This window comes from Euphorbia lathyris, chromosome 3, assembly GCF_963576675.1.
Source record: "Euphorbia lathyris chromosome 3, ddEupLath1.1, whole genome shotgun sequence".
Taxonomy (NCBI): domain Eukaryota; kingdom Viridiplantae; phylum Streptophyta; class Magnoliopsida; order Malpighiales; family Euphorbiaceae; genus Euphorbia; species Euphorbia lathyris.
The window spans coordinates 82,434,781-82,506,869 of NC_088912.1; the positions used below are offsets into that span (position 1 = coordinate 82,434,781).

General features: G+C 35.5%; 4 protein-coding genes across 4 annotated transcripts; 2 read left to right on the top strand and 2 right to left on the bottom strand.

Moving 5' to 3' along the window:
* The first annotated feature begins 1,113 nt into the window (after positions 1–1,113).
* Positions 1,114–6,682, top strand: LOC136222927 (beta-galactosidase 1). The gene is made up of 19 exons (XM_066010615.1): positions 1,114–1,551; positions 1,720–1,815; positions 1,903–2,015; positions 2,114–2,180; positions 2,263–2,355; positions 2,438–2,581; positions 3,265–3,353; positions 3,458–3,563; positions 3,652–3,739; positions 3,818–3,936; positions 4,022–4,186; positions 4,273–4,451; positions 4,570–4,679; positions 4,777–4,886; positions 4,984–5,094; positions 5,179–5,289; positions 5,373–5,578; positions 5,649–5,985; positions 6,067–6,682. Exons 1-19 carry the CDS (start codon positions 1,363–1,365, stop codon positions 6,175–6,177), a joined length of 2,544 nt encoding a protein of 847 aa, XP_065866687.1. The 5' UTR covers positions 1,114–1,362; the 3' UTR covers positions 6,178–6,682.
* Positions 6,683–30,281: 23,599 nt separating this feature from the next.
* Positions 30,282–35,218, top strand: LOC136223437 (uncharacterized). Its single transcript, XM_066011430.1, has 6 exons — positions 30,282–31,122; positions 33,382–33,434; positions 33,803–33,890; positions 33,976–34,074; positions 34,641–34,768; positions 34,952–35,218. Exons 1-6 carry the CDS (start codon positions 30,481–30,483, stop codon positions 34,983–34,985), a joined length of 1,044 nt encoding a protein of 347 aa, XP_065867502.1. The 5' UTR covers positions 30,282–30,480; the 3' UTR covers positions 34,986–35,218.
* A 3,824-nt stretch (positions 35,219–39,042) lies between these two features.
* On the bottom strand, positions 39,043–43,287 carry LOC136222929 (transmembrane 9 superfamily member 7). Its single transcript, XM_066010617.1, has 7 exons — positions 43,022–43,287; positions 41,980–42,144; positions 41,750–41,859; positions 41,519–41,627; positions 41,290–41,402; positions 40,595–40,745; positions 39,043–40,464 (listed from the first exon to the last, which is right to left on the bottom strand). The coding sequence occupies exons 1-7, from the start codon at positions 43,124–43,126 to the stop codon at positions 39,307–39,309; spliced, it is 1,911 nt and encodes a 636-aa protein (XP_065866689.1). The 5' UTR covers positions 43,127–43,287; the 3' UTR covers positions 39,043–39,306.
* Positions 43,288–45,372: 2,085 nt separating this feature from the next.
* LOC136222930 (WD-40 repeat-containing protein MSI4-like) lies at positions 45,373–58,033 on the bottom strand. Its single transcript, XM_066010618.1, has 15 exons — positions 57,765–58,033; positions 55,755–55,818; positions 51,414–51,500; positions 51,262–51,324; positions 50,565–50,630; positions 50,354–50,428; positions 49,791–49,866; positions 48,865–49,078; positions 48,338–48,419; positions 47,689–47,762; positions 47,354–47,465; positions 47,172–47,246; positions 46,820–46,899; positions 46,562–46,667; positions 45,373–45,843 (listed from the first exon to the last, which is right to left on the bottom strand). The coding sequence occupies exons 1-15, from the start codon at positions 57,881–57,883 to the stop codon at positions 45,745–45,747; spliced, it is 1,392 nt and encodes a 463-aa protein (XP_065866690.1). The 5' UTR covers positions 57,884–58,033; the 3' UTR covers positions 45,373–45,744.
* Between the last annotated feature and the right edge of the window lie 14,056 nt (positions 58,034–72,089).

The following is a 72,089-nucleotide window of genomic DNA, read 5'->3' on the forward strand; positions in this document are numbered from 1 at the left end:
AAAAATTAAAGTTTCTTAGAATATCATTAATTTTTTGAATTTATTATTTTGAAGCTGTCAATGGTCCTTTAGTAGACGTTGAGTGACCACTAATATTAAAAAATGTAAAGTTTAATGACCATACCATTAAGATTTGAAGTGCAGTAATCATAATGTTAAAATGAATAAAATTCAGCAGCCAATAAATATAATTTACTCATTTTTTCTTCACTAACATAAATTCACTTTCTTCCAAAAAAAACATAAATTCACTTATAAAAATGAATTGATCTCAAAATAAAAAATTTAAAAAATAAAATTATTTAAAATCATATTTTTTATAGAATTATATTTATATTTTTCAAATTATTATTTGTAGAGCTTTATCTTTCTTAATAATAAAATTTTCTTTACTAATCAAATATCTAAAGTTCAATAATTGCAAAATTAAAAGTTCAATAATTAAAATTAATTCGTAAAAATATAGAGTTAATGCCAATGTATTTTTATATTAATAGAAGTCATATTGAATGATTTTTATGCACAGTTTGTTAAAATAGTGATTAGTAAAGATAAAATTAAAGGGTAAATAATTTACTAGTACTCATCTTTTTATCTAAAACATTGTTTAATCTATCTATTAAAAAATGTATTATTAGATCTTTATCTTTTATCAATATTAATTATTTGACTATTCTATCTATTTTTTTTAGATTTTTAACCATTATATTTGGTATTAACAGACAAACAGAAAAAAATAAAATAATATGACCATTTTATACCATACATAGAAGATAGAGATCTTATATTATAATGTATTTTTAAAAATAAAAGCACTGTATCACATAGAAAAGATGAAAATTCATAAATTATTTATCCAAAATTAAATCACCTTCAATTTACCAAAAAAAAACTAACCAATTACTAACATTTATCCCTTATTACAACAAAAAATACCTAAAATATCGTAAATAATTAAATTTAAATGGAGGAAATTCAGAATTGGATACTACAGCTCTGAGTCAGACTCAGTAAGAGTGAGTCCAAAATGTAGGGCCTAAAGTGGGACCCAATCCCTCCGTCAAAACCGTCCAGAGTTGAGTGTTTATAAAAGCAGCTGCAAAGCAGCTTCATTTTTATGGCATCAGCCATTAACAAAGTCCATTAACAATCACACTGCTCTGCCACTTACACGTCTATCTATTTTCTTCCTTCATTTTCTATCCCCAAACAGAAAAAAAAGTTTGTATCTTTACATGAATTAGGACACAAAACCAGCTGTTTTCCTGTTTCCCCCTCCCTCTTTCTCTCTCTAGACAAAGAAGCATAGAATAAAGTGCAAACATAGAGAAGGAATATTAAAAAGACCATTGCTTTGAAGAAATGCTAATGGCCATGAAAAAGCTTGCAATGTGCTGCAGTAGTAATCTATTAGTGGTTGTTGTGCTGTTAGGTATTTGGGTTTGTTCTGTTACTGCTTCTGTTTCTTATGATTCTAAAGCTATCACCATTAATGGCCAGAGAAGGATTCTTATTTCTGGATCCATTCACTACCCAAGAAGCTCCCCTGAGGTATTTTTCCTAAATGTGCTTCATGGGTCATCTTTTTTACTTTCCCCCTTTCTGTTTTTTGAGCTCCTAGTACTTTTGAAGCTTATCTTGATAAATGGGTAGCTCTTGTTTCTGCTCATGGATGACTTTTTGGGGGCTTATTTGGGTTTTTTTTACTTGTGGGTGCAGATGTGGCCAGATCTTATTCAGAAGGCAAAGGAAGGAGGATTAGATGTGATTCAGACTTATGTTTTTTGGAATGGACATGAGCCTTCACCTAGAAAAGTAAGAATGTGAAGCTTTACTTTCATATCTTTTTTCCAAAATCACTATTTGGGGAACTAAAGTTTTTTGTTTGATTGGCTGTTGCAGTACTATTTTGAGGGGAACTATGATCTGGTGAAGTTTATTAAGCTGATTCAGCAAGCAGGCCTTTTTGTTCATCTCAGGATTGGACCTTATGTCTGTGCTGAGTGGAACTTTGGGTAATATGAATACATTAGCATTATAAACAGAAAGAAAATCTCAATTAGATATGGAGTTTTATCATTTTAACTAAAATGTTCATTTCTAAAAATTTCAGGGGTTTCCCAGTTTGGTTGAAGTACATTCCAGGCATAAGTTTCAGAACAGATAATGGTCCTTTCAAGGTGTGGCCCATTTCATGATTCATCTTGCATATACACTTTTATCTAATTGGTTTCAGATTTTAAACTTTCTAAAATTATGAAGGCTGAAATGCAAAGATTCACAACAAAGATTGTCAACATGATGAAAGCAGAGAGATTATTTGAGACTCAAGGGGGTCCTATAATTATGTCCCAGGTAAACTCATCAACATTATAATAATATAGACCAATGTATTATTAAAAGGGTATTTATTTTCTTCTCCATTAATGTCTGGTAGATTGAAAATGAGTATGGACCATTGGAATATGAACTTGGTAAATCTGGTCAAGCATATAGCAACTGGGCAGCAAAAATGGCAGTTGGGCTTGACACTGGAGTCCCATGGGTGATGTGCAAGCAAGATGATGCCCCAGATCCTATGGTAAAGTTATCATTTTTATGCTTTTTGTTGTCTTGTTCCATATCTAATTTTTAATTGGTCCTCATGTGATGTTTCCTTCACTTTCTTTAAGTGGGGTTACTAGGGGTTGCTAGTGAATAGTTCATGGATAAAATGATTTTTTTATTTCTCAATGCACATGGTTTAGCTTTGAACCTTCTCAGTCCTATCTGTTGCCCCCTTTGTGTTTTTTAGTTCTCAATTTGATTTTTGACAGCTTTTATATCATATACCTAATGACCCATAATTGTCTCCTTAATTATGACCGCCATCCACTTGTATTCAGTGTACAAGATAAGCAATAATCTTTAGTCTAATCATTGGGATACATAGTAGGTGATTTGTTCATTTTTGTTTGAGTTATATATCACTAATATTGATCAGGTTATCCTACATTTAGAGGTCTCGAGTTCGAATCCTGACAACTCTATGTTTATACATGTTTTAAGTGCTAGGGACATTCGCCCCCGGGGTTGTATTAGAGGTCAGGTAGAATAGTTCTGTGTTTGCACATGTTTTGAGTGGGCGTGGGGTTGTATTAGAGGTTGTAAAAACTGTTCTTTGAAGTTTATGTATCAGCCTTAGTTGTTCAGTGAAAATCTTGACACTTATGATGTGTATTTGAGTGACTCTTTATTCTTTTGTTTTGTATTTTGTCTCAACAGATTAACACCTGCAATGGTTTCTATTGTGATTATTTCACTCCGAACAAACCATACAAACCGAAGATGTGGACTGAAGCCTGGACTGGCTGGTAAGTCCAAGCTTTCACTTTTGCATATCCAACACCCAAATTGATGGCAGAGCAGAGTGCTTATGAGTTGATTTTTCTTTTTTGCATCTTCCTTTTTACTACAGGTTTACGGAATTTGGTGGTGCAGTTCCTTATAGACCAGCTGAAGACTTGGCATTTTCTGTTGCAAGGTTTATACAGAAAGGAGGATCATTTGTAAATTACTATATGGTAATTTAATAATGTCCTGAAACTTGCCAAGTAAATTGCTTCATGGCTTAGTTGTCCTGAGCATTATATTCATGTTTTTGTAATTCAGTACCATGGAGGAACGAATTTTGGGCGAACTGCTGGCGGTCCTTTCATTGCTACAAGTTATGATTATGATGCACCTCTCGATGAATACGGTAAGCACAAAGTTACCCTTTGCTTGATACGGCTTGTTAATTACTTTGCTTGATATGGCTTGTTAATTCTGTATGTAGGGCTACTAAGACAGCCGAAATGGGGCCATTTAAAGGATTTGCATAGAGCGATTAAGTTGTGCGAACCAGCCTTAGTATCTGCTGATCCAGCTGTGGTGCCACTCGGAAATTATCAAGAGGTCTAATATCTTTTTTCATGAAAATGTTGTTTCAAGTAGAGTATATAACTTAAAAGTAACTCATTTGTTTCATCATTGATAACAGGCTCATGTGTTTAAGTCGAAGTCCGGAGCTTGTGCTGCATTTCTTGCAAATTACAATCAGAGATCGTTTTCGAAAGTGGCTTTTGGAAATATGCATTATAACTTGCCTCCTTGGTCTATCAGCATTCTTCCAGACTGCAAGAACACTGTTTACAACACTGCCAGGGTAAGTATCTCTTTTTCGAAAAGTCCTAAAAGTTCTTTGCTCCGATCCTTCAGCTTCGGTTTTACTGAACGAAAATCCCAATACAGCTCGGCGCACAAAGTGCAAGAATGAAAATGAGTCCTGTTCCTAAGCATGGTGGATTCTCTTGGGAAGCATACAGCGAAGAGGCATCTTCGGAAAGTGACAATACGTTCACAGTGGTTGGTTTGCTGGAGCAGATTAACACCACAAGGGACTCCACGGACTACTTGTGGTACTCTACCGAGTGAGTATTTCTCAAGCCAATTGTCCTCGTTTATTTGCATTTCGGATTATGGTAATGGGCTCTTTATTCTACTTGTTGGTTCTTATTGATTTTTTCCTATGCTCTTCTGCTTTCTCAGTGTTAATATTGATTCCAATGAAGACTTTCTGAAGACTGGAAAGTATCCGGTACTAACTGTTCTATCAGCTGGGCACGCTTTGCACGTTTTTGTCAATGGGGAACTATCAGGTAAGATGCATGCTCTTAATGACTCGTGTTTTTGCTTTTAGTATCATGACCTTGTATTCATTTCACCGGTTGCTTATATTTCGTTAAACATGAGCAGGAACTGCTTATGGAAGTTTAGAATCGCCGAAGTTAACATTCAGTCAAGGTGTCAAGATGAGAGCTGGTATCAACAAAATATATCTTCTTAGCATTGCTGTTGGTCTCCCGGTTAGTTCCCTCGCTTATCTACTTATACATTCCCATGCAATTTTGAAGTTATCTGAGCAGTGTCAATGATACTCCGGAATTCGTGATTTTGGTGCAGAACGTCGGTCCACGCTTTGAGACATGGAATGCTGGTGTCCTTGGACCAGTCACATTGAATGGTCTGAATGGAGGACGGTGGGATCTGTCTTGGCAGAAATGGTCATACAAGGTCTGTCTTTAGACTGTATATCATGTTTTCTTGTGTTGTTGCTCTTGTACACGGATGACTTATCGGTTTGATTGCTTTCATCAGATTGGCCTGAAGGGAGAAGCATTGAGTCTTCATTCGCTTACCGGGAGTTCATCAGTCGAGTGGGCGCAGGGGGCTTTTGTGTCTGAAAAGCAGCCTCTTATGTGGTATAAAGTGAGTTTTCGGAACCTAAACTTTTATTAACATGTACAAGAGCTTCTAAGTCCAGAACTAACATCTTTTTGTTGCAATGCTAGACCACTTTCAATGCTCCAGCCGGCAATTCTCCGTTGGCTTTAGACATGGGTAGCATGGGAAAAGGTCAAGTATGGATAAATGGACAGAGCGTCGGACGTTTCTGGCCATCATATAAAGCATCTGGTTCTTGCGGTTTTTGCAATTATGCCGGAACATATAATGAGAAGAAATGCTTGACCAACTGCGGGGAGGCTTCTCAGAGATGGTAAACAACAATCTTTAGCTGCAGATGTTTCTATAAACTTTTCGAACAAGGACTCATTATTCTCTTTCAGGTATCATGTTCCCCATTCATGGCTCAACCCAACCGGAAACTTGTTGGTTGTGTTCGAGGAATGGGGTGGAGATCCGAACGGGATTTCTCTAGTTAGAAGAGAAGTGGACAGCGTATGCGCTGATATCTACGAGTGGCAGCCAACTTTAATGAATTACATGATGCAAAGCTCAGGCAAAGTCACAAAACCTCTGAGGCCTAAAGTCCATTTGCAATGTGGAGCTGACCAGAAAATCTCGTCGATAAAGTTTGCTAGCTTCGGAACACCAGAAGGTGCTTGTGGAGGCTACCGCGAAGGAAGCTGCCACGCCCATCACTCATATGATGCTTTTAACAGGGTATGCTAAACTTAAACTTGCTTTTCTTCGCCTGTTTGTCTCATCCTTTGTAGATACTAATAGTGTACATGTATATTGCAGCTTTGTGTTGGGCAGAATTGGTGCTCGGTAACAGTGGCACCCGAAATGTTTGGAGGAGATCCATGTCCGAATGTGATGAAGAAACTAGCCGTAGAGGCTGTTTGCAGCTGATTAGTTTTCTTGAACTCCAAGAAAGCAGCAGCAGCAGCTTCATTCTATTATTATTATTCTTTGAGTAAATTAAGCGTCAACTATCACCGCGATTTTGTTCGGGTTTTTACGGGATGAAGTTGTACAAATATACAGCACACATCCAGGTGGAAGCCCAGCTAAAGTGTGAGAACAACTGGGGATGGTATGGTTTATGTACATAAGCTAGCCAGTGTTCAATGTCTTAAGTTTTTGAAGCTTGCATGGTGCACATAAGTCGAACAGGGGCTCTGAAAATCGCACATTGAGACGAAGATAATCTAGTCCATGTGCTAAGTTTTATAGTTTCAGAATGTGGAAAGCCTCTGGTTTCCTATAATCTTTCTACTAGCTTATTATTCCACTTTAACTTCCTGGGAAGCAATTGCTGCTTCATTGTTTTCTTGTAAGAAAGTTTATTTAAGGATATATATACCAAGTATATGAATTGTGTCACTAAGTTATGATCAATTTTGAGTTTCTATTCTGAATTTTCTTTACAAATTGGTGAAATGTCATTCAACATGGAAACAAAAATTACTTCCGCTAATATAGCCCAGTCCAGGGGTATTAGCCCAGTCTAGGGTGTCTGAGCCTTGTAGTTCGCAAACTATTCGAGCTCGGCTCGAGCAATGCTTGGTCAAACTTGGCTCGATAGGGATTGACCCGAGTTTGTATCGGCTCGAGCACTAACGAGTTTGAGCCCGAGCTTTCTCAAGTTCGGCTCGAAAGCTCGTAAACAGGTTCGATTATTTTTAATTACAATATATATATAGTATTTCATTGTTTTAAATATTTTTCTTTCATTAATGATTATTAGTTTTCATCATAATTCCTAACTCACGTAAGATTTAAGCCATAAGAGAAATGACGTAAAAAAAGCTTAGGACTTTTGTGTCTTTAGCTAGAGAATTAGGTTTTGATAACAAAATACATTACAAACTTTAATATATATTTTATTGTTTAATTTTTTTTTGTGAGTTTGTGATCTCCAACCACAAGTACCATCTACTATTTTTGAATCTCGACCATAACATGTGATTGTTTTTCTTTGTAATTTTTTTAAAGTCATCTCGGTCAAAACTCGGTTTATAAAGGCTCGACTCGAAATATTAACGAGCAAATACCGAACCAGTCTAGGCGGCTCGTTTACACCCCTAGTCCATTCACTCCCTTTCTAATTTCGGTATAAGATTCAATTTATTTTACCTCCATCGGCATCCTTTAAGGTTGTCCTTTGTTCAGGTCTTCTATCTCGACGTCACATTCACATCCTTGGCGTCACATTCTCGGGAATCGGGTTACATCCTCGTGTGGGTCTTCACCTTGGCGTCACATCATCGGGAATCGGTTCATTACAACCATCTTCAATTTTGTGAAAATCTAACCTTTAAATCCAAGTCCAAAGTTTGATGAAAGATTCATAACTTGGCCCAAGAAAGATGAAGCCTTTTTTTGTGTGGGTTGGGGCAGAAATGTCCAAAAATAAGAATCTCAATCTTATCAAATTTATATTGACCAGAAATTATTAGCTTCAGAATTCCTTAAATTTGTTTTTTATGATAATTAAAGTAAGGATTACGTCAAGTGCTAATTGATAGATTAACATTCTCTTGTCTAGAAGAATTCTTTGGAAGCTCTTAATTTAATACTATAAAATTAAGTATCTTATATAATTTGAACTTCTAATTGACCTATTAATCATATAAAAGTCATTATATCTATATCTAAATTGACCATTCTTAATAATAGTAATGGTAATAATATATTTTTAAACTTGTTTTAGGTGATTATAAGAACTTCGAAACTTATAATATAAGAAATCTATGTTACTATAGAGGCAAATTCTTGACTTTGCAAGGAAGATATTAGTTAAATGCACAACTTTGTACATATTATCCAAAAATGAAATAGTAGCTAATTTAAAACAATTTGTAAGATTATGTGATGTAGGCAGGGGTGTGCAAGGAGTGATCTAAGGAGTCACTAGGAGGCTCGAGGAACTACCAATCATGAGAAAACTTAATTGAATTTGTATATGTTATCTTAATTTTTTTTGGGTAAGCTACGGAAAAAAAGTTAAGCACTTATAGGTATTGGAACACCTAGGAATGACAACGGGTATAGTAATTACAGATAATGGCAATCACTTACCTTTGTTTATTTTTGGATTACTTGTCCCATCCAATTACTCTAACGGTTACAAAACTTTAAATCTTATACTCGTCCCATTTAATTCACTGGTATCCGCGTGTACATTTACCCGTTAAGAATCAATAAATAAATAATTACAAATTTAACAAAACATAACTCTAGTAAACCATCCAAAATTTTTAAAAACATTTTAAATGATTCAAATTATCAAGTAATTAAAAAAACACTAAAATAACTAGTTCATTTTCATACAATGATAATCTTCATTTTGTTATATGATGGGTAATGGATAGCGGGTTGTTACAGATCAATTTCGGGACGTGTTAGTTTTAATCGTAAACTAACAAAAATGTTATTCTCTAGCTAAACTCGAAAGAGTGAATCCCAGGTTTTACAACCTAAATCTGTAGGAAATCAAAGATCCCCATTGTTGAATGTTAGAAACCTTAACAAGCTTCAATAAACAAGATAATAATTTGATTTGATGAAAAAGTTGAATATCCTTACAATAATAGGACCTTATATAGCTCAACAAAATAAAAGGCAAAAGACTAAGCCTAATTAAAGTTACTAGTAAACACGAGTGCTAAAGGGTAGAATGGGAAGGGAATTCCAAAATGGCATTTAGGTAAATAAAAGGAGAGTACAAATAATAGGGCTAAAATGGAATAATGGTAATTAAAGGATGTAAGTAATTGTGGCAGCCTTGGTCTCCTTGTCCCCTAGCCTTGGGTGTCTTTTCTTCTTGGTCTGAAAAGGTGATTTGTCGTCGCTAAAGATCAATATTCTATCGCCGAAGAGAATCACGTCGTCGCCAAAGATAGAGCTGCTGCCGCAGAGAGCTCAGAACTCAACCATTTTTGGCAAGGGCATGCCCACACCCTGTGTCACTTAAGTGGCACACCGTGGGGGTCGGTTTCTGACGCTACAAGTGTATGGCATGGGGAATGATTGGCACGCCGTGTGGGGTTGTTTTGGCCCCTTTTCTCGCTTGATCGTCCGTGTTTCGTTCTTCCTTCGACTTCGCTCGCCCGGAATCGATTCTTAAGGGAGATGCTCCGCATCATTCACTCTCTCTTGAAAAGAACTTGACCCCAAGTTTCCCGCTATATATGGATGATACATGTTAGCTTTGAGTGGACCCCAAGCTTTCAAATCGAACCAAGGTGTTGTTTGAAATGAATTCAAGAAGTCCATTCCCCCTATTGTCGGATTCTCCTTCTCCTCATGAACTTTTCCCCACATCTCAACTAGGGCCTTACCTCCGGTTCTCATCCTTCGTGGTACTCATCTCCCACTCTCCACCGGCATCGAATGGTATATCTTGGCGAAGTTTGTCAAACCACTTCCCAACACTTGCTTGGATGGTCTTCCAAATCCCCACATTTTTTTGAACGGACCACCCCCGGATCCTCTTGATCTCCTCATCACTAACTTGAGGAATCACCACAACCTTCTTCCGCTTATAGCTTACCTCAAATGGAATGTCACGGCGACACATATCAACCCAATTAGGATCAATCCCATAAGCACTCTTGAAAACCCTAACGTGACCTTGAGTCGAATATGCCCAGATTTTTATATCACTTACTTCACTAACTCGATGATTCCTCGCTCATGGCTTATCTTGGATGGAATGTCCCAAAGAATCATGTCAACCCAATTTAGAGTGATCCCTTGAGCACTCTTCAAAACCCTATCATGACTTTGAGTTGAATATTCCTGGACTTCTATATACCTCACGCCATCAACCTGGATGAGACGTGTTGGCTTTCAAATTGCCCGCTACATATGGATATGACGTGTTAGCTCTGAGTGGACCCCAAATCGAACCAAGGTGTCGTTTGAAATGAATTCAAGAAGTCCATTCCACCTATTGTTAGATTCTCCTTCTCCTCATGAACTTTTCCCCACATTTAACTAGGGCCTTACCCCCAGTTCTTATCCTTCGTGGTACTCATCTCCCACTCTCCACCGGCATCGAATGGTATATCTTGACGAAGCATGTCAAACCACTTCCCAACACTTGCTTGTATGGTCTTCCAAATCCCCACATTTTTTTGAAATGACCACCCCCAGATCCTCTTGATCTCCTCATCACTAACTTGAGGAATCGCCACAACCTTCTTCTGCTTATAGCTTACCTCAAATGGAATGTCCCGACGACATGTATCAACCCAATTAGGATCAATCCCATAAGCACTCTTTAAAACCCTAACATGACCTTCAGTCGAATATGCCTGAACTTTTATATCACTTACTTCACTAACTCAACGATTCCCTATAACCTTCTCTCACTCATGGCTTATCTCAGATGGAATGTCCCGAAGAATCATGTCAACCCAATTTAGACCGATCCCTTGAGCACTCTTCAAAACCCCATCGTGACTTTGAGTTGAATATTCCTGGACTTCTATATACCTCACACCATCAACCTGGATGTTAGGCTCAACCTCCACTTGCTCATAGGAGACGTCAAATGGGATGTCCCAATGACACTTGTTAACCCACTTCATAGTGAGCCCAAGAACACTTGTATTGGCTCCCTCCTTGCCTTGGGTTAACAATCTCGGGACTTCTAGATTTGCCTCTTCACTAACTTGGCCACTATCCTCCATTCGTGAGTTTCTCCCACCTTCTCTATATCACCCGAGAGGCCATTCCCTTTCACCAAAGACTCCATGAAGCTCACTCTCTTCACCAAAAGATCATTTCTCATTGACTCCTTATAGGGTTGATGTTCCCTCAACAAGCACAACATATACCCCAACACATACATTTCAATAAAGCACAAGATAACGAGTTCTGAATTTACCAAATGGGAGACTTGGTTCATCCCTAATGTGCATGTACTAGGAATCTCAGTTCTTCCTATAGGCGTCACAAAGTATCCTTCATCCATCTCCTTAAAGCTCAAGCTACTATGAGGAAGACTTAACATACGATCTCCGGATCCCATGCAATGTCACGCGGTATCTTCCCCAAAGGTAGAATGCCCCGTGGTTGTCCATTAAAGGACACATACTTCCCATCTTTGGATGTTGGCCCCACGTCACCACTTTCCTTAATTCCCTTTCGGAACTCACTCTCATAATAGTCAAGTTCATCAGCGTGTTTTAGCTCTTAATGTCGGAGTGGTTCCTCTCTCCATCAATCTTCTCTTCTAGTTCATCTTCTTTATGACCATACGCAATTTTGCTTCCCTCTTCGTACATAATCCGTTCTCTCCCATGACTTATCGTTCCCATTCGCTTCTCCCCATAATTCAAGCTGACTAATCCATTTGACAAGTTACCCGACTCGAAAGACATACTACATCCCAACATGGTAGAACCACCAACATCTCTCTCATCACCATAACAATCATTCTCCACCCAAAAAATGATTTTCTCATTCTCCTCAAAGAGTTTATCAAACCCAAACTCCTTCTCCCCATCCTCAAGAAAAATACCATCAATTTCCTTAAAGGGCATTTCATCAAACACTTAGGGAGTACTCTTCTCAACATGGGTTTCCCCAAAGTTTTCACATATTAATCCCCATTCCTCCTCATTCACACATGTATTTAAATCCTCACTAACAATTTCATTATCAATAACTCCATAATGAAAACTTAAAATCACTAACAACATCACACACAACCAAATCCTCACTAGCAATAGATTTACCCATAACTTCTACATTAAGAGTTGCAAGTTTTGGGTTTACCTCTTCCTTGTATAATGGAGGAAAGATTTGGGATGAATCTTTAGGAGGTAAAATAAAGGGTTCTTCATTCTTTTTTTATTGGACTCGACGTTGTCGTCTCCGGCTATATCGAGTTCCTCTTTGGAGTCTTTCCATCTCTTCTCACTCCCACTTCTCTCTTCTCTTCCTCACCATTTCGACATACTCCAACTCTTACTCCCTTGCCTTGGCTAGACAATCTTGAAAGGTTCTCATGGTGGTTTCAATTTCCTTAACCCAATCCAAAAACTTTCGTGTCAACACCATGTTAACCTAATCAGATTAGTGTCGATTTTGGGTCGTATTTTTAGGTCACATGTTGTAAATATTTTATGTTATCATCGGATTAAATTGTTAACAATAATCACCCAAAAGTCAGATAATATCATGTTGGGGTCATGTCTGCAAGTAATATCTACAATTTTATTATTTTTATCAATAATGGTGACTTGTAAAAACATGAGAGAATATAACAATAATTTTAAATATTTGTGTCATTTTTGGGTTAGCATGTCAACCTAACTCAACCTAAAAATTTATGTGTCAACCAAAAAATGACACATTACCTACTAAGCTAAACCCAAACACTAAAATTACGCGTTGATTTCCGTGTGTACTTTTGCCACCTCTACTCATGATTCCTCAGCATGATTCAAAACATACATGGCTAACCCATACTTGGCACCAATTTACTGGCCCGTCAGCTGATACCAAAGCATGATATGTCTCATCCAGGTTCCATAGTGATTTCTGTTGGTCCCGTGTAATGTTATAAGATTAGTTCCAAGGGGGGGGGGTTAGGAACTAATGTAACTTTTTCGCTTAATTACGCTGACTAAATTTAATCCTTTAAATAACTTCACTCAGTTTCAGGTCAGCAAGGCTGAGCACGATGTAAGACAGCTTTAGTCAGAAGCTGACTAGAACTGTTTCACTTATGAGTTGGGAAATAACACTAGGGTCAGTTTCCAACTCAGCACTCCGATTACTCAGCATCGGCTTTTACAGATTATATATTGAGTAGTTTAAGCAAGCAACACATACATACATATATATATATATATCAAGAGAAGGGTTAGAGATTACTCAGCAGACTTATCCTGGTTCGGCCTCACCGCCTACGTCCAGTCCCCAGAATCCCTCCGGGCTTTTTCAATCCACTACCGAGCTCTTTAAAGGTAGAGCACAAACCGTTTACAAAGCAATTGAGTATGCAAGAGTACCATCCTCTATTCGTCTACTCAACCCTACTGAGCACTATAACCAAACACTCAGATCTTCTCTACCACTGAGTACTAAAACCGAGTACTCAGCTTCAGTCTCTCAATCTTTACAATTGATACAAGATTGTTCTCTCTAAACGAAGAACACTTTAGATGAATACAAATTCACTCTAGAATTTTACACAGAGATTGGATTTGGGTGTAAGAACTTGCTTTTTCTAATCAGACAGCTTCTCTTTTGGATCTTTTAACTTAGTGAAGATCTTGCTTGTCTTTTCTCTTTTGTAATTCGACCAAGGATCAAAGTGATGAACTTGTCCTTTTATAGCAAAATCTGAAGCTCCAATGATTTGAATTCGGACATATCTGTTGAATTTAAACGGTATTCTTTCGTCATTGATAGGTCAGCATTCAGAATTTGCAGGCCAATCCTGTCGTCTGAATTTAGCAGGCGTCAGGCTTGTCGGTTTCATCTTCTAGCGTCAGGTTTCATCTTCTAGCGCCAGGTTTATCTTTTTGCCAAACGTCAGTTGATCTATGCGTCTCGAGAAGGTCTCTTGGTGTAATTCCGAGGCTTTTGAATTGTTGCAGACCTGTGTCGGGCGTTTGTCTTTTAGTCAACGGATCATTGGTGCTGTCTTGACGAACACTCAGCTTGATTGTTCGGCTTTGCCTTCAATCCTTTTCTTTATCTATGCTGAGTTACATTCTACTCCGCGTCTTCGGTCGGCTTCGCCTTTAAGTGCTATTTTGAAGAAGACTTTTCTGTTATAGTGCTGATGTAGACATCGAGTCGGAGGACCTGTGACGAAAACCTGAAAACAAGATGGTTGAAGCGATTGATTCCGGAAGTTTTGAAAAACAAAAAATATATAAAGAATGATAAGTACATAATAAGGAAGAAAGAGTTATGGCGGGTCGCTGTTGCCAATGGGGTGGCTCGCGAATGCTTAGCGGCATACGACGCGCGATCGACGATAGTCGGACGCCCGCTCGACGGCGCGGGGCGCGCGCTCGACGTCCGTCGGATGCACGCATCCAACCACAAGTGGCAAGCGCTCGACGTCCGAGCGATGCACGGGCCCGGTGGCGCGGAGCGCGCTCTCGTTGGCCACGGGGCGTGTGCGCCCGGCAGCGCGGAACGCGCGTTCGACGGCCGCGACGCGTGGGCGCCCGACGGCACGGAACGCACGCTCGACGGCCGCAGGGCGTGCGCGCCCGACGGCGCGAGACGCGTCCCGGCGGCCGTTGGGCGAGCACCCACCGACGTCGGGCGAACGCCCAACGGCGGTTGGGCGCGCGCGCCCAACCTTGCGTTGGGCGATCGCCCAACAAATGTTGGGCGGCCGCCCAACCCCCTTGGGCGACGCCCGATTCTTTTCGGGCGTCGCCCATTCCGCCGGGGATCCGTTTGCCTATAAAAGGCACGGATCCCCATGCATTTAAAAAGAGGGATTCTTTGGAGTTTTCTCACTCTAAACATTTTTAGAGAGAGAAAGTCAATTTTTTGGAGAAAATATTTTTTTTCCCAAAAAAATCCAAATTTTTCCAAAGTTAAATTTTTACTAAAAAAACACAAAAAACCGGAAAATCACGGCTCGTGGAATCAATCGGCTTCGACTGTCAGATACCGAATTTAAGGTATTATCCGAGGACTAGACTCTTTTATTTTATTTAATTTATTTCATTCTTCTATTTATTTTTATGTTATAGTTTTTATTTATTTATTTATTCATTTATTTTATCACGTTTTATTTAATTTAGCGTATTTATTTAATTTTTGTCTCGTGTTGAATAAAATTTGGTTTTGTTTTAAAATAAAAAACCTCGTTTTGATATCCCAATACGAACCGTGATCCGATAAAAAGGTAGTTCGGGTATTAAAGACGTTGTAATTATAAGTTGTAATTTAAAGAATTTCCAAATAACGTTTTAAAATAAAAACGTCGTTTTAGGAACGTCCGTTATTGACTATGATCCATTTTTGGTAGTTCGGAAATCCAAAACGATTGAATTAGATTTAATTTAAAGCTTTTGAATAAATCTGGAAATAATTGGAGTGCTGCTGTAATTTGCCATTTCTATCACTAATTGCTGTTTACCGACGGATTTTCCGTCGGTAAATCTGCTGGAATGTAAAAAATGCTGTTTTAGTCCCTCTTTCTCAACTTTTAAGTTTTTGATCCTTGGTATACATATATATAGTTATGTAATATATACTTTTAAACTATTTTTTAGATATTTGGTACCTATAGTTATTTAGAACGTCTATATATTATTTTTCATTAATTTGATCTATTATAAGTATATGTATATATATATTTCCTTTTTCATTCATTTCAGTTATATTGGATTTTATTTTAAATGTTATTTACTTGAGCATTTTGGAGATAATTAGTAAATATTAGTGGATAAATATATATTATTTTTGACATTTAAAATTACATTAATTATGTATATATATAGTTTTGGGATATTTGGGCTATATTAGTTATTATTAAATAAAACTATTTTGGGTGACAAATGTTATTTTTTTATCTAGGAGTTTTATTTACCATTTTCACATGTTTAAAGTATAAATGTATTATATTTAGTATTTTCATATATGTATTATATAGTCTCTTTTCATTAACTTTTATTTCATATTTCCTTTTTGGATTAAAATGTATATATATATGCTTATATTATTTTCTTTATTCTTTTGGGCCATTTAGGGGTCCATGTTTCAAATGGGCTTTATTTGGGAGTGAATTTTGGTTTAAATATGTTTATTATTGTAATTATAACAAGTACAGAATCCACTAAGGAAAAAGGAGAAAATAAATCACAAAAAGAGTTTTCAATTTAATTATTTAAACTAATGAGTTTTTAGAAGTTCCTAATGTAAATAAATAGTGTTTTCTTGACATTTCAAAATCGTTTCCCAAAACATCACGCTTTAAAACCTTAGTCCGTTCCAACGACGGATTAAGCGAACCTTGTAATTAAAATCGTTTTCATTGTAAATAATGAAGTTTTGAATCGTTTTCTTAAATGATTTGACAAAATAAAATTGACTTGTATGTTTAACCACGTTTTCTTATCAAAGGTTTTTATCTCAAACGCTTTCAAACACTCGAGTCGTTCCAACGGCAATTCGGGTGAACTTCATCAAACGGGGTTTTAAAATGCACCTAAATCGTTCCAACGGCGATTAAGGTACGAACCATGAAAATAAATTCGTTTTGGGGAAATAAGTTAGCATAGAATTAACATGCAACATGACATATAAATCACGTTGTAACTAAATCACTTCTTTCTTCCCCCCTCTCTTTGTATGAATATTAAACTGGTGTAAATGGATGATTCTTTTCAATAATATATGCTCAAAACGGTTTCTAAAAAGAGAAGGAAAAGGTTTCAAATGAATTTTAAACTTAAAGAAGTATACGATTAGTCCGTTATCGCCTAACATGCTGAGTAGGAGGCCGGTGGTTCATAACCGGGCGATGTCGGGGTGCCTAGTAGCCTTTCTCCGAAAAGGAGCTAGCCTTCTCGGCTCGTACCTAAGTTTCCCGAACCCACACCGGTCTCCCTCAAGGGATCGGTGTTCATTTTCCCATTCGTGGGTGGCGACTCTTCCATATCTCCGAGCTTCGGTCCTGCCGAGCAGCTTGATTCCACGATTGGTTGCTTTCGGCGCCAATCACCGCTTACGTCGCCATGAGGTGTCCACCCCTCGGTCCGCCCGGGAGATTAGGCCGCGGCACCTCGTCTAACAGCTGAGTTTGTTTTTCACTCAGCTTCCGTGGCTTATGCTGACTTCGTTCTGTCTTACTTTTAGTTCCTATTCTCGTTAGTCAATACACTCAACATTGAACAAACACATAGTACAATTAAACCAAAGCATTTAAATTTAATTGTTTTAATCATGAGATTAACTTAAATAATTTTGTCAAATCATAATCTTGTGGAAAGGTGTTTCAACAATTTCAGGTCTAAGGAATCCACTATAGATATCAGAGTTTATGCTGAGTATGATTTACTTGTATATTCCTTATGTTCACAAGTTTTAATTTGTTGTTCAATGAATAGTTAAGTATGACAGATCAGCATATAAGCACAAGTAAGCATCGCATAAAAATAGTCAGTTTTGGATAAAGGATGCATATATATAGATAGTCAGCACAACAAAACAGAACACGCCCGATATAAAGTTACAAGTCAAAAGCTAAGACTATTGCTAATCTATTTCTTCATGTTGACTTGAACTTGGTTAAATTTGCCTTTGCCATTGGCAGTTCTTTATTGCTGACTTGGATTGCTCGGGACAGCAGAAGTTGAACCAGGCTTCTGCTGAGTTCCGGCAGCTAGATGGTTAGATGTCTCCCCCATTTTCTGCTGAGTTCCAGCAGCTTGCTTCGTTTGTTCTTTCTCCCCCGTTTTGCCAGCATCACGAGATGGAGGAGAAGGAGCATAGAAAATCCCCTGTTGAACAGCACGAGTCAGTTTCGAGGAATACAGTTGCAGTTGACTCGTACTCTCCCTTAGACTGGTAAAGACCTGCATGCCATCGGCCATACTTGAAGCGGGTATTTTGATGTTGGCACTGAGCATACTGAGTAAATACTCTTGAGGTTTCCCGATCCAAGTAATTGATTCTGTCATCCGGGCATAGGATTGATGATACATCCTGAGCAGCGCAGTGTCATATGACTGACGTTGAAGATTTGTGTGTCGGACATGAGTAAGTGTGGATTGAGTGCATTGCAAAATCTCATTGGTCTTGACCTGGTCAGTGTCCATCTCTTCTTTGCTTAAGTTGAGTAAGCAAATGGCTTCACCAATTTGTTCAATTGAGCATTGAGAGGAGGAGGAGATAAGGTCACGAGCTCCGGTCAGCTCAGAGGTCAATTGGGAAAAGAGATGATTGACCTCGGCAGAGGTTGCAGATGTTGAGTTCGCAACTGATAAGGCATTAAGCTGACCCTGGATGGAGTTCATGTCATTTACCATCATCGGTTGGAGTTCAGCCAGCTTCACTATTGACTCTTGCTTGGGCTATTGAGATACGAAAGATGTCATGACACTCATTAATTCTTTGAGACCCTTAAGTTCAATCAGAAGTTGAGTGACAGAGGATATTTTTGTTGGCTCAACAGGAACAGACCTATCAGCTTCGGTATGAGACTGATGAATATCTTGAAGTAGAGCTTGAGCTGAGTCAATGATTTTCCTTCCAGACTCAGAGGCATTTAGATAGATGTAGGAGTCATCAGTGTTAAGCTCAGGGGCCGAAATCTTATCAGCACCGGATGGAAGAGGTGATTGGTGCTGCTCAGAAGTGGAGGTGCCAGCTTGGTCAGCAACTGCACTTTTATTCAGGTCAGCAGCTGGTGCTGACTGGTTTTCATTCTGCTTAGTAGGAGTGGAAAGAGGTTGATCAGCAGATATATTAACCTACTCAGTGTCAGTCTGAGGCGGAGTAGAAGTTGGAGGTTGAGGCAACTCAGAACTGGCTTGAGCAAGAGTTTCCTTTGCTAACTCGTGGGGTTGAGCAGCATGGACTTCGAGCACTTGCTCAGTGGAAGGTTGAGTAGAAGTGTCGGTAGAAATTGGACCTTTAGGGACTGTTGGGTCGGCTTGTTCCTCAGCTCAAGAAACAGAGGCTTGTTTTTCCTTGATTTGGTCCGGAGTTGGCTCAGTGACGTTGGTGAAGAACTGGAACTGAAGCCCAGTCAAGTCTGTGATTGGGTCCCTTAGCGGGGATTCATCCAATAAGTCGATGAATTTTGGTTTCAGAGCCTTACGTTTGAGCTGCTTTCCTATGTTGTCCTTGTTGGTTTGAAGTGAAGGATCAACTTGGTTCTCAGTTTGCTCAGCAACAACTTTCTCACTTGGCTCAGTAGATCCTATCTTGTCAGCTTGAGGCTGACCCTCAGTATCACCCAGTTCTTCTTCCTGATCACATGGAGTTTTCTCCAGATCAATTTCTTGACTCCGCACGAAGTGTGATTCCTTTGTAATCACGAAGTCAAGTGGGTTAGCTTCGATCGGCTTCAACCCAGAGGTTTTCTTCCTCTTTAAACGCTGGTCAGGGGTTTCCTCACTTTCTTCCTCAGGCTCAACTTGCCTTTTCTGTTTCTCCGCTGACTTAGGTTCCCCTTGAGTTTGCTCAGCAAGAGCAGCCTTCTTCGCATTAGATATTATCCTAAGCTTCTTCGGAGCTGAGTTAATGTCTTTGGTTGAGGATTGGTCAGCTTTCCTCTTTTTATCCTGCCCAGTGCGCTCAGCAGGTTCCTTTTCAACCACAAATCTCTTCCCTTTCTTGGCCAGCTCTGCCTGTGCTCCTTCAACCATATTATCCCCTTCCATATCGTCCTCAGCGGGTTCTTCTTCACCCATAGCCCCCTTTCCTTTCTTAGGTTTTATAGGTTGGTTGTAGGTTAAGCCGAACAGCACTGCTACGGTGATTTCTGTACCCGAAATCTCAATTTCTTCTACCAAGCTCACTGGTGATCCTGAAGTATCTTTGTGAGAGAACCCATCCTGAGGGTCCCGGTATTGCGTTGGAAAGCACCGATGAGAAATACAGGCATGTTGAGCGGCTTGTAGTTCAGCATGTGCCAGATAAAGCACTGCTCAAAGTTAGAAGCTGATGAGGAGGAGTTGACCTTGGGGAATAAGAAGTTGGTTAGGATATAGTGGGCCATCTTTTGAGGCTGACCCATGCAGGTGCTGGCGATTTCTCCCTTGTGATTTTTTGGTTTACAGAACTCAACAGGGTAATCAACGCACAAGTAATCATTTGTGGATCTGAGTTCTGATCCTTTTGCCTGCAGCTTTAACAGTTTAGCGAGATAGGATGGAGTGATGGTGATGTCCTTGTTTTTGACCTTAGTGACTAAATGGTCAACATCATCTTCGGCAACTCTGAGGTTCGTGTAGAATTCCCTCACTAACTGTGGATAAGTGGTTCCAGGGAGAGAGAATAGTTCGGTCCAGCCATTTTTGGAAATCCACTTGCAAAAGGGTTTCTTCGCGTCTATGAAGCCTTTGGAGAACCAACGGGAATGAAAGACTTTAAGATTTTTGACATTTTTGTAGACTGGGAAGAAGGTCCTTTCCTTAGGTTTCTTTTTCTCCTTCTTTTTCTTCGATGGAGTTGTTTGGTCAGCTTTAGGGTTTTTATGAGGCATGTTGACCTTAGGAGTAGATTGGTCATGCTGACCATGTGCTTGAGACTCAGTGGAAGTCTCTTGATATTCCTGCTCAGCAGGAGACGGAGGGCTCAGATCGGAGCGATTATCGTCGTATTCTCGGCCGGAATTGTTCTGGGAATCGCTAGACATGGTGTTCTTTAGAATTTGAGAAATGCAGAGGATTTTGGGAGATTAGAGAGAGAGAAATCGAATGCCAAAGATTTCAAGTGTAAAGAGAAGTTAGTTGGAAATTGTCCACTATTTATAGTCGTTTCGAGTTAATCTGATAGGTCGGAATGGCGGTTTCACCTCGAGTTGAACAATCGACCATTATCTCTAGCATTAATGACACATTCGGCGCATGGTTTTCTAATTATTGCACTTACGTCATCCTAGGTGGCTACTTAAATGCGTGTGCTAGCATTAATTATGCAAGTGGCTATACTCAGTATCTAGAATACTAACGTTTTGAAGTTCTGAGTGCTCAATTTTACGTAGAAGGGATTTTAGCATGCTTAGTAACTCAGCACATAGTAATCACTCAACATGTATATCTACTCAGCATAAGGTGATTTTATGTCATTCATATTAGCTTAGCATGCGATAGCTACTCATTAAGCAATAATCACTCGGCATATTATAATCACTCAACATTCATTTAGCACATACAATTTATTGAAGAGGATTAGACATACCGATAGCTTCCCTTAGTATGTTAAACTGCTCACGAGCCAAGGGCTTCGTGAAGATATCCGCAAGCTGTTCATCTATTGGAACATAAGTCAGCTTGATCTCACCTTTGAGTACATGGTCTCTGATGAAGCGATGCCTTATACTGACATGCTTTATCCTACTATGTTGGATTGGATTTTTAGATAAGTCAATGGCACTCTTGTTGTCGCATTTGACTTCGATTGTTTTTGTTTGTACTCCAAAATCCTCCAGCTGTTGCTTAATCCATAGGACTTGTGCCAAACAGCTTCCAGCAGCAATGTACTCAGCTTCAGTTGTTGACAGGGCCACTAACGATTGCTTCTTACTGAACCAAGACACCAGACAGCTTCCAAGGAAGTGACATCCTCCTGAAGTGCTTTTACGCTCCAACTTGTCTCGTCCATAGTCAGCGTCAGTGTATCCAATGAGTGTGAAGTCATTTGTGTTTGGATACCATAAACCTGCATTAACTGAGCTCTGCAAATATCTAAAAATTCTCTTCACAGCTATATAGTGAGATTCCCTGGGGTCAGCTTGATATCTCGCACAGTAACATACTGAGTACTGAATGTCTGACCTATTAGCAGTTAGATAAAGTAGAGAGCCGATCATACCTCGATATAACTTGCTGTCTACTGACTTACCTTTCTCATCAGCACAAAGCACAGTGTCAGTACCCATCGGGGTAGATATGGGCTTACATCCTTCCATATCAAATTTCTTCAATATTTCTTTGGCATATTTAGACTGACTGATGAAGATGTCGTTCTTTCCTTGTTTAATTTGAAGTCCGAGGAAGAAGTTGAGTTCTCCCATCATTGACATCTCAAACTCAGTTTGCATATGTTTGCTAAATTCCTTGCACATAGATTCATTAGTAGCACCAAAGATAATATCATCTACATATATTTGTGCCAACGGGATATCTTTACCCTTTTTCTTAATGAATAAAGTTGTGTCGGCTTTACCTCTGACATAGTTCCTGGTCAGCAGAAAACTGGTCAACCTTTCATACCAAGCACGCGGTGCTTGTTTCAGGCCGTACAGGACCTTCTTGAGTTTATAAACATGGTTTGGAAATTTTGGATCTTCAAACCATGGAGGCTGACTAACATAGACGTCTTCGTTTATAACTCCATTAAGAAATGCACTTTTAACATCCATTTGGAACAGTTTAAAGTTCATAAAGCTAGCATATGCACACAATATTCTTATAGCTTCTAACCTAGCTACAGGTGCAAAGGTCTCACCATAGTCAATGCCTTCTTGCTGACTGTAGCCTTGAGCTACGAGTCTGGCTTTGTTCCTGACTACATTACCCTGCTCATCTAGCTTATTACGGAAAACCCACTTTGTTCATACGGTCTTTTGATTCCTAGGTTTTGGCACTAAATCCCATACCTCATTTCTTTTGAATTGATCAAGCTCTTCCTGAATAGCATTGATCCAGAATTTGTCGTGCTCAGCTTCGGTGAAGTTCTTCGGTTCATGGACTGAGACGAACGCAACATTTCTGAGATATCACCTGAGTTGATTCCTGGTCATCAGGTTGTTCTCAGCAGCATCAAGAATGGACTTTTTTGAGTGTCCTCTTGGAATTTTGATCTCTTTGGGCAGTGTTGAGTTTTCGAGAACAGGTGTTTCAACAATCTCTACAGTTTTAGATTGGTCAGCAAAGGTAATCTCAGGTTCGTTTATTGAACTCAATATGTACAGACTCTTCTACGATCTGAGTTCATTTATTGAACACCCTATATGCTTTACTGTTAGTTGAGTACCCTAGAAAGATCGCTTCGTCAGCTTTAGAGTCAAACTTAGCAAGGTTGTCTTTCGTATTGAGTATAAAACATTTACAACCAAAGGCATGAAAATATCCAATGTTGGGCTTTCGTCCTTTCCAAAGTTCATAGGGAGTTTTCTTAAGTATAGGTCTAACTAAAGCCCTATTGAGTATATAGCAAGCTGTGTTGGCAGCTTCACCCCAGAAATACTTTGGAAGCCTATTCTCATTCAGCATTGTCCTAGCTATTTCGACTAAGGTTCTGTTCTTCCTCTCAACAACCCCATTCTGTTGAGGCGTTCTAGGAGCAGAAAAATTATGGTCAATGCCGCTGACTTCACAGAATTCATCAAACTGTTGGTTTTTGAATTCTCCGCCATTATCACTTCGGATGTGAGCTAATTTTAGGTCTTTGTCATTTTCAAGTTTTCTAATCAGTGTTGAGAACATCTCAAAGGCTTCATCCTTGCTACTCAGCAAGATGACCCAAGTGTACCGAGAGAAATCATCTACAATGACCAAGGAAAATATCTTACCACCCAAGCTCAGCGGCTGGACTGGTTCGAAAAGATCCAAGTGTAGTAATTCCAATGGACGCTTGGTTGAGACAACATTTTTACTTTGAAAATACTTTTTGGTTTGTTTACCTTGCTGACAAGCATTGCATAATTGATCCTTCTCAAATCTAAGTTTGGGCAAACCCTCAACTAATTGCTTTCTTGCTAATTTGGCAAGGAGGTCCATGCTTACATGACCAAGTCTCCTATGCCATAGCCAGGAATTATCTTCCTTTAATACTAAGCATATGTTTTTCGAAAACTTCTTTTCTAAACTCAGCATGAAGACATTATCAACACGAGGGGCAGTTAAAATCAAATCATGTGTTTTTCCCTCAAGTATCCGACACTCAATGGCATCAAATACAACCTTTCTACCGCTGTCACACAGCTGAGCAACGCTCAATAGGTTATATTTGAGACCCCTGACTAGGGAGACTGACTCAATAGTAGGGTTTCCTCCGATAGTACCTGATCTCACTATCTTACCCTTTTTGTTGTCTCCGAAACTTACATTTCCTCCTCGTTTATGCACAAGTGTGATGAACCGAGTTTCATCACCAGTCATATGCCTCGAGCATGCGCTGTCAATATACCATAGCTTTGACTTCTCAGCACATCTCAGGCTCACCTGCAATTTAAACTAGTCATCTTTAGGTACCCAATTCTTTTTAGGTCCTCGTTGGTTAGCATGAACAGGTGAAGCATCATACTTTATTTTGTGACGGCATACATTTATGGTGTGGCCATCTTTACCACAATAGTCACAAAAAACTACCCTTTGAGGGTATTTCCACTTTTGGTCAGCACGATGGTGCTGAGCATACCAACACACATTTATGGTGTGTCCTCTTTTTCCACAACAGTCCCACTGACTGTTCTGCTGAGTGTACCGTTTATGCTGACCAGTACCTTGATGCTCAGCATTTGGATAGAACCTTTTCTTAGCCGATGTACTCAGCTGGTTCTGTATAGATGTGATGTCCTTTCTCAGCTTCTTAGAGTCTGATTGGACTTCAGAGACAAACCCGTGCATGATTTTCAAGTTTTCATCTTGCCTGGTATTGTCCTGGAGCAGATGTCGGAGCTCACTGAGTTTGACCTCTTCAATCTCATCACATCGCCTGCTGAATGCTCTTATTTTCTTATTACACTTTTTGGTCAGTGTATAGAGATCACTCAGGGCATTAACCATTTCATTTCTGAGAAAAAGAAGAGATGTTACCTCATTGGAGTGTTCCTCTTGGTCAGATCCATCTGAGAGGTCAGCTTGCTCAGATCGGCAGTGGTCAGCAGATTCGTCAGCCAAGAAATATATGTTTGCTGACTCAGTGGCATCAACTTCTGATGAGGTTGACTCATCACTATCACTCCATGTTGCCACCATTGCTTTTCTGCTACCTTTTTTTTCTTTCTTCAGAGTGGGATAGCTTGATTTAATGTGCCCAGTTTGATGGAATTCAAAGCAAGTGACAGGCTTCGAGCTGTTCTTTTTGTATCTGCCGTCGCTGGACTCAGCTTTGTATTTATCGTTTCTTTTGAATGGCCTTTTGCTGTTTTTGTCATTCTTTCTAAACAGCTTCTTCACCTTTCTGGTGAACATGGCCATCTCCTCATCATCTGATGAGTCAGCTTCCGTTGAGTCAGCTTTCATGATAAGAGATTTTTGCTTATTGTCCTCGGACTTTTCTTTAGCCTCAAAATTCTTCATGGAGATCTCGTGGGTCAGCAGAGATCCAATCAGCTCATCATATTTGTACGTGGTCAGGTCCTGAGCTTCTTCCACAGCTGTCTTCTTAGCTTGCCAGCTCTTGGGGAGACTTCTCAAGATTTTCTTCACCTGTTTTTCTTTTGTGGAGTTCTTGTCGAGTCTCTTAAGCTCATTTATGATGTTGGTGAACCTTGAGTTCATCTCAAAGATGTCTTCATTTTCGTTCATCTCAAACAGCTCGTATAGTCTCATGTGTTGATTCACCTTGGACTCTTTGACCTTGATGGTTCCTTCATAGGTCACTTTCAGCTTCTTCCAGATTTCCTGTGCTGACTCACAACCTGAAATTTTGTTGTACTCTGCAGCATCTAACGCACAGTGAAGCATATTGATAGCCGAAGCATTATTTTGCAATTTTTTAAGGTCATCTTCTGACCACTTAGACTCACTCTTGACAGACTTTACTCCGTCAATCATTTCATAAGGAACAAACGGGCCTTGGACTATAGCCAGCCATGCACTCATGTTTGTTGCCTGAATGAAATTTTTCATCATGTTCTTCCAAAATGTATAATTTGACCCGAAGAACAAAAGAGGCCGAATAATAGATAATCCCTCAGGGAGTATCTGTGTTGTTTGATTTTCTAGAAGGAAACGAGTGCTGTTCTCAGCCATTTTCAGGGATCAGCTCAAGATAGTTTTATCTTGAATAGTGAGCTACTACGCTCTGATACCACTTGTTGGTCCCGTGTAATGTTATAAGATTAGTTCCAAGGGGGGGTTAGGAACTAATGTAACTTTTTCGTTTAATTACGCTGACTAAATTTAATCCTTTAAATAACTTCACTCAGTTTCAGGTCAGCAAGGCTGAGCATGATATAAGACAGCTTTAGTCAGAAGCTGACTAGAACTGTTTCACTTATGAGTTGGGAAATAACACTCGGGTCAGTTTCCAACTCAGCACTCTGATTACTCAGCGTCGGCTTTTACAGATTATATACTGAGTAGTTTAAGCAAGCAACACATACATATATATATATATATATATATATATATATATATATATATATATATATATATATATATATCAAGAGAAGGGTTAGAGATTACTCAGCAGACTTATCCTGGTTCAGCCTCACCGCCTACGTCCAGTCCCTAGAATCCCTCCGGGCTTTTTCAATCCACTACTGAGCTCTTTAAAGGTAGAGCACAAACCGTTTACAAAGCAATTGAGTATGCAAGAGTACCGTCCTCTATTCGTCTACTCAATCCTATTGAGCGCTATAACCAAACACTCAGATTTTCTCTACCATTGAGTACTAAAACCGAGTACTCAGCTTCACTCTTTCAACCTTTACAATTGATACAAGATTGTTCTCTCTAAACGAAGAACACTTTAGATGAATATAAATTCACTCTAGACTTTTACACAGAGATTGGATTTGGGTGTAAGAACTTGCTTTTTCTAATCAGACAACTTCTTTTTTGGATCTTTTAACTTAGTGAAGATCTTGCTTGTCTTTTCTCTTTTGTAATTCGGCCAAGGATCCAAATGATGAACTTGTCCTTTTATAGCAAAATCTGAAGCTCCTATGATTTGAATTCGGACATATCCATTGAATTCAAACGGTCTTCTTTCGTCATTGATAGGTCAGCTTTCAGAATTTGCAGGCCAATCATGTCGTCTGAATTTAGCAGGCGTCAGGCTTGTCGGTTTCGTCTTCTAGCGTCAGGTTTCATCTTCTAGCGCCAGGTTTGTCTTCTTGCCAAACGCCAGTTGATCCATGCGTCTCGAGAAGGTCTCTTGGTGTAATTCCGAGGCTTTTGAATTGTTGCAGACCTGTGTCGGGCGTTTGTCTTTTAGTCAACGGATCATTGGCGCTGTCCTGACGAACACTCAGCTTGATTGTTCGGCTTTGCCTTCAATCATTTTCTTTATCTATGCTGAGTTACATTCTACTCCGCGTCTTCGGTCGGCTTCGCCTTTAAGTGCTATTTTGAAGAAGACTTTTCTTTTATAGTGCTGAGTTTGTTTTTCACTCAACTTCCGTGGCTTATGCTGACTTCGTTCTGTCTTACTTTTAGTTCCTGTTCTTGTTAGTCAATATACTCAACATTGAACAAACACATTAGTACAATTAAACCAAAGCATTTAAATTTAATTGTCTTAATCATGAGATTAACTTAAATAATTTTATCAAATCAAAATCTTGTGGAAAGGTGTTTCAACAATTTCAGGTCTAAGGAATCCACTATAAGCATTACATGAGATACACATATGACATGTGACCATAAGTGCATCAGTCCAGTGCTTACTATTTCATAACCCTTTATGCCCTTGGTCCGACATCCAGTGTTTGTGACCAGTGAAACACATCACAACCAAGTCACATACTAATCTTTGGTTCATTATCATTCCCATAATAACAACAAACTAGGGACAATTTAATATAATATCTAATTGCACCATGATTTCACACGTCCGGGTCATAGACCCTCTAAACATGTGCATATCACTATATTGGAATACTCTATTAAGTAAATTTTGCACAAGATAAAATGAACTTAATATATTATTCCTTTTATTAATAATAATCAATTTTACAACATCTAAGGACTAGGTCATACACAAACACCTTGACTGATCTAATATCCGAAACTACAAGCCCATTGATAGCCTAATGTCAAAGGATACAATCCTTAGTAATGACACGTGTTCCTAAACACAACAAGAAAATGGCTATATGAAAAAGGGTGCCATACGCAAGTGCCGTAGGCAGTCTGATTTACGCGATGATGTGTATAAGACCCAATATTTATCACGCCATTGGAATGGTGAGTAGATACTAGTCCAACCCAAGACAAGTACATTGGTAAGTTGTTAAGAGAATACTTAAATATCTCAAAGCAACTGTGGATTATTCTCTATGTTATCAAGGCAAAAGTCTCCAACTAAAAGGATACACTGGTGTTGATTAGGCAAGAGACCTGGACAAGAGGAAGTCTATGTTAGGCTACATTTTTTAATAGGAAATGGGGCAATATCTTGGAACAGCAAGAAATAAACATCTGTATCATTATCCATAATGGAATCGGAGTATATGTTATACTCATCTGCAACATAAGAGGCAATGTGGCTAAATAGATTCATGAACCATCTGAATTTTACTACCTCTGATACTCCAGTAGTGATTAATCATGATGGCCAATCTGCGATTGCATTTGCCAAAGATCAAAGGTTCCATAGTAAGACGAATCACATAGAGGTCAAATAACATTTTGTTAGAGAATTAATTACATGTAGAGAAGACACGCCCTCCTTTCAAACAAAAGGATGGAAAATCATAACACATGTTTTAGTACACATGTGCTTAGCGACCATAAGATGGAAAAGTATTACTCATAATGGGTCTCAACTTTTTCCTAGTGTGAGACTCAAATCCTAAAGCCATGGTTTCTTGATTACTTTATCATGGGGATCCTTAACTTGTTCTAGAAGTATGATTTGATTTTACTTATTTTATAAGGAAGTTTTGAAGGCTATGAGTTAATACGTATCGTAAAAGAACCCGACCATTTAAGCGAATTGGATCACGATGGAAAGAACAAAGTAAGAGGGAAAGAATTTCATTTGATCACATCTATGTTTCTATTTATCACTGTTTGGATACTTATGTACATGTGCATATTTGTGAAAATTCAAAATTGTAAATAAGATCAAATTTTCACATATGGTTGCAAGATGGATTCTAGGATAAGGCGAACCACCTGTCATTATATATGTTCAGATCAAAAGAATATATATCTCCAACGAGTATATAATACTTGCTTTGGAACATATCCATCGACATGCTATATATCTCCAACGAGTATATAACACTAGTGCTCTAGATTGCATGTCGGTCACACTAACTATTTGCAAACTATGAAACGAGACTGAGAAAGAACTTAGATCGCATTCCATTATGTACGAGTGGTTGATGTTAGACTTATCTAAGTTTGGGCCGAATAGGAGGCCCGCCCTTAGATGGAACGGGTCTAACCCAAGTAGAGAGAAAAGGAGGCTAGAGTTTTTACTATAATTGGACAGTTAAATTGTCTAACTTATACAAAGAAATAACCTAAGGACGACAAAAGGTCGTCTCACTCTCTCACACTATTGTGCCCCCTCTCTCTATCTCTCAATACAACTGCTCTTAGTTCGTGGATCAATCGTTTCCTCTCCTGATTAATCGCGGTGTAGTTGAAGCGTGACCGGTAATACAAAAGTTGTGGCGATACGTTCTTCCGCTGCAAATCAAATCAAAATTTACCTGTGCTATAAAAGGTAATCTAATAACCCGTATAGAATATGTGATATTTAATGAAAGATGTATAAATATAATAAAAATGATAATTATATCAAAAGAGTTATATCAAACAAAATGTTATATGATTGACATCCCTCGCTGAGAAAAGTGTGGAAGATGTTAATGGAAGTAATGAAATATAAAATATTAGATTAACATTGTTTGAAAGTTTTTTTTAGAATAAATGAAAGTTAACGTGAGTTGGTAACATTTTACTTTCATTACCTCTAATCATTCCTTTAAATTAGGATTTAATGACAGTAATAGAAACTTTTTAATAAAATTAAGGTTTTAACTCTCATTTATATTTAATGAACTTCTTTACAATATTAACTTCTAACTTTCCTTTTCATTTTTTCTTATCTCTACTAACTCTAATATTTGTTAACCTCCCTAACAAATGATAAATTACACCTTTATTTGGCAAATACCCAGATTTCAATATGATTGTATATAGTTTTAAAATGGGAAGAGTATTACTATATTATATATCTTGATGGCAAAAGTATTAATCAGACAAATGCTAAACTGATCCCAGTGACCCAAAAAAACCTTAAATGTTCCGAAATTTAACATCTGACAATTAAATAAATCATAGTATCGCAAGTGTAATCAACGGCTTTAACTCACCCTTCACCCAAAATAACATATACACTGTCATCTTAAATCCCCCAAGGCCCAAACTTTCTCTTGATTGGGCAAAATTAGATAGATATAAAAGCTGGACTATAACTAAACTTTCAATTCAATCTACAAGCGTATACTCACAATCACTTTTTCTAATTTCTTCAGTGTTCAAACACAGCAACAGACCTCTGAAAGTGATTCTCATCTTCTCTTGCACAATTGGACAATTGGGGTTACCTTTATCCCCTTCATGACGCGTATCAATGGCGGTGGTGGTTATGGCTTCACATCTATCTGATCTTATCTCTAAATTTCAATTTTTTCTCCTAAATCAACAAAAACCCATGTTTTCCCATCTCTTCTTCTTGGCTTTCTCTGTGTCTTCCTTCATCTCTCTAATTTTACTCTATAGAAGCTTCAATAGGGCAAAGAAAGAGGAAGGGAACCAGAATGCTGATGCTTCAGTTATTAACCGTTCTCTGTCGAAAATAATTGATGAAACTCGAAAAACCGAGCAGACCAATTTCACTCATTCCCTTCTTCTCGACATTTTTCCGCCGGATTCTCCTAAATGGGCTAGTTTGTTCGGAAATTGCCCGGAGGAAACAAGGTCCGTTCAGGGGGATGAAGGAGACGTGTCGGTTGGCGATTCTCCGAGAGTGAAGAAGAAAAAGAAGAGGGCAAAGAAGAAGAGATTAGATTCGAATAGTGTAGAAAATGGGGGCGAAGAGAGAGAAAGAGAAAGAGAAACGCAAGGTTTGGATTCGGGTTCGGGTCAGGTTAAGCCTGAATTGGTATGTTTGTATCCGTTTACCTCAACGAGTAGTGCGACACAGAGGAAGATCAAGCAGCAGTATGATCATCTTGTCAAGTGCAATGAAAGCAGAGGATTGACATTAGCTCAGGTCTTTCATTTTGCACTCTTTTTCTTTCAATTTCAATTTAATACCTTGTCTTGAAGTTAATTGATTGTCGGTATTTAGACAATAGGGTTTGCTATTACGAGTTCATTGAATTGATGTTGCTTTTTTCCTTGAAATTGGTCTTCCTTGCGATGGTAATGAAGTTAAACTTGATGATTTATGTCTCATGTTCATTCATGGTCGAGTTTTAGCTTATTGTTTGCACAAAGACAGAACCTTTTCTATTTGATCAACTGATTAGCCTGTTAGGCAAAGGGAAACTGATAGATCAAAATTGGGAAAATAGCACAGTTTTGCATCTGTTAACCTAGAATGTCATTCATAAGTGAGTAAAACAATATCATATGATTGGTTGATAATCAGATTGATAAGTATTCCGTTTCTGGGAGGCTCTGTTGGGTTCGGCCGGGGCAGTCAGCATCGTATAGAAAAGTATAATATAAAAAGTACTCATGGAAGTGATAGTTAGCTTCTTTGAAAAGATATCCCCGAGGGGTATATATACAGCCTTCTGCAATGTTCTTGGCTTAATGAGACTTAATTGAGCCGTTGCACCATTACCCTTATTTAATGGCTATTTATTCCCTATTTAGTGCCATTTATTCCTTGATAGAAGGAATTACGGTTCCTCTTGATAACCGTTCAAGTGATTTGTGATGAGGGAGATCCGTTCCTCTTGGCGGATCCTTCTGAATAGTCTTTGGCGTATCATCAAGATGGCGTGTCTAACATGATAGGGTATTTGGGGGCGTAACATATGTATTGGGCGTATCATGAGTTGATAGCGTTTGTTGCTTGTCTTCCGTCTACTCGTTCGTTTGCTAGCGGGTGATGACATCATGTATAATTTTAGGATGTTATCACAGATCATATGCATAAGATGAAATCAGAAGTTTTCAAGTTCATGTTTGCATCGAGCACGACAGATTTCCAGATTGCTAGCTAGCTACTAAGCTTAGAACTTCTGGTTCCAACTTACAGGAGCAGTTCATTCGTGTAAATACACAACAATTTAGGATTTTATGGACAACAGGTAGTACTATTTTGGTTGCTGTGGGGAATTACCTATCTACCTTAGGTGTAATAAAACTCACACTTTGTAGAGGTTTTCTCCTCTCGTGGTCAGGTTTTAAACCGATTATGGCTAATGCACTAGTTGATGATTCAGGTTCTGGATGCTCATGCTTTGTTTACACAAATAGGGGTTGATTGTTGGCTTGGCATATGCTCCAAATTTGAGGAAGTCCTTTTTTTTTTTTTAAATTTGTCATCGGCCGTCGCCTGTGGGTGAGTTATTGTTGTTCCTTCTAATGTTTGTCTATGGAAGACTTTTTACATCGTTGGGAAGCAACTTTCTTTCTGGAAAGGGTTCTTTTCTCTTAGACAGGATGACAAACCTGTCATTTATTCTCATGCCTGGAAGGAAACCAGAAAGCTGCTGCTTCTTAAGCAAGTGTGCTGCTGAAACCACAAGATATTTACTCCTTATTCCTCCCTCATATTATCAAGAGCCTCTGCAAAAAAAATTGTGGTTTAGTTGTTTTGAGCCTTTAAGAATTGGACTCTCAATTCCTACAAGCTGCTGAGATTCTAAAGGAAGACATAGTATTGGAGTTATTGGATTTTATTAGAGGCTTAAGCACTGCTCTTATTCTGTCTTGTTTTAGGTCTGGTTCAGTTGATAAATGAACAACGTATAGTCTGCGGCAATCTACATTTGGAATTGTCCAATTGCATTTAAAAAACCTCAAATTCTTAGTTACTGGTAGAATGATGGGAATGAGCTAGAAATAATAGGGGAAGTTACTTGATCAGTTTTCTCATGGGACCATGATTTGGCATGTCTACAGTAGGAGGGAGAAAGGGGACGATGCTGAGCTAGAGGCAGTTACGTCTGGGATCGTTGAGAGGAATATTTTGTCAGATAACTATAGGCTGAGGCGGAGGGTGTGTAGGACAAGAATTCTGTTATGAGTTTGGAGGTTTTGGCTGTGTGCTTGGGAAGGAAAACCTTTTCGTTTTTTAGCAGTGTTTTTGTTGCTCATTTATCCATATTTATTTTTTTTTTCATTTTCTGTTTGTAGTGCCGCTGGTTAGTCTTTTGATTTTTGGTTATAATCAATAAAAAATACTGTGTTTCTTTTCGTGTGCGAAGTCCTTATTGACTTGTTTGTGCTCTCCGTTGAGACTATTGTTTGGTTATCATAGCATGATATTTCTTTGTTTTCTCTTGTGATTCAGGTTGGAGAATTTGCTAATTGCTTGATTGAAGCAAGAACTGAGTTGCAGCACAAGTGAGTTGCAAATTACTTCTGGAAACCAAAACCGAAATTGTGTTCTTGCTATCCTCACTTTTCCACAATATACTAATAAACTTGCTCTTTTTTTTCCCCGCATTTGTTATAGTTTCGTCTCTGTGCATGTCAACATTATTTCCTTGGGACAATTCATGTTTTTTAGCTCTTCAGTTTGCATAATTCTTATTTAAAAGAATGTACGATATTTATTGTTCTCGCATTAGGACTTGACCATCTCTCTGCCCCCGTATGAAATGGCTCTTCTGAGATTCGTTCCTCCTATTTCCAGTTTATTAAATGCCATTTCTAATTCATTGTTTCCACTTATGTAACTATAATATAGCATTTCTTGTTCTCTTTTCTAGGTCCGAGGTCATCAAACGTAAGTTCACAATAACAAAGGCTCTACTGTTCAAGGCGGACAGGTCCTCAATTGATCGCCTTCGTCAACAGGTTAATAATCCCCTAATCCAATTATGATTTGCTTGCTCCACTAAACAAGATAGCAACTAATTTGTATCAATATTTTTATTTTCAGATATACAAGCTGGAGCTAGACCAAAAAAGATTAGAAGAGGATACATTTGTCTATAACTGGCTTCAACAACAGCTTAAACTTTCACCAGCGTACAAAAAGGTAAATTTTCAAATTGGGCTAGAGCTATGGTTTGCATTTCTCTGGCTTCCGATGCTTCAGCGGTTTTTGATGATTCTGATTGTGCAAGCAAATAGAAGGGTGGCCTTATAACTTTTCTCTGCCATTCACGAAAACACAGAATGTGAAGAAAAATGGACCAATGTTGTCATTGTGAAAGGGCCATGAACTAGTAGTATTTGTCGATTGATGATGAAATCGTACCGTACATCTTTTTATCTGCATATCGTTAGACAGGAAAAATGAAAAGAAAGGAAATCACGCGTCCTATTCTAATGTCTGAAATCATAACTGCGCCTTGTATTTCGCAAACGAGTTACATATTGCTACTTCTACAGCAGAGGACTTTTGTCAGTCGCTGTGATTCCATCATGTTATTATTATTCGTCTTCTAGGTGTCAAGAGGGAACCATATATTTTCTCGTCATCTTCAACCGAGAAAAACTTGCAGATTTCCTCATCATCCAAATCAGCAAAAACGAAGCATGTGTTTGTGTATTTGTTGAACTAGAAATTGAGAAGATCCTGACCTTATTTTGTATCTATAGATGCTTGAGATCAGTGCGTGCATGGAGTCAAAGGCAAAGTCCGATAAGTTGATGGAGAAGAAAGATTTAGAAGTGGCCGATATCTCGTTTGAAGAGCTATTAGCACAAGAAAAGAAGGATTCATTTTGGTTAGTTGCTAATCTCATCAACTGCACATATTACTTTAATTGCTATCAGGGACGGATCTAGGGAGGTCGGGACGTGTAAGCATCCATCGAAAGGCATTGAAACACCCCTGTCATTGAATCCTGGATCCGTCACTTATCGTTGTTGTATGATCAATGATTCATTTTGTCTACTTGAAAATGCAGGCAAAAAAATGGGAAATTAAGAGTATCATCATGAAGCAGATAGATGATAATGACTGCTTACTTAGTTAGCTCAAAGTACTCAAAGGAAAGATCTTTTTGTAGCATCTGATGTATATCTGATACCCAAAACAACTGCCACAGGAATTTTTTTGCTACTGCCTGTGCTTCTTAGGGTTTGCTTATTGAACAGAATAATTCTGTATTTCTTTTGCCATTTTGGACTCTTTGAGTTAAAAGTTTAATTCCAATAACAAAGTTATCTTTCAACTTGTTTTCGTGTGATAAAATTATGTATAGGAGTGTAGGTTAATTATAAACAAGGGATAAAGTCTAAATTTGCCCTTTCGTTCTTGGAGAGGTGTAGATTTGACTTTAATGTACGAAATCATAAAATTTTACTGCTAATGTCACATTGATGGAGGACCTTTCCGTACATATGTGTTGTGACCCAGCTTAATAAAATATAATGGTGTGATTTCTTATAATATGTGCGAGTCCACACTACACATGGTAAAATATATATAGGGTCCTCCATTTGACATGTAAAAACTCTCTAACTTTGTGAACTAGCTTGCCTTTCTTATTGGTCCGTGTATCAAAGTAGTAATAACTTCCTCATAGCATGCTCATTACTCCACGTGTTTGATCTATTTATTTACCTCATATCACTTATGTATTAATCTTAAATGCTTTTCAGTAAAAATAGATATTGTGAAGCAAATTGTTTTGCATTGTAGGACTCTATTTTCAGAATTGTGATTAGGATTGCAAACTGGGTTGGAGAGTACTTCCCTTGTCCTCGTCTAGATGGGTAATTCTTGTTCCCATTCCCATAAATGAAAAGGGAAAAAAGTTCGTCTTCGTCTCCATCCTCGTGGGAATTCGTGTATTCATAGAAATCTTAGTTTTCACAACTCAAGTTCTAAATAACATTTTCTTTAGTGTAATTTAAAATTTTCCCATATAATACCATTAGATAAATATAATTCATAAAACATTTATCAAGTGTAGATGGGATCCCATTGATGAAATGGAAAAAAAGATTGCCCTTGTCCCATTCAAGTGGGGGATTCGTGTCCTCATAGAAACCTCAGTTTCCATTACTCAAATTCTAAATAACATTTTTTTTTAGTGTAATTTAAACTTTTTCATATAATACAATTAGACAAATATAATCCATAAACTATTTATATACTCGATAAAAAAAATATATCAATCATTTATATATCAATCTCTCAAATATAAAAATAAATAAAAATTATCAATTATAATAGTACACGTTAAAGTCTGTCAAATATAAAACTGAATTCTACAAATAAATTGTAAGCTTTTAATTTGCAAGCTTAGAAGATGTAGAAGAAGTGAAACAATTTCAAAAGATTAAAATACTATAAATAGGATTAAAACATTATTAATAATGAATATGATGTATTAAAACATTAATTGTCTTCTTCAAAAAAAAAACATTAATTGTCAACAAATTGAAAGTGAACTCAATTATATGGACAAAATATATTCTAAATTAAAATTATGGTGATAGAGTACAGTATGAATCATTTTTGAATGAAAATGTTCTTTCTTGAAATATGTTCATGAGTTAGATCCGACCTAATTGGGTTTATTAAATTACTGTCCAACTCCAATCCAACCCCTACTATATTTATATCGGGTTCAGATCGGGTTGGACTAAACTAAAAAAATTAATCCTCAAACCCAGGCCAGTCCACACGCCTCATATTTATTTATATATTTAGTTACAATTACTTCATGAATTCTCCCATCTCTATTTTATAGCTAAACGATATTAGAAGAAGTTGATGAAAAAAAATAGTCATTATTTCCTATACCGAATTTAACTATTACAAAAAATAAAATAAAAACAATGTTTTAAAAATCGGACTGGAAGTCGAACCGGGTTGACAACTGGATCAACGGTCAATTAGTTCAACCAGTTGACTCGGATTGGTTGAACCGGATGACCTCATAAATAATATATGTATTTTTTTAATTAATTTAAGTTATGAGTTTTAAATTTTATTTTATTTATATTTAAAATTTAAATACTAAGTAAACTTTGTTTATATTACAAAGATCAATTAAGTTTTCAATAATGTTTATCAAAATATATAAAAAATAAATACTAAATAATATTTTAAATTTTAAATAGTAATATAATATATAAGTATATAGTGTTGTCATTAATCGTAAGCTAAAAGTTAGCTTAGTAGTAAAATGTATGTTTACCTAATAGGCCAAGTAAGAATCCCACCGTTAATTTTTTTTTTTTTTTGAAATTAAACAAGTGTGAATGGCTAACCGGAACAAACCGCTCAACCAACTGGTTCACAGTTTAACCAACCGGTTTAAACAGTTGAGTCCGGTTTATTGAGCCTCCTAAAAACCAATACCAACCAGACCGAAGACCTGACCGGTTTACGATCGAACTGGTCAGTCCGATCCGATTTTCATAACATTGATTAAAAATCAAAGAGAAAGTGCTGAATGAGGGAACAAGAAAAGGAGCCAATAGAGAGCAAAAAAAGTCTTCATACATCCTGTGACATTTGATAAATTTCATTGATATTTAATTAAGCTAGTTTCTGATTTTTTCTTTTATGTAGAGCAGATGAAAACAATTCCACAATTTCAATATATTTTATTCAATAAATATTAGTATTGGATACCTAAAAAAATAAATATCTCATTTTGTGCAGGTTTGTATGGATTCGGTTGGACTGGAAAGTTAGATAAGTATATCCAAATCCAACTCATAATTCCATATAAACAAATCTAATGCTTTTATATAAGTACCTTTATGTGAAAATCACACATAAATTCATCTTTTAATAACTATTTACAATTATGTCAAGTTATAATCAAATCAGTACTTTTAAGGATTATAATTTATAAATTAAAAATCTAGAATATATTTTTTAGGGTATGATTTATGAATTAGAGTTTAGAATTTTTAAACTATAGTATAAAATCATAATATATAGAGAATAATGACATATTAAAAATTAAGTTTGGTGATATGACTTAACTGTAATTTTGTATTTAATTATGATATTCATGTATTTGACCCTACCTTTATTAATCATCCCAACTAGGGTCGAATGGAACGGAAATAGGGAGTGTCCTCATCTCCATTTATAAGAAAAAAGATAGTGTCCTCATTTCCATTTATAAGGAAAAAAAAAGAAAGATAGTTTTCGTCTTCATGCTATTCTTCATTTCTTAAATTCTAAATAACAATTTTTGTAGACAAATATACACTGTAAAATTTTAGTGTACTTGATCAAGTAATGCATCAATCTACCAAATATTAAAATAAACAAAATTTATAAAAAGATAAACATGTAAACATGAGATGGGATGGAGATCCCTTAGGGCAATCTTTAATCTTACCTCTGGACGTACATAATGGTTCATATTAGGGATCTTTGTTTTTATCTCTGAACGTACATAATGGTTCATATTAGGGTCTCTACATTGTCTCTGCATTTTTTTAAAAATCAATTAACCCTCTGAACATACATAATGATTCATTAGCTCTGATTCATTAGCTCGCTAAACTTGCTTAAAATAACTTATTGACCAATTAAGTTGATTTAAAATGCTTTATTCAGTCCTTAAACTTTCTTGAAGTAATATATATTTCAATTTATCCACATCTTATCTTGAGATGCCAAGCAAATTTAAAAAGTCATTGCACTTTAAATAAATTCGAAAGGCTAATATATATTGCCAGAGGGCTTCTAATGTATTTAGAAGCAATAGTGGCAGGCGGTAACTTGGTTTTAAAAGGAAAAATAAAGCTTGAAATCACAGGTTCACAAGCAAGCGACTATAGATCAAATTTAGTTCGTAGTTTCAATTGTAAAGGCCCATCTTAACTTGTCTTTTTATTTGGCCTTCTTACATGTCAAATTTTGTTATTTCCAATCTCAAATTGAATAAATTCAGCTCCAAATGCTAATTGATATTACTGTTTCCTGCAAAATGAAATCTGGATTTCCCATAAAAGAAGATATCAAGCAACAGAATAAACAATCAAAGAACTGGTTAACTTGATGATTGAAAGATAATAGTGAAGAAGATGGTAGTTGATATCATATACTGTTAAGTATGGGAACATCTAGATCAAAGCTTTTAATACACAAATGCCAACATTTGATATCAATTTCGCAAGCTTAAACAAAACAAGCCTACCCCCTACTCTATAATCAGCACGGCAATGCTCTCGCCCAGACCAATATTTTCCATGGCAGAATCTGCATATGGCGAAAGCAGTGAAAAAAACTAAACGAAACCAAGAAATCTATCCCCCACTTCCACCTTTCTAAATCTTCCAATTAATCAATTTTCACAGACGAGTATATCTTCCGGACAAACCAGAAGCAAGCATAGAAACCAATTGTTCCAGTCAAAACAAAGAAAGCGTACGATATGATAACCATGTAACCGAAGTAGAGGATGCCCGAAACCAACTTTGTGATTTCCAGCTTTGTGAAGAAGTAGAAAATTGAGTAGAGGAAAAGGTACAGAGCTGAGGAGCCAGCAGTAAGGTAAGATCTCCACCACCAGTAATAGTCCTCGCTGCATAACTGAAAGTAGCAGAGAACTATTGTTATCTCTGCACAAGTGATCAGAAGGATCACAAACACTATGAAGAGGAAGCCAAAGATGTAGTAGAACTGGTTCAACCAAATTGATGTCAAGATGAAAAAGAGCTCAATAAAAACAGCACCAAATGGAAGAATGCCTCCGATGAGTATCGAGAAGATTGGTTTCATGTACCATGCTTGTTCCGGTATCTGCCTGGGGATTTTGTTTGTTTTCACAGGATCTTCAATAGCTGGCTTTTTAAAACCAAGGTAACTACCCACGAATACCAAGGGAACGGATATACCAAACCACAAGCAAACCAAAGCAAACATTGTCCCAAAAGGTACTGCACCTGAAGACTGTTCCCCCCAGATCAGGGCATTCAGTACGAAGAAGATCGCGAAAAGAATACCTGGGAACATAAATGCAGTTTTTAGGGTGTTCCTCTTCCACTCTGTTCCCTTGAACATTTTGTACAAACGTGCCGATGAGTAACCGGCCAACAATCCCATGGAAACCCACAAAAGGACCATAGCGGTTGTAAGACCACCTCGATTGGAAGGCGACAAGAAGCCCAATAATGCAAATATCATTGTCACAAATGTCATCCCAAAGACTTGCACACCTGTACCAACATAAACACAGAGTAACCCAGAGTTGATAGGTGCCCTGAACACATCTCCATGTACCAGTTTCCACCCAGTTTCTTCCTGAGCTTCATCTTGAGTCTCCAATTGGTTGTAGTTTGAAATATCTCTATACAAAGTTCTCATCATGATCATGGCCACCATGCCAGAGAGAAATAGTACAATCATCAGTGAGTTTATGATCGAGAACCAATGGATCTGATCATCATTCATAAGCAGGTATGTGTCCCATCGGGATGCCCATTTAATGTCACTTTCCTAGACAAAGAACTGCAGAAATAAGTAAATTGCACTCCAAATTTTGACACGCTTAACACAGAGACAGATGTGCAGAGAGACAGACAGCATAGGCAACCAGAACAAGCTAAGGGTTGAAATAAGATAGTACCTTGAAGGTAACATCATAGGTGAACACAATTGCCTTGCCTGAGTCAACTTCTTGTGGAACAGTGCTACCTTGAATTAACTTTTTAGTATCTCTGTTGCAGGTTGACACTTGAGGATTTTTATCACTCCATTGCTTATATTCATGATTAATACTGTTGACACAAATTAGATGAAAACATAAGGAAATTAATAAGATAACTCTCGCAGTACCCAGTGGACAAACAAACAAGAAAATGATTGAATTGCATAATGATGGCAAAATTCCAACATCATAGTAAAAGCATGAAATAAAATAGTACATTTGCTAAAAAACAAACCTTCAACAATAGATTCAAGAAGACAAAAAAAGGAAAGTATGCAAGTATAAATCGAGGAGAAAAGTAAGCCCAATGCCTATTTTGCAAAGCAGCTAAAATCTGAAAAGAAGATCTACTGTACAGAATTCAGTGTGGAGCATATCAATTTAACTGCCTATATACATTAGTAACTAAAACTTGTTGCTAGTATACATGTAGTAGTTCATTCAGAACTCAAATATACCTTTCATATTTCTTAAGTAATTCAATAATTCATTTATCTCTTACATGAAGTGGTTCATTCAGTACTCAAATAAACCTTTTATATTTCTTAAGTTAAGTAATTCAATAACTCACTTAAAAAAAACGGAAATTATCAAAGAGGGAGACAGTACAAGACCTATTTGGAGTAACCTCAAACCCAACAATTCGAGCAGAGTCTGTCTCAGGATCCTTGTGATACATGACTCTAAAGCTCAAGTGGTTGTTGATAAAATATTTTTCCTCTTTACTCTGTTAAGCAAACATTTCTCAAGACAATAAATTACCAAACATAAAGGAGAAGAAAAAAGAAAAGAAAATGGAGGGAGGTAGAACCTCATCCACTAACTAATGCTATTGAAACATACCCCAGCATAATTTCCTTTGAATCCAACACGAAAACCATGTTCATAAGTTGTTGACTGGCTGCCATCCCTCCTTTGTCTAAGAACAGCAACCGGTAGATTATCAAGAATCCTGCACATTCATTTCCCAGCTATCAATACAAACAAGAAAAATTAAATAAATGCAGTACAAAATTAACACAAATTAAGAAATATGAACTCCAAATAACAAGAACAAAATGTGGAAACCCTTACATATTGACCCGATATTCATCATCAATTTTTTCCTTAAAATTCTTTGCAGATTCAGCATCTAGTGTTGATCGACAGGCCACTTTGCATGGCTGCTCTTCCATCATTTCAAACTGTAGCAGGATTCATGAATAATGTAGAATCACATTTTTAAGGTAACAAACACAAATGGCATCCAATCATTTTTTCAAACAATTACAATTAAGACTAAGAAAAAGGTAATAAATACTTACAGTGTAGAGAGAATTCTCAATGCGGTCACCTCGAAGAACCTCCCCTAAATTTTCTGCACTGTTCAAGATCTTTTCAGGCTTACAATATTTCAAGAAGTAGTAGTCATATGGAAGTTGTGTCTTTGTAGATGACAACTTATTCACCTTGATAGCCAAGGGATCGCCCTAATAACAAACAGGATGGTGTTAGCAAATAAGAGGGAAAGCATCACAACCAAACGAAAGAAAAATTGAGAGACTTTGACCAAGTTCCATAAGTATACGAATCTCACAGAAAATAGTCACAACAGATACTAAGTTATTTGAAATAAAAAAAATCACCAGTTTCATTCCCAAAAAATGAAGTGTATATGAAAGCATAAAGGATAAAACATTACTTCACAACATGAGTTGGTCTCCATTCCAGGTTTCTAACTAATGCAGCCATATTTACATTTCACTGATGAAGTTACTTAAGGCATAGGCTAAAAAAACCAATAAAGCAATTGAATCTAAACACCAATTTTTAATCATCGCTTTTCCTGGATTCAGATAATTTGCAATTCGTCCTATTGTTCCAGTGATCACACAAATTTTAACATGAAATGCCAAGACAGGCACTAGAAATCTTGCTCAGTAGCAATTCAATGTCAATTCTTGTTTTCTACACGCTTTCTATCACATCAATCAATAAAAACAAAAAATCCCAAATGTAACAATGAGAAGTTAGTTAATAAGATCATAAGAAGACAGACAACATTCTTAAATCACTAGCTCAATTTCAAAAACTAAATAGTCCAAGCAACGAAAAACAAAAAAACACGGATCCAAGGTAAACCCAAAGGTGAAGCAGCAGATCTACAAAAACTAAATTAAACAATATAACGGATCAAAAGCCAAAACCCTAGATCCAACTCTAATTTACAACCAAAGCAAAGATGAGTTGGTCAGCTTGGAAAATCATCAAGTGTTCCACATAAACTGAAAGAGCTAAAGAAAATGAAAAAGAGAAAAAACACAAGAAAGCGGGAAAATGAAAAAGACAGAAGTAGTTTGAGAGTACCCTGTGAATGTCGCGAGGAGCCACGCCGGGGAGATAGAAAGAGCGCGCAGAAGAAATTAGGAGGAGAGCGAAGAAGATGGTAGCAGAGATCCTAGCCATCTTCATGTTCCTAATTCTAGAGAGAGAAACGTAGAAAGTGAAAGAAAGAAGGAAAGAGAGGGAGAGCTGAGGACAGGGAAGAAAGGTTTATACAGCAGCAGAGACCCTGACTATAGATTTAGAGATGGTGGTTTTTGGCTGTTGCCAGGCTTACTTCCTCCACTTTGCTGCTTCCATAATCCATTTAACCATTGTGTAATAAAATAAAATAAAACAAAAATTATAGTATTACTTAGCCATGATGGTTTAATAATGTAAAATTACTGTCATATCATTTTATTTGTATAAAAAAAAAATAAAGGATAATTTTAAAAGAAAAAGCTTAAAAATGATTCTCTTTCAATATGGGAAAAATTAACTAAAATTCAGTATATTTTTTAATTACACCTCAAAATAAATAAATAAGATTAACTAATTACATTTACTCTCATCTACTTCCAGATATCATCATTCAAACGATCTCTTAGGATTGATGGATTATAGTAATATGTATCGACCTACTCAGATGATCCGATTAAGGTTAACTAATCCTAACTAGGATTGTCAAATTTTTACACGGTGACATGATCTATATAGATAATTCGACTAACACGACTTGTATCACTTTTATTATAAAGTATTTCAAATTCTTTTGTTGAGATAAATTTAATAAGGAAACATAGTGTTTTTTACTTATTCTTTTATTTTTAACTAAATTCGGTTTAAAACCGAACAAAATATTCCGGTTTGGTTATATTTCGATTTTACATGTTACTCGGTTTAGTGTTGGTGTCAATTCTTTTGATAATTTTGAGTTTTCAGTTTTTCGGTTCGGTTTTGAATCAATACATGTCATAGATTCGAATAGTGAGGTAAAGAAATTTTAAATGTAACGCGAATTGTCCAAATTAAAAAAAAAAAAAACATTTTTAGAACTCTTATTATACTATTAGTATCAAAAATTTATTAGCTGGGAAACCATTTAAAATCTGAAACAAAATTTAATGATTATCATGGTACTAATATGTCAGTGGTTGGGTGGAAAAAATACAAATTTGATGTTTTTAATTGTAAAGGAAATTGTTAAACCCTAGCATTGTTTGGGGTAAAAGTTATTTACTATATTTAGCTCAGTTCTTTCTTATACATGAATTCTCTCAAATAAAATTATTTTTAAAAAACAGTTAAATTAAATTAAATTGAAAAATATAATTAAATTAAATTGAAAAATTCATTAAAAAAGTTTGTGGTGCATCAGTAAATCAGATTGCCAAGTGAGATAATGAATTAATGATGCACCAAACCTATCACACGATCTTTCTATATAAATGTAGCGGATCGAACGAACCCCAACAAAAACTAATATCAAAATCCTCAGCAACAGTGATTTATCAGCTAATCCAGGACCCTCTTTTAACAACTTTGATTAAGATTTAGGATTAACAATTTTCACCACTATTATATTATTATTTATTTATTCCTATATATCTTCATAATATTATATAAACAAATCATATAGTCTACTTACTTTTGGGTTGAAAATCAGGCCATCTCATGCTTAAGATCGAAGGAACCATGTTTACTATTCTATTCTATGTTTTTTTGTCAAAGTTTTGACTTCTGACTGGCCAAGTTTGTAAATGACTTCTACTAACTTTCAAACAGAGGCAATTTCTAATTTTGTCTATATGAATCATAAATGTAAACAAAAATAAATTTCATATTAATCACATCATATCAATTTTATTATCTCTGTAAATCATATTTTTTTATAAAAAATTATCACATGTACTTTCAAGCTTACTTTCCAATTGGTAATACATACAATTTACTCTCTTTCCTTATGTGTTTGTATTTTTTTTTTAAGTTATTCAACAAGGCTCGCTACTTAATTTGAAAATTGAAGCTTTATAAATTAGATGAATTAAACAAGCAACTGAATAAAAGAACCATTCATAAATGACAAATCGAGCAACGAAAAAGGAAAATCTAAATTGTCTACAGAAATAATACAAAATCGATCAGTAATTTATGCATATACCCATTTTAAGTTCCGACTTTCAGCCAATTGCCATGACATGCAATTTTTTTAACACATCAATAGAATTGACTTGCAATGACATGCAAATTTTTGAAGTTAAAAAAAATGATACATATATTTGAAGTTATTATTTTCTCTCATACTTCTACACACTTTTACACGTCTAAGTATAAAATTAGAGACGGCAAACTATTGAATAAAGAGGTTTTAGTTAAATTTGGAGAGCCTATAGTGATAGGAAACTTTTTAAATCTATGTTAGGATTGACTCATTGAACACTAATGTATTAGTGAATACATCACGATACATCCCATTTACACGAATAGCCACCTCCAAGCAGCCTTGTGCATCTGATCGGGAAGTAAAAAAAAGGTACAGTTTCAACACTAAAACAGGAATAAAGAGTAAAATTCAACAGAGGACCCAAATATAAGCATGAAGATTGCGAACAATGGTAACGTATGACATCCCACCGGACGCTACGTTCATGGAGAGTGTAAGCCATAAACGAGTTTGACAAGATATAAGAGGATTACGCTAACGCACTCAGTTGCTCTGCACTTTTCAATTTCAGCATTTCAATTTTCATAACAAGTACTATGTTCTAACTTTCTTCACAGCCAAGGATGTGAGATTTAAACTTATCCAGTTCCGCGAGGACATCTTCCCCAGGCCGGTGAATAAGATCAAGCATCCGCCATATCTGCAAAACAGGTCAACAACATTTCAGTAAACAAACAATACACAATGCTCAACCCGGCAGAAGATTTGAGCACTTTCATGGATTTGTCACCTCCATCTACAAATATGGTCCTCTTTCGCACTAATGATATGATATATGTCTCTTGAAAATGACCCTATTACAGTCATTGTACCTCGTTCACACGAAAAATGGTCTAGAGTACACCCGGTACCATGACATATTTGGGACCTATACTTAAGCAGAAAGCAACAAGACATAGCAATACATTCCTTAACCAAGCTGCCACCGTGATGGAGACGGCAAACCAATGGCCTATTAAGGTTTACCTTCGCTCTCATTAGCAACTTCCACACATAAACATCCAAAAAAACTCCCATACTATTTAAAAACATGGATATATGTACATAAAACACCTCATACCCTTCCTCAAAATAAAACAATAATCATCAACGGTTATAGAAAATTATCCTTGCTAAGAATAAAGAACAAGTTTTAACAGTATTTTGAAGTTCTCTGCGAGGACATGTGCACAGGTAGATGAAAATTGAAAGAAAACCATAAAAATAAATCAATAAGGGTAATTCTACAGTTCAAAAATTATGCTATGTTGACAAAACACTAAAAGGAAACTGCATCAGAGAAATTTGACAATGACAGGCTAACTTAATAAGCAACAATGACACTTCAGACTCCATTAAATCAAATTGAAAATCCTTACCTGTAGAGTGCCACCTCCACCTCCTGAAGTACTTTCACAATCGTCAGAAACACTGACAATTGTCCATGGATCAGAAGCATTCCAATGAAAATCAACAACCTTGTCCCTATATACATAAATAGGACCAAATAAAAAAGTAAAATCTTGTTAGAGTAAACAAATAGAGCAATTACAAAAAAAAAAAAAACATTACATGGATCCACTCGCGCGGGGGGTGGAGTTCACCAATATTCATGGAAATAAAGTTAGTTTCCGTACCTATGCCCAGCATGTTGGAAAAATAACCCTGGAGGTGCATTTGGCAGTTTCAACCCCATAGACTCTTGCTTTTTACCAACCTACAAAGATAACGAGATCATCAAATATGCAATTCTTAGAAAATTAGAGATGCCAACACCAAGATGAGAACAAGGGAAAAAATGAAATCATAAGCTTTCACAACACATAAAACATAGGAATACTATGGACAGTTCATAGTCCTGGCGTTCTTTTTGTATGGCTTCTCTCAAGGAGGTGCTTTTTTTGCCAGTTTTTCTTTCTATTTTTAGTATTTATAACATAAGCTTGATAGAGGGAGAAAATGTACTGCAGAAAATTGTTTTCTTCCAACCTTTTCATAATCCCAGACATTAAGAATGCCATCCTCTGCAGAGCTTCCAAAGACAGAAGATTTGTCCGGAGACCACTGGAGACAAATGCATCATTATGCATAATCTTGTTAGTAGTAAAAAAAAAAAAATTGAAGTAATAATGTTTGTGAAGAAATTAACAATCAGTTTAAGCATTTCAAACCTGTACACAAAGGACAGCAGCAGTGTGACCCCCAAATATATGAATAGGTGATCCATACCCATCAGAAGTGAGGTTTCGCCGATCAAACATGTGAATGGTATTATCAGCAGACCTGAAGTAAAAAGGAAAACATGTAAATGTAATGATGTCCAGAAATATACTGAATTGCATTAACTTAAATTCATCATAACAGGGGTATAATGATATGCATTAACAGGCCGCAAACACAGGCATAATCACATATTGTTCATCATATTAAATCATATGGATATAGGGATCAAAATTCTCCATATGAAAGAGTATGTGCAGAAAAAAAGGACTCGAAATATAGTTACCCTGTCAGAATTAGATTTGCATCATGAGGATTCCAATCAACACAATGAAGATCGGCATAATGAGCTTTCTCAACCTGCCAGGTTATAAGAAAAAACAATGTAAAAAGAAAATAAAATGCAGGAATCAATGCCAAATATAAGAAAATGGAAGTAGTAGATTCAAATCTAATTATAAAACATAAAAAAGAAAGCACAAAAACAACCAGTAAAAGCCAACTTCACATGCAGTCGAAATGATAATATGCACTAAAAGATGCAGGAAAACCAAGAGATCAAATAGACTTTTAAGTTTGTATTGTATTTATTTCCATAAATACAAGGATACTCGATGTAGCAGTACGCATATTTGTCAATAATATTAACTCAGTCAAAGTTTAGTATCAAAGTATTTATTGCCACTGGCTATACATACTTTTTGTCCATTCTGTTTCATTTGCAGCCAAAATTTCTTAAATACAACCTCAGCCCAGGTCAATGATCATCTATTGATAGCAGGCTAGCTAACTCTTTTTCTTTTGTTTTTTTGTTAAGTTACCTCTCTCAAATAATAGGGCCTAATACTGCATCATATGCTTTTTCTAATAGTGTCATCAAGAAAATAAGGTGGTGTAAAGGAACAAGCAAAAAGCATGAAGAGAAGGAATTGAACCTTGACAACAGGGCGAGGGCCAGTTCTGGCATCCCAGAATATAAGACATGAATCATCACCCACACTACAGAATTCAAATGTACTACATAAAAAAAAAAAAAAGCAAATAATATGTGAGAAAATTGCAAAGGAGAAAAGGTCAAATTAAATTTCAGTGCAACATTTACTGTCTAAAACATAGAGAGAAAAAGCTCTAGAATTCAATAAAAAGTGCAATCTACATGACAGGCAGTACCTACCATGAATAAAAAAAGGGCGGCCCGGTCGCACTACGCGTCCCCGCTGAGCGAGGGTCCTGGGAGGGGTCCCACCATAAGGGTGTACTGGGGGCAAGCCTTCCCCTGCCAATTTATTTGGCAAGAGGCCGCTCCTAAGAATCGAACCCGTGACCTCTTGGTCACACGACAACAACGTTTACCGTTGCGCCAAGGCTCGCCCTCAGTACCTACCATGAATAAGGATAGAAATTCATGAATTCTTAAATGCTTTCATAAATATCAGTTGGTGAATTTGATTGCCAAAAATACCTTGACGGACAGAATTGAACATCTTCAACAGTATCTTTGTGTCCTCGGAAAATAGCCCGGGGCCCAATCCTAGGACTATCATTAGCTCCACCAGCATGAGATGCATGCTTGACATTGGAGCAACCAGGTCCGGGAGTGTTTGAGGAGATGGCTCCAGCTGCCAAGGTAGATATATGATCTTGTATACTCCACAACACCACTGCCTTGTCCTTGCCTAAACATTAAAACTTGTTAGAATATAGTGAATAATATTAATTCCAGCCAAAGATATTGTAGATTCCGACTTGACAAGCAATTTGCATATCAGGAGATCCACGTTAACGGAATAAGCATGAAAATAAAACAAAACAACAATATGTTCCTTGATTTTTCATGTTTATACGTGCTCCTGGTACGCACACGCACACAGTTGAATCAAGACTTTAACATCGTGAGAGATTAATATGAGATTTATGATTGGGCCTTAACTATCAGCTCGAGCTTTTAGTTCAATTGGTTCCATGACATGGTATCAGAGCCCGTTTGACCAAGTGGTCTAGGGTTCGATTCCGATTTGTTAATTTAATTGCAGGCCATGGTAATATGGGCCTGTGTTGTGCACGCTTCAAAGCCCAGTGGGCATTCGCGTGTGGGGGTGTGTCGGAGATTAATATGAGATCTATGATTGGGCCTTAACTATCAGCTCGAGCTTTTAGTTCAATTGGTTCCATGACAAACATCTTATGACTGACGCAGTATATATGCATAGCTTCTGCAATTAAAAAGCTAAGAACTTCAAATGCAAAGGAAAATAGTGAGAACTAATTTCATACAACCAAGAATCATATGTCAAGTCCCAAAGATAGTTTATTGCTTACACAAAAATTATAATAGGCAAGAGAATTTCAAGAATTTATGATTCGAAAGTCATAAAAATCATATCCAACCTCCAGAGAGCACAAATGGTTCAGTTGGGCACATAGCAAGAGCAAATTCAGCATTATCTTTATGCCCAGTCAATACCTGCAAGATCATATAGCCAGGTTAACATGTGCATTGAGTTCAAAAGAAAACAAGGAATCAAAAAATCAGTGAAACGAATAAGTTTTCTTTAAATATAAAAAACAGATCCCTTGATCTCTCAAGGTTTGTTAAAGTTGCAATATAATGATAAACCATTGATTCCTGTTGTTACAGAGTTGTATAGTTGTCATATAGTTGTCTTTCCTTTTGTGTAGCTAAATCATAGGTTAATCAACATAAATACAGTTTCATTGTATAGCATGCTACTGTAGATAAATAGGATTTGCTAAGGATTAAGAAAATATATGAATACAGAGTTTATTCATCTCTATTTGTTTATTACACCTGTATAAAAGCTGTCATGTTTTAATGATGTTATATAAATGTAAAAAGAAAAGAACTACATATAACCATAAGTTATAACATGTATGAACTTACAAATATAAAAAAGGAAAAGGAAATAACAATTGATTGCCGCGGGACAAACCAGATCTGCACGAGAGGCTGTGGTTCCTAGTACAGCTTGACGATGAGGTTGAGCCTCAACATCCCAAATGAATACCTGTTTTGAGTAAATCGATAATATAAAAAAAAAAAAAAAAAAACTGAACTACATTAACTGTAACTAGCAACCACAGTGAAACTTAACTAATAATCTCAAAATCTCTTGATGTAGTAGATTAGAAAAAAAAAATTACATCTGGACTATCAGTGTGTGTAGCCACTATCTTACTGTTCTGTGGCAGCTCCCTTATTCTGTTCACCTGTAAATTACACAACCAAATGCTTAAAACTTCATTCTCATATGCAGAATATATTGATTATGAAATATGATGAATGTATTAGAGGACTTATTAGTCAACTAAAACTTTATATAGACAAAACTGCAGTAAGAATACAAATATAATTGCAAGGTAAAATTGCCACAGAAAAATCCACAGCACATGGATGTATAGATAGACAAAGAGAGCTACAGAGTTTGTGAAAACAATCATCCTAAAAATCTTCATAGCAGCAAGAATTCAGAGGAAGACTTTAAACCCATTGGACATGAAAAAAATGGTTTCTTCAGTTTTTAAAAACTAGAAGTCCAAAGGATGAGTAATATTTCCAATGCATCCAAAGAGGCCATTCCAATACATAACATTATGATCTGAACGAATTTGATATACCAATTTTCCTTTCATTTTCTAGAGTTGCATTACAATAGATTTTTCCTTATGTTAATAGTTCTAAAAAAGCCATATTCCTTCCTAAGCATTTTCCTATTAACGCATTAGACAATTTCTACCAATAAATTTACATTAACACAACTTTCCTTCTCTAGGAGTTGATAAGTTCATCCAAAAGGTAAGGAAAAAGTTCAAAATACAAACATTAAGAAGACAGAGGTACCTCGCCCGGATGTATAATAGTTTTATACTTTTTTACGAAGGGAGAGCGTGCTTCTTCATTGAACTGCAGACCAAGTAACCGAACAAAGCTATATTTAATTAGTATAGCAACACATAAAGAGGGGGAAGCAATCTTTATTCATATGATACTACCTGTGCTATGTGTTCTGCTGCTGCAACCCTAGGTTTAACAACCTCAACATTTGCAATAACAAGAGTATTTGGTACGCTGCCATCAGTCTGGATAAAATAGAAAAAGAGAAGGAAATAAGCATAGTAAGAATCTCCCAGAGAATGCACCACAGAGAATGTCACATACTAAAGAAAGGACTAAAAAGGAGAATTACCAAAATTCCAGTTAGTTGCCTGTTATTATTTTAAGTTGAGTCTGTTATTCTATTTCCTTGGCTGTCAAGTCTGTGTTGTGTTTTCCTATTTCTGTGAGGTACTGCTTTATGCATTGTTATCGTTCTATTTTGTCTTTTAGCTAAGTTGTCAGGCAAGCTGTAATTCTGTAGGTGTTATGTAATAATTGTTGACCTCAGCCACTTTTGCTGATATAAGGTCATGCAATTGCTAAGGCAAAGGCATCAATGATGAATGTTAACTTTTTCCTCAACTTTCTTTCTTAATTCTGTACTCTCTTCTTCTTCTCTCTTCTCAATTAATTCTTTCTATTCCAGATCTGGAAACTAAAGTCAGAATTCTTAAGATCTGACATTGGTATCAGAGACTTCTCTTCCTCCGGCCAGTTTTATGCATGGTAAATGGTACCTATAATATCACCAGAGCAGCAAAAAGAAACCAAGCAGCCATGGAAGCTCTCGAGCAACAGATTAAGGATCTCGCCACCCAGTTCAACAATCAATCTGAAGTTACTGCAGAGACTGGAGAAGATGGAAGCTCGCTTCCAAGATGTCCAAACTGCTCAACAGAGGAGAATTGAATCCATCATTCTGGAGCAGAACCAAATGAGGAAGGACCAGATTGATTCTCAACAACATCTGGAGGAAATGTTTCAGAAATCCATTACCACCTTGGCTAAACTCATACAACCAAACATTGAATCTAATATTCCTTCCCCATCTTCATCTAACGAAATTTTAAACCCTGGAAAACATTTTACCAACCCAGAATGGGGAATCCTGGGTAGCGGCCCTAGTTCTAAAACTGGAGATGGAAACCAGCCAAGAACCCTTCCATTTAACAAGTTGTTTTCTAAATGTGATTTACCATCTTTTGATGGAACTGAGGTGGAGCTATGGGTGAGCAAATGCAGCAAGTATTTCCAACTTTTCGAAGTTGAGAAATCTAGAAGGATTCAACTGGTTGGGCTCTACTTGCAGGGCAGAGCAGAGAGATGGCTCAAGAACTGGATTCCTAGTCACTCAAATGTGACCTGGAATGAATTTATAAAGGAAGTGGAGAAGCGTTTTAGAGAAACAGAGGTGGGTGATGCAGTACAACAGATTGAGCAACTCACAGAGGAGACCACAGTGGCTGCTTATCAAGATCAGTTCGAATCTATCAAACAGAGAATGGAGAAGAAGCATCCCACCATCACAGAATCATACTATGTATCTAGTTTTCTCACTGAACTCAAACCTGAGGTCAGATCTGTAGTGAGGAAGCTTGAACCTGATAGCTTGTATGAAGCTATGAAACAGGCCAAGTAGAATCTCATATAAAAGATCTCTTGGAATTAATCAAACCCAAACCCAATTTTAGATCTCCAATTCCTACTAGACCCTGGGTTCCCAGTTCATCTACAGCCACCAAATACCCTGTTTCCAACAACACAAATACTTCACCCACTACTAAATTGTGTGAATCTAAACCATACCAAAGCACAACTTTCAAACGAACTCCTGGAGCATGCTACAAATATGGGGACAAGTATTTCCCTGGTCATCAATGTACCAACAAGAAGCTTAATGTTCTCAATGCTGAGGACAGTCCTGATGAAATAGAGGAAGAAAACATAGAGAACCAGGAGGATGTTAAGGAAGAAGGAGCCAAGGAGGAAGAGCATATCACTCTTTCCATTAATGCTTTAGATCCATTAAAGGGTATGGATCCATTAGTAAACCCTATTTGTTTGGAATGATGTTGCCTTATCTGCTTTCAATCATCTCAAACATCTAATGTCTTCTGCCCCAGTTTTATCCCTACCATACTTCAACTTACACTTCGCAATTGAGTGTGATGCCAGTGGTAGGGGGCTGTACTCATGCAACATGGTAAGCCTATATGTTATTTATCTAAAACTTTTGGCACACAAAACCAATGCCTTGCTGCCTATGAGAGGGAACTACTAGCCATACTTCAGGCTTGTTCCACTTGGAGACATTACCTTGAGAGTTCCCTTTTTGTGATCAAAACTGATCATGAAAGCATTAAACACTTATTAGACCAGAAACTACACACTTACTTGCAACATAAAGGGGTGTCAAAGTTATTGGGTCTTGACTTTAGCATTCAATACAAGAAAGGGGTAGATAATAAGGTTGGAGGAGGATCCTTCTCAGTTATTGGTTATATCCTCAGTTCTCCCTACTTGGTTGGAAGAGGTTCAAGCAGCTTACAATGGTGACCTAGCTGCTTCCCAGTTGCTGCAACAACTTATGATTCAACCACACACTAATGCTAAGTTCACCTTACAAAATGGGTTAATTAAATGCAAGCAGCGCATTTACATTGGGCACAAAACAAACCTAAGGAGTAAGATACTCACTACTTGTCATAATTCTACATTTGGAGGGCATTCTGGCATCAAGGTAACTCTAGTGAAATGGGTGGCAGCTTGTGAAACTTGTCAGAGGTGTAAGGCAGAGCATGTAGCTTACCTTGCTTACTTAAGCCATTGCCTATACCAAAAGGGGCTTGGCAAGACATAGCTATGGATTTCATAGAAAAATTACCATGTTCTGCAACTGTAGCTAAAGCATTTCTAGATAATATCTTTAAGCTACATGGGGTTCCCCATTCAATTGTCTCTGACAGGGACAACATTTTTATTAGCAATTTCTGGAAAGAGTTTATGAAACTGTTAGGCACTTAGCTTCATTACACTAGTGCCTACCACCCTTAGACCGATGGCTCAATCTGAGAGGTTGAATCAGTGTTTGGAAAACTACCTCCGGTAGATGTGTTTCCTTCATCCTAAACAATGGGTATCTTGGTTGAGCTTAGCTGAATACTGGTACAATACCAGTTATCACACTTCCATCAAAATGAGCCCATTTCAGGCTCTTTATGGCATGAGTCCCACATTACCTATCTTGCCTCTTGCTACATCCTCAGTTGCAGCTATGGAGGACTTGTTATCTCAAAGGGAGCACATGAACAAGATCCTACAAGATTGTCTGGCAAAGGCCCAGAACCGTATGAAACAATATGCAGACAAGAAGAGAACAGATACGAAGTTTAAAGTGGGAGACTTAGTCTTTCTCAAGTTCTGTTTAAAGGTAGTTAAAACCCTCTACTCCAGCACTGACTACTTTACCACCGGTCATTGATGATGAATGGGTCATCACGCCTCAAAAGGTGCTTAACTTCCGTACTGTGATACTTAATGACGCTCCTATGAAGCAACTATTGATTTTGTAGTCTGGCATGTTTGCCATTGATGCCACTTGGGAGTCTGAGACTGCAATTAGCCATCAGTTCCCTACCTTTTATCATTTTTGGGGACAAGAATGTGCTCATGGGGGGTATTGTCACATACTCAAGAAAGAAGGAGGACTAAAAAGGAGAATTACCAGAATTCCAGTTAGTTGCCTGTTATTTTATTTTAAGTTGAGTCTGTTATTCTATTTCCTTGGTTGTCAAGTCTGTTATGTATTTTCCTATTTTTGTGAGGTTCTGCTTTATGTATTGTTATCATTCTATTTTATCTTTTAGCTAAGTTGTTAGGCAAACTGTAATTCTGTAGGTGTTGTGTAACAGTTGCTGACCTCAGCCACTTTTGCTGATATAAGGTCAAGCAATTGCTAAGGCAAAGGCATCAATGATGAATATTAACTTTTTCCTCAACTCTCTTTCTTAATTCTGTACTCTCTTCTCTCTTCTCTCTTCTCTCTTCTCAATTCTATTCTTTCTACTCAAGATGAATTCTTAAGATCTGACAGAGAACTATATCGTGCACTGAAATGATAGCAACATGAAGAAATTAGTGAGTTTTTCCACCTTGTAGCCCTTTTACAATATTTATAAAACTGATCCACAGGTCAACACCAAATTTGAAAGCACTTACTCTCAATCTCTCATAATAGCTGTTTAGGCTACAATTGTTTCTTGAATTAAGTGGAAAGAAACACGGGACTAATCTTATTGCCTTCCCTTGTATGTCCAATAAGAAAAGAAAGGGTTTAAGAACTAATTTACTTAATTCAAAGGGGACACAATTTAAATCTTAACCTTCACCATTTGTCTAAACTAAATTTACATGAAGCATATAAAATCATAAAAATGTGCAAAAAGTAATTGTATAACCTGTTCAGAAAGGTATAGACGCTGACGATTCATGTAAGTTGCCTGCTCCAGCTGTGGACCCCATCTATTAGTTAAAATATTAAAAATAAAGGATCAGCCCACAGGCGTTTGAAAGTTGAAAGATCGCTCACGCATGCCTCTATCTAAATGCATCCTCAACACACATTGATGACTAAGGAGATCAAATCATATCCATAAGAAGCAATTGTGGATACAGATGACTGTGAAATTATTTGAATAACATAAAAGAAGAATACCCACAGGAACAAGCATCTAAGGCATTTACCATATATATTTGTGGTGATCTGTGCAGCAATACTGATGAAATATCAAATGCAAAGAGATACCAATAGAAACACACTGCAGAGATTAAGTGGCTCAGATAACATGTCGATGGTCATGGGAGCAAAGCAGCTATAATTATCAGTGTCTCAAGAAATGTGTTACAACAATTATATATTTATTAACCCTAGCCAGCCCAAGATGTTAAGAGAATCTCAATCCATAATTTGGTGTTCATACAGTCTCCTCACCTGACTTTGCTCAGCTTTGGCATACACCTAGTCACTACTAGCATACATGTGTTCCACTCAATATGACTAACGAACCAAACACTACAACAATAGCTCAGCCAAATACAACACATTTATGTACACTAAGCATTTTACAGCAGATATCCTGTCTAAATGTCCTTAGTCAAGCTACGTTTCTCAGAAACCTTAACACAACTTGAACTCTATAAATCTTCATGAAAAGAATAGTTATTAAAGGCACATGGTGCACAGCGATGGCGCGTGCTATAGCGACACAAGGCGCAGTTTTACAAAAAAAAATTAAAAATTATAAAACTATAAAACTAACGTAAAAATACAATGAATACTAAACCATGACAATATTCTCAATTACAAATAAATTTTAAAATGCAAAATAAACCCCATATTACAAAGCTAAAGTTGAATACTAAATTCTAAGTTCTACTCCTCATCAAAAACTCTCCAAATTCATCACTCCTCGGCATTATCGCACTCCTCATCCAAAGCATCAACAACTGCTTGTGTTTCTGTTTGAATTCGGCTTCTGCTTGTGATTTGTTGTACAATACTTCTTTCTCTTTTAATAAGACTGTCTCTTCCTCTTCTAATTAATTCAAACGTGTATAACCTATTCCTCTTTTAATATTTGTTTTCCTTTTTTTTTTTCAAACCTCTGTATAATATATTTCCAACTTCAAAAATCCCTAAAAACTGCACCAAGGCGGGCCTTTGGCAACTGCACCTTGGCAGACAATGCGCCCTAGCGCATGCAGGGCGACTGCGCCTGTCATTCTGGATGTCAAGGCGCACCTTTAATAACTATGATGAAAAGTTATCAAAGTTCATAAGGACACTTGAAAGACATTAAATCTTAGGAAAACCAAATATTTTACCAATTGATAAACATTCAGGAGGTAAAGTGACAGTGAGAAGATGGAGATGGCTAGCAAGAGAAACATGAAGTAATCAAACTTTAGTATTCAGAAACACAAAGCAAATGCGTACTCTACATTTAACTACTCCGAATTCTTACCTATCCAAACACGCACATACTAGAACAGATTTTACAAATATATATAAACTCCTGGAATGATTTCTAAGCAACTAAAAGAATAGCTAAAAAAAAACTAAAAGGAAAAGTAAACCAAAATAGCAAAATATTGCATACAAAACCATGAAATTATCCAATCAACATTTGAAGTAAAGGTAATACAAAGAAAAATCTTAGCTCCATTCATTCGTAAAATGAGATGGAATTATTTGAAACACACCGTCAAAATTTCTTCCCTCTTACTAACAGTAAAACAATTCTTAATCCGAATTCAAACAAACATAAGAAGAAGAAGAAAACAATCGCACACATTTCGAAATTACGAAGGCAAAACTGGAGCTAAGAATAAGCATTTCCCGAAATGTAGAGTAAAGAGAAGCAGAAATAGAAACCCTAGAGGAAAAGAGAAAATGAGAAGATACTTACCGGCAAGAGAGAGATGGCCAAACAAGGTTATGGTTGGTGAGCCAATCGTAGAGGACCGGAACCAGAGTCTTCCATTTGGAATACCTATCGTCCACAGATCTCTTCCCTTTGTCCTTCATGAACTTCCCTTTGATTTCTGTTGTGTTTTGTTTTTCCCGCTATCGTCTTTCTTATTTACTTTCCCGCTTAAACTGTAGTCTATATCAGTGCCTATAGTGACTCTGTAGAGTGCATTAAGCCATCCCCAATGAATGAATTTATTTATTTTTGTCAAATTTGCTCTTATTTCATACTATAAAAATAGTACAATTTGCCAATGGACATTGGTCCGAGTGGTAAGGCGTTGAAACTCTGCTTAACAGGTTTGAGTGGAACTTTGTGGGTATCCAAACTGATTGGTATGTGATCTGTAAACGCTCATCAAGGTCTGTGCTCGAAATTTGTGGGCATCCAAGCTGATTGGGACGAGCAATCTTGAAACATAGATTCAAACCATCCTGTGACTCAAAGATGCATGTGAAAATTTCTAACAGTAAAGAATTCAAGCTGGGCATTGTAGTCCCCAATTTGGTCATCCTTAATCTTGATTGAGCATTAATCTAGTGGAAAAGAAAGGACAATGAAGAGTAAACATTTTCTGTTTGATTTGCATCTAACCTATAAATTTTTTCCTTTGTTCCTTATAAAGAGTCTACAATGAATTAACTTGTAGCGTTAAAATAAGCAACCCATGAATTAGTTGATAAAATCAACCCAATCCATCAAATATTTAATTGGGATTGAGTTGGTTTTTAATTCAAATATTTATATAGTTTTCTCTTTCTTTACTTTTCAATTCAAAATGAATTATATTACAAAATATTATTTTAATTCACATATTAATATTAAATTAAGAGAAAAGTAAAAAAAATAAATAAATTTAGGTATTGTTTCTTGGTCGGCCCAACTAACTCATACAATAAACAGGTTGAGTAGCGGGTTAGTCTGGTTGATCCATTTAACAATTGTGAAAAAAACGAGAAAACAACAAAAATAAAAAATAGAAAAAATGTGAAAAATGAAAAAAAGCGAGAAACGAAAAAGGGTTGACAACTAGTGACATCAATAGAAGTGGCAATGACGCGAAGAATCCCGAAACTCGTGGGATCCAAACCGGCGAAGACAGACAATCCTCGAAATATTTGATGTGGGACTGAGGAACGTTTTATTAACAAAACCAAAACGCGGATATCTCCACTTGTCCGGGGAATATAAATTAAAAATTTATTAATAATACCCCACCACATTAACTTGTATGGGAGAATGCACATGTATAGTCAAAGATAAAAAAAAAAAAAAAAAGAATTTGTATTGATTTTATACCAAACTGATTTTTTATTTTCAACCTATTATCAAATATGAGAAGTATATCATTTAACGTACGTGATGAAATGATTGGTTCTAATTAAGAATTAGGGCCTGTTTGGTTTATCTGCTGTTTGCTGTTTACTGTTACGGTTTACTGTTTGCTGGTTGTTGTTTGCTGTTTGATTATTAGTGTTTGGTAAAACTATGATTGTCTATTGCATTTAGCATGTAAAATGACTAATATAGACATGTTTTAAATTAACTCTAAAAATAACTCTAACTAAATAATTTATTTGTAATTAACTCTAAAAATAATTTAAATAACTAAATAAAAATTATAAAAATAATAATTTATAAATAACTTTATTTTCCATATAAATATTATTTCAAAATTAATACCATAACTTTATTTTCCATATAAATATAATTTCAATGTCTATTTCACAAAATATTATAGTAAGAATACTTTTCAGTAACAATTATTAATAGAATTTGATTGTGAATGTGGAATCTAATTAAAATCCCACTGCTCATGTGGATGTGAAAGATTCCAAACCACCGCTGAAAATTGTTTGTTAACAACTGTTTTTAACTTTAATTTTGAAAGGGCATATATGGAAAGTAAAAGCAAAACGCAGAGTTATAGAGGAAACAGCAAGGTTTTGCTGCTGTTTGAAAACGCAGGTCTTTTCTTCCCTAAACGCAAGGAGCAGCTGTTTATAATTTTAACCAAACACCTTTGCATATGCTGTTAAGTCTTAAACAGCAAACATGAGATTAAAAGGAAGAAAACAAACACCCTCTTAGTCTTTTATTTATGGGGATAAGGATTTCATATCACATGTGGAGACTCGTATAGGGGTGGGGATGAGGCAAATTTCTCAAAATTATTAACAGGGATTCCCGAACTCGTCCCTATAAATATTAGGGGCGGAGTGAGAAATGTACTCTCGTCTCGCTCAGTTTCCATCTGTAACCTATTGCCAAAACAATTTCGACACTACCTTTTTATTTTCTTAATATTTACAAAAACACCAAGTAATAGTTACTTTATCAAAAACAAAGTAACCATAGAAGACATCATTCTGTAAGGTAAAGGCTATGCTTATTTTGTTTTTGACAAAGTAAGCCTTACTTTGTGTGTCTTCACCATTGGATTAATTTTACACTCCATCATCCAATGGTGAAAAACACCAAGTAATTGTTACTTTATCAAAAACAAAGTAACCATAGAAGGCACCATTTTGTAATATTCATAAATTCAACCAACTCCATCACATATATATCATGGTTGAAATTTATAATTTTTCACAAATGAGATTATTTATTTTTTTTACTTGGCATATAATAATATTTATAATAAAATTGCTTTTAAGTTAAAAATGAAAGAATAAAAAAATATATGTAAATATTTGAATTAAAAACTAATCAAACTCAATCAATCAATCTTTTATATGTAGTGGGTGCAATCCAAACAATCAATGGATAAAACTATTAGAATAAAAATGTAGGGTGTTGCTATTTACCGTCCCCAAATTATTTACCATTGTTTCTATTTGGACAATTTTACCCTTTTAAAAAAAATTCAAAACTGAAAAATTTGAATTTAAAAAAAAAACAAAATTTGGCCTAGGCGGATGCTGGATCCGCCCAGCCCATTGTTCCATTTTTAGTGACGAAAATGCAAAGTTTTTTACTTTTTTGTGACGAAAAATATAAAATCGTCACAAAAAACATGCATTATTTGCATGAATTTTTTGACTAAAAACGTAAATTTTAATGTTTACAACTCGTAATCATCCATTTCCGGGGTTTAGGTTGTCACACATTAATTATTTTCATAATTTCAATTATTATTGTTTGGGTTTGTGATTTTGGAGAGAGAATTTTTAATTTTTAATCAAAATTATGAGAAAGACAAAAATGTCCAAACAGGGACAGTAACTAGTAAAAAAAGGAGGCTGTATTTAGCAATTCACAAAATTTATGGGTTGAGTTGAGTTGGGCTGGATTGGTTATATTTAGTGGATTGATTAATTTTTGTACATGAAAGGATTAATGACAATTAATCCATTTGAGATATACGGGTTTGGGCTTACCTTATAGAATGGTGCCTTCTATGGTTACGGAAGCGGTAGCGGATCTAAGCATCACGATCTTGTACCACCGGTAACAGGTAACCATACAGCGAAGAAGAAGAAGAATGAGAGAGAGAGAGAGGAGGCGCATGACAGGAGGAGGAGGCAACCTTTCAACATTTCTTATGTTGTGTGGTGATTAGGGTTAAGTCAATTTATAGGAAGCTAAAACCCTAACCCTTCATCTTTTAAGATGGACTTGGCCCGTTCCATTTCGGACGTACACATGCTTCAATTGGCCCGTTCCATTTCGGACGGATCAGATTAATTAGATCCATACCCAATTAATCCTAACAGTACACATGTTTCAATTTGCATCCTTCATTTTTAATTCAGACAAATTAGGTCATTTTCATAAAAAAAAAAGAAAAAAAAAGTTTCATCAAACACAAACATAAAATACCTCATTATTAGAATTTATTCAATGATTTCATAGTAAATGTTGTTTTAAAGAATTTTAATTGTGTACATTTTCATTTTGAGGTAGTTAATAATCATTTAGAGATGTTAGTTAAAGTTTAGTTGATATAATATTATAAAATATAAAGTTGAGTGAATTTTATATTACATTTTAAAATTTAGCGGTCGTACCGTAAAAATAACTAAAGTTCAATGGTCATGAGTGTAACATACCCAAGTAAGAAATTTGTCTCTTGAAAATTCAAAGTTTTGGCTAAACCAGAGTCAGCAGAAATAACACCCAAGTGCAACGATTGATTTGAGAAATAGAAAGCAAGAAAAAACATGGGTTAAGTATAAAATTACAACCAAATCATATTACCAAATTTAATTCTTAATATGGTTTTACTTTATGATTTAAAAATTCTATATATTATGATTTTACATCAAGACTTAAAAATTCTGGACCCCAATTCATAAATCATAAATGTTAGAAAATATATTGTAGACTTTTAATTTATAAATTCCAATCCTTAAAATATATTAAAAGTACTGATTTACTAGTTTGACATGATTCAAAATAATTACTTGACATAATTATAGATAGTTTTTTAAAAGTAATTTTATATGTAAATTTCCCAAAAAAAACATTTAGCATCTCGTAGGAAAACCCAAGAAAAAAAAGAAATAAAAAGCAAGAAATTTTAGAAATTTTATATCGGTTTGATACGGTTTGAATTTTATCTTTACTATTTTCGTTTATTTATAAATTTTACGTGTCTTCTATGCTTATTTTATTTTTTTACAAAAGTAATTTAGATGAGCTTACTTTAGCAAAGTCATCACCATTCCATAGTGGAAAAAACAAAGTAAGTATAGTCTAACTCTTAAATTTTATATCAACTTTGAGTATACTAAACTCTATTCATTTTTCTGCAGTTTTTTTTAATGGGATGTATATTTTTATAAAAAAAAATACAGGAAATATTAAATTGATTTGATATGAGCTCAGTGTCAATATTAGTATAATTTAAAAGCCTAATATAAACAATGCATCCACTGAATAAAAACTTTAAAGTCAATTAAATATTAAACTATCTTTAAATTAAATAAAAATTATCAATTGAGTTCTCATCATGTCTTAAAAAATACTGTGACCATTTAATATAAACTGCAATAATTTTTGTATTGATTTAAAATATATTTAAAGAATGGGATCTGAAACTGTTCAATCGAATGATTTTTATAAGGATTCAATTAATAATTTTTACTTAATTCAAATATTTAATTAATGATTTTAATAGTTTAAGATGTTAATTAACTTTAAAGCTTTAGTTTGGGGGAAGAAAATAGTTGTTATGCTTATAAATAATAAAACATATGTGATTAACTTAAAATTTAAAAAACGTCCAGGATCCAATCTATCTATCTATCTATCTATTACTACTATTAAAGCAGGAACCTCACTTGCCACGTGTCACTCTAATAGTGATTTTGCTGATGTGTCACTTTGAGGATATTTGGAATTTTTAAATTTATTTCTTCTAATTTTACTCACACTCCATCAATCAATGTCCGCCTCTCTCACTCTGAATCTCTCCCCTTTCAACTGCTCATTCCTAACTGCTCATATCTTCAACTTCTCTCCATCACTCCCTCAATCTCCACAACTCTTTCAACTGAATGTCAGATATAGTTATTCAAATTGTATTAAAACACATATATTCAGATTATTCATCCTGGTGGTTTTGGCATTTCACAATCTTAGCCCTCTCTCTCTCACACACACACACGTCTGTATGAACTTCTTCTCTCCCTCAACTGTCTCTTCTTCCCTCACCCAAATATGATTCACATCTAAAATCTCTCTATACTGCTAAGCCTTCAACATGTTCCAACTCTATGTCAGCAGCAGTCTCACCTAATTAGACTCAGAAGGCTGTTACTTTTACTCCACAGGGTCGCGGTTGCCATCTAATTACTTCCAAGGTTATTCTCTTTCTTTTTCTCTTTTGATTGTTTTTTTGATTGCTTGATCAATTCGCTTTATCTCCTCAATTTTGTTTTGCTTCTCAAAAGGAATTATGTAATTCACGTTCATATTGTTCAATTTGAGCTTCAATGGGATTTTATGACTGAGGTTCTTATAATTAACTGATTTATGCTTCTTCTTTTTTAAACTCTTGCTTTTGAATCCAGATTATGAATGAGATAGCTTCGGACTTTTCAGATTTCCTGAAGAATGGTTTATCACTGTAAGTTTCCTGTCCATTTTCATTTATTGCTTGCTATGTGTTTGTGAAAATGCCTATGAAGGTGTTGCCAATGTCCATGGAGCAAGCCTGAAATGGAGGATTTTCATATTGATAGATATAATAGATACTTGATTGGTGATGCAAGAACTAATGTTTACTAAAACCTTTTAACTCAGTCTCCTCATTAAGCGAATCCCTTCTTCAATCTGTTTGATTATTAGTGTCTGGTAAAACTATGATTGTCTATTGCATTTAGCATGTAAAATGACTAATATAGACATGTTTTAAATTAACTCTAAAAATAACTCTAACTAAATAATTTATTTGTAATTAACTCTAAAAATAATTTAAATAACTAAATAAAAATTATAAAAAATAATAATTTATAAATAACTTTATTTTCCATATAAATATTATTTCAAAATTAATACCATAACTTTATTTTCCATATAAATATAATTTCAATGTCTATTTCACAAAATATTATAGTAAGAATACTTTTCAGTAACAATTATTAATAGAATTTGATTGTGAATGTGGAATCTAATTAAAATCCCACTGCTCATGTGGATGTGAAAGATTCCAAACCACCGCTGAAAATTGTTTGTTAACAACTGTTTTTAACTTTAATTTTGAAAGGGCATATATGGAAAGTAAAAGCAAAACGCAGAGTTATAGAGGAAACAGCAGGGTTTTGCTGCTGTTTGAAAACGCAGGTCTTTTCTTCCCTAAACGCAAGGAGCAGCTGTTTATAATTTTAACCAAACACCTTTGCATATGCTGTTAAGTCTTAAACAGCAAACAGGAGATTAAAAGGAAGAAAACAAACACCCTCTTAGTCTTTTATTTATGGGGATAAGGATTTCATATCACATGTGGAGACTCGTATAGGGTGGGGATGAGGCAAATTTCTCAAAATTATTAACAGGGATTCCCGAACTCGTCCCTATAAATATTAGGGGCGGAGTGAGAAATGTACTCTCGTCTCGCTCAGTTTCCATCTGTAACCTATTGCCAAAACAATTTCGACACTACCTTTTTATTTTCTTAATATTTACAAAAACACCAAGTAATAGTTACTTTGTCAAAAACAAAGTAACCATAGAAGACATCATTCTGTAAGGTAAAGGCTATGCTTATTTTGTTTTTGACAGAGTAAGCCTTACTTTGTGTGTCTTCACCATTGGATTAATTTTACACTCCATCATCCAATGGTGAAAAACACCAAGTAATTGTTACTTTATCAAAAACAAAGTAACCATAGAAGGCACCATTTTGTAATATTCATAAATTCAACCAACTCAATCACATATATATCATGGTTGAAATTTATAATTTTTCACAAATGAGATTATTTATTTTTTTTACTTGGCATATAATAATATTTATAATAAAATTGCTTTTAAGTTAAAAATGAAAGAATAAAAAAATATATGTAAATATTTGAATTAAAAACTAATCAAACTCAATCAATCAATCTTTTATATGTAGTGGGTGCAATCCAAACAATCAATGGATAAAAACTATTAGAATAAAAATGTAGGGTGTTGCTATTTACCGTCCCCAAATTATTTACCATCGTTTCTATTTGGACAATTTTACCCTTTTAAAAAAAATTCAAAACTGAAAAATTTGAATTTAAAAAAAAAAAGCGAAATTTGGCCTAGGCGGATGCTGGATCCGCCCAGCCCATTGTTCCATTTCTAGTGACGAAAATACAAAGTTTTTTACTTTTTTGTGACGAAAAATATAAAATCGTCACAAAAAACATGCATTATTTGCATGATTTTTTTGACTAAAAAACGTAAATTTTAATGTTTACAACTCGTAATCATCCATTTCCGGGGTTTAGGTTGTCACACATTAATTATTTTCATAATTTCAATTATTATTGTTTGGGTTTGTGATTTTGGAGAGAGAATTTTTAATTTTTAATCAAAATTATGAGAAAGACAAAAATGTCCAAACAGGGACAGTAACTAGTAAAAAAAGGAGGCTGTATTTAGCAATTCACAAAATTTATGGGTTGAGTTGAGTTGGGCTGGATTGGTTATATTTAGTGGATTGATTAATTTTTGTACATGAAATGATTAATGACAATTAATCCATTTGAGATATACGGGTTTGGGCTTACCTTATAGAATGGTGCCTTCTATGGTTACGGAAGCGGTAGCGGATCTAAGCATCACGATCTTGTACCACCGGTAACAGGTAACCATACAGCGAAGAAGAAGAAGAATGAGAGAGAGAGAGAGAGAGAGAGAGAGAGAGAGAGAGGAGGCGCATGACAGGAGGAGGAGGCAACCTTTCAACATTTCTTATGTTGTGTGGTGATTAGGGTTAAGTCAATTTATAGGAAGCTAAAACCCTAACCCTTCATCTTTTAAGATGGACTTGGCCCGTTCCATTTCGGACGTACACATGCTTCAATTGGCCCGTTCCATTTCGGACGGATCAGATTAATTAGATCCATACCCAATTAATCCTAACAGTACACATGTTTCAATTTGCATCCTTCATTTTTAATTCAGACAAATTAGGTCATTTTCATAAAAAAAAAAAGAAAAAAAAAGTTTCATCAAACACAAACATAAAATACCTCATTATTAGAATTTATTCAATGATTTCATAGTAAATGTTGTTTTAAAGAATTTTAATTTGTGTACATTTTCATTTTGAGGTAGTTAATAATCATTTAGAGATGTTAGTTAAAGTTTAGTTGACATAATATTATAAAATATAAAGTTGAGTGAATTTTATATTACATTTTAAAATTTAGCGGTCGTACCGTAAAAATAACTAAAGTTCAATGGTCATGAGTGTTACATACCCAAGTAAGAAATTTGTCTCTTGAAAATTCAAAGTTTTGGCTAAACCAGAGTCAGCAGAAATAACACCCAAGTGCAACGATTGATTTGAGAAATAGAAAGCAAGAAAAAACATGGGTTAAGTATAAAATTACAACCAAATCATATTACCAAATTTAATTCTTAATATGGTTTTACTTTATGATTTAAAAATTCTATATATTATGATTTTACATCAAGACTTAAAAATTCTGGACCCCAATTCATAAATCATAAATGTTAGAAAATATATTGTAGACTTTTAATTTATAAATTCCAATCCTTAAAATATATTAAAAGTACTGATTTACTAGTTTGACATGATTCAAAATAATTACTTGACATAATTATAGATAGTTTTTTAAAAGTAATTTTATATGTAAATTTCCCAAAAAAAACATTTAGCATCTCTTAGGAAAACCCAAGAAAAAAAAAGAAATAAAAAGCAAGAAATTTTAGAAATTTTATATCGGTTTGATACGGTTTGAATTTTATCTTTACTATTTTCGTTTATTTATAAATTTTACGTGTCTTCTATACTTATTTTATTTTTTTATAAAAGTAATTTAGATGAGCTTACTTTAGCAAAGTTATCACCATCCCATAGTGGAAAAACAAAGTAAGTATAGTCTAACTCTTAAATTTTATATCAACTTTGAGTATACTAAACTCTATTCATTTTTCTGCAGTTTTTTTTAATGGGATGTATATTTTTATAAAAAAAAAAAAACAGGAAATATTAAATTGATTTGATATGAGCTCAATGTCAATATTAGTATAATTTAAAAGCCTAATATAAACAATGCATCCACTGAATAAAAACTTTAAAGTCAATTAAATATTAAACTATCTAATTAAATATTAAACTATCTTTAAATTAAATAAAAATTATCAATTGAGTTCTCATCATGTCTTAAAAAAACTGTGACCATTTAATATAAACTCCAATAATTTTTGTATTGATTTAAAATATATTTAAAGAATGGGATCTGAAACTGTTCAATCGAATGATTTTTATAAGGATTCAATTAATAATTTTTACTTAATTCAAATATTTAATTAATGATTTTAATAGTTTAAGATGTTAATTAACTTTAAAGCTTTAATTTGGGGGAAGAAAATAGTTGTTATGCTTATAAATAATAAAACATATGTGATTAACTTAAAATTTAAAAAACGTCCAGGATCCAATCTATCTATCTATCTATTACTATTATTAAAGCAGAAACCTCACTTGCCACGTGTGACACTAATAGTAATCGAACTGATGTGTCAATTTTATACATTTTTTATTAATTATTTAATTCATATCTCTCAATCAGTAGCTTTCTCTCCCCCATTTCTCTGTTTCACCCACTCACTCAACTGCCTATCTCGACCCTCACTCAACTGCCTATACCTATTATTCTATCTCTATTAATCGATACTCTCTTTTTCTGAAGAAGAGTTAAACATTTGCAACTCTTTCCTTTTAGATTTCCTCACTCAATCCCAAGCTAGCCCTCTTTCTTATGGGTTTTCCTCTGCTTTGGGTTCAAATTAAGAGGTAAACATTTACTGGCTATTCTAGGGTTTGATTTTTCTTCATCTAATTTCTTCCTCATCTAATCGACGCTCTTATTTATTTATGCTCTTATTTATTCTAAGTTTTCTACCTCACAATTTTTTTATAAGCATTGTGTCCAGACAGTGATATTTGATAAGCAGACTGCTATTAGAGAAGGCCTATAGCAGATCCTTCAATTCGCTGCAAAATAGTTTCAGTGTCAAGTGAGTTCTTCCCTTCTAATGAAGTTGTAATTCTAATCTATTAATATAGTTCCTTTAATTTTCATAGATATTCATTTATCTCACGATCGCACATTTTATGGAAATCAGATCTAATCGAAACTCTAATTTTTACAGATATCATTATCTGGATAAGAAATTTCAGATCCTTTGTTAATTTTCTTTTTCATAATCGGTTTAATACTCTGAAATGTACACCATTGCGTGTTGTTGTGGGTCTTGAAAGGTATTTCAATATTTGACTTCTTGGTGAATTTTTACTCCTTCAACTATTTACATTTTGTCTCAGACTGTATTCCTTATATTTTGTACTCAACTGTTGTTAATTTGAGTGGATTATGTTTTGTTGACTTCAAAATTTGGATACACTACTTTTCACTGAATATCAATGGTTCAGGAGATTATTATTACAGATGATTTTTCTTTAATTTATTTCAGGCAAATTTCAATAGTTCTATTTATATAAACAATTCTTTCCTCAATTCTTTTCTGTCTATTTAACAACTCATTTTGGACGATTGGTGATTGGGAACTCCCCTTTATTAGCTGCGATTTCTAATGGTGGTGATTTCTACTTTGTGGTAATTGATTGCAATAGTTTTTATTATTACATGTATAGATCATACATACAGGTAAAACAATTATTACCATTTTTGTTTTCCTATTGTCCTTCTGATTTGTGTCTTAGGTGCTTGATATAAGGTTATCGATGACTCATGATGTTGTTTTTTCCCCTGAAATGTTTAAATAATGAAATGATATTCTTGAGCAATATGGGGAAGATTATAGTGAAGAAGAGAATGATTTTTTCCATTTTTTTTTTAACTAAATCACTCTTTATTACTGGTCAGGTTGGATTTGAAAAATCGGTAAGTCTTGAGTTTTCTTTTTTTGGACTAATTTTGTCAACCCCAATGGCTATTGATTTCATGTTTCTTATGTACTATAAGAGGACTCAATGCAGTATTGAGCAAGCAATTTAAGTATGTTTGTATAATTCACGAAGGGACCATAACCTATTTTATATGGTTTGTTAGCTTGGATGCATGTAAATTTGAAGGTTGCTTTTCCAGTGTTTGTGGCTATTCAAACAAGAATCTTTATGGATAACATAATGTACTTTTCAGGCGTTAGGATTCTTTTTTAATTACCATAAATAACCATCTATTTAGTTGGGATTTTAGTTTAATTTTGATATCTTCTGTATTTTTTTGGGGCAATCAGATGTTGTTCAAGAACCTGTGAACTGTCCTAATGTTCTATTATTGCTTGCAACTATGCTCTAATGTTTCAAGAACATATGCAATAATCAACCTTGCCTATTTGCAACAAATTTGACAACACTCTTTAATTCACTAGATGTGTGATCTACATGATATTTTCTTCCAATTTCACTTCTATTTAGTTTTGCAATTTCTAATGTTTGAGTTAGATATTAAAATTGTGTAACATTAGTTTGCTACTGCAACTTATATGTGATATATGTTGTGGATAATTATAGAAGGATTATCATGCTTGCTTACAAGTTTATGTTAACCAATTAACATCTATCACTTGTGATATCACTTGCTTTTTTATTTTATTATAGGCACCAATATATGATTTAAGTGTTAACACTTCCAAAGTTTCAATGTTTCATAACACTTTCATAATATTTATATTTACATTGTCATGGAAGCCTTCTAAAAAAATATTTATATTCAAACTTTTTATTTTAATAAGCAGTTGAGCAATGTCATGGAACCGTTTTAGCTAAAAGCTCGAGCTAATAGTTAAATGTCTACTTCATATTAATAGCTGACACACCCCCACACGCGAAAGCACACTTGGGCTTGAAGCGTGACAACACAAGCCCATATTACCATGTCCTGCAAATAACTCAACAAATGGGGCTGCCAGGAATCGAACCCATGACCACTTGGTCACACTGGCTCTGATACCATGTCATGGAACCGTTTTAGCTAAAAGCTCGAGCTAATAGTTAAATGTTCACTTCATATTAATAGCTGACAAGCAAGAATATATTTTATCTCTATTTGAAATAAGTGCTCTAATATTGATTTTATCTTTCAGCATAGGGCTGACCAGGAGACCATATTCTTGAAGGAGGAACAACTGAAAGTTTGGATTGCATGTGTTCAGGAGATGGATAAATTGCAATAGAGACGGGAGAAGAAGTGTTCTGAACTCTCTACAATTTCTGTTAGTGAAACTTTCATAACGTACATGATTCAGTTAACTCTGCTATTCAAGTATTTTACACAGTTTCATCTCTGATGAAGCAAGAAGTGATATTATTTGTCTCTTCAAATCTGCAGATATGACTACGCTGGAGTGGTCAATTCTTGATATAGAATATAAAACTTACACTCATGTATTTTGCTAACTTTGTTAGCAGTGGATCCTTGGAGTTTGTTGTGCCACCAACAAATTCATCAGTATTCTTCCCTGTTAATGTTTGGTTTTCAAATGCTAGCACATACAGTAAACTAATCTCCAATTTTATTTCTAAAGACACGAGGTAATGTAATGATTTTTCTTCTTCTTTTTTTACTATTTCAATATGAGTTTTAACTGTTTGTGTATTACTTGCTTTTTTTTGTGGTTTTGAGTTTTCAATTAATTTATTCTCCCCCTCTTGCAATTTCCTCTGATATAGGACTGATGATTTGAGAGATCGATGCTGCACATTTTTCTCTATAATGGCAATCTGCTGCTGTTTACTTACACTTCAATCCGTTATGGTGTTCAAAAAAATTTCTCCTTTATTGCTTTTTTCCAAAAATGGGGATAAAAAAATTCCATTTTTTTAGGATTAATTGGTGTGATTCTTTCCTTTTGCTGAGTTTTTACTCATTGTAATTTCTGCTTTTGAATTTGAACTTATAATTTTGACAATTAAATTTGCTTAGTTGTTTTTAATCAAATTCATTATTTGAGAGGGTTTGTTCGTTAGCAATTTAGTTTATTTCTACAATTTATCAGTTTTAAACAATTTAATTGTACCGTACCAAGAATTACTTTTATTTGTATAAGAAATGAAATATTTATTTTTGTGTCAAATGCTATGAATTATTTTAGTTTTAGTTATTTATATATTATTTTAACTTTTGACAAAATGCTAAAAACATCCTATAATCAGAAGTAAAACACAATTGAACATTGGAATTTAAACAATATGTAATGTATAGTTCATTTTAGTTTTAGATTGTTGTGATATGGATAGATTATATAATATGTAATTTTTTTTATAAATTTAAAATTTATTGATTACTATAATTTTAAGTCATCGTTTGATTTTTTTTTTTACACCAGAATATTATAAGGCATCCCGTGCATTGCAAATATCTATCTATCTATCTATTACTACTATTAAAGCAGGAACCTCACTTGCCACGTGTCACTCTAATAGTGATTTTGCTGATGTGTCACTTTGAGGATATTTGGAATTTTTAAATTTATTTCTTCTAATTTTACTCACACTCCATCAATCAATGTCCGCCTCTCTCACTCTGAATCTCTCCCCTTTCAACTGCTCATTCCTAACTGCTC

Bases quoted from the DNA above. Each gene is read 5' to 3' on its own strand.
- LOC136223437 (XM_066011430.1), top strand. From the start codon at position 30,481: ATGGCGGTGGTGGTTATGGCTTCACATCTATCTGATCTTATCTCTAAA. The intron at 31,123-33,381 runs GTCTTTCATTTT...CTTGTGATTCAG, and splicing joins GAGGATTGACATTAGCTCAG to GTTGGAGAATTTGCTAATTG. The intron at 33,891-33,975 runs GTTAATAATCCC...TTTTATTTTCAG, and splicing joins TTGATCGCCTTCGTCAACAG to ATATACAAGCTGGAGCTAGA.
- LOC136222930 (XM_066010618.1), bottom strand. From the start codon at position 57,883: ATGAAGGACAAAGGGAAGAGATCTGTGGACGATAGGTATTCCAAATGG. The intron at 50,631-51,261 runs GTACCTCTGTCT...TGTAATTTACAG, and splicing joins CTATTATACATCCGGGCGAG to GTGAACAGAATAAGGGAGCT. The intron at 46,668-46,819 runs GTACGGAAACTA...TTATGTATATAG, and splicing joins TTCCAACATGCTGGGCATAG to GGACAAGGTTGTTGATTTTC.
- LOC136222929 (XM_066010617.1), bottom strand. From the start codon at position 43,126: ATGAAGATGGCTAGGATCTCTGCTACCATCTTCTTCGCTCTCCTCCTA. The intron at 42,145-43,021 runs GTACTCTCAAAC...GTTTGTTATTAG, and splicing joins CTCCTCGCGACATTCACAGG to GGCGATCCCTTGGCTATCAA. The intron at 41,628-41,749 runs GTAAGGGTTTCC...ATGAATGTGCAG, and splicing joins GATGAATATCGGGTCAATAT to GATTCTTGATAATCTACCGG.
- LOC136222927 (XM_066010615.1), top strand. From the start codon at position 1,363: ATGCTAATGGCCATGAAAAAGCTTGCAATGTGCTGCAGTAGTAATCTA. The intron at 4,887-4,983 runs GTTAGTTCCCTC...ATTTTGGTGCAG, and splicing joins GCATTGCTGTTGGTCTCCCG to AACGTCGGTCCACGCTTTGA. The intron at 5,986-6,066 runs GTATGCTAAACT...TGTATATTGCAG, and splicing joins CATATGATGCTTTTAACAGG to CTTTGTGTTGGGCAGAATTG.